Source organism: Siniperca chuatsi, linkage group LG2 (assembly GCF_020085105.1).
Source record: "Siniperca chuatsi isolate FFG_IHB_CAS linkage group LG2, ASM2008510v1, whole genome shotgun sequence".
NCBI classification, from domain to species: Eukaryota; Metazoa; Chordata; class Actinopteri; order Centrarchiformes; family Sinipercidae; genus Siniperca; species Siniperca chuatsi.
In genome coordinates this window covers 24,879,118-24,938,818 of record NC_058043.1, presented here as the reverse complement: position 1 = coordinate 24,938,818, position 59,701 = coordinate 24,879,118, and the positions used below count along the sequence as shown (strand labels likewise).

Sequence of the window (59,701 nt, the reverse complement as noted above, 5' to 3'; positions counted from 1 at the left end):
AAACACTGTGTCTACTTGGTTTCCCATAGCCAACTGAATGCAATCCTCTCAAAGGATGAACACGAACATGCAAACACGTGAACACACATACAGGTATGGGGATGTGATCCATAAATTAGCCTGGCTCAGTTGCAAGAATCGCAGTTGTACATTCTAATGCAGCATTTTCATTATATGTGAGCTTTTATTTAGATTTTAAACTGAATATTTTTCTTTTTGCTCCAAAGAATTAAAAGATTTTCCACCATAACTACTTTTTCTTCCAGATTCTACAGCCAGTGTATTGTATCTGTCCTGTTATCCATCCCTTGGCTTCAATTTCATTGTTTTACCTGTAAAATCACTGACCATAAAAATCCCCACCTGCAGGTTACTGTAAATCATTTTTATCCTGACCTCCTTTTGCTCTGCATTTCTAGCACCAACACAATACTTACTGGACCGTACTGTATGCCATCTCTCCTCCTCCTCCTCTTCCTCCTCCTCCTCTACCTTCATCTATCAACTTACTGTCACCATCCCGCTCACCTTCTGGTGCTGGCATGTGTGCTGAAATCCTCAGAGCAACCCCCCACCCCCACCCCCTCAACTCCCGCAAATGTATTAATATGATTTACATAAAGTTAAAGTTCTCCCGGCAGGAGGAGGCTGCTCTAAAATAAGCTGTGGTGGTGACAGAGCCAATGTGTCATGTGTGTCATAGGCCCGGGGGCTCTAGGGGCTGCTGGGTAGGGAACGTCGTGGAGGGTCCCCGGGGGGCGCTGGCCTGGAAATGACACAGAGTGAGGGAAGAGCCCCCATACCCCAGAATCAGTCATCTCATCTGTAGGGGGGGAGAGGAGGAAGGACAAAGACGCATCGCCCCACCGCCGGGCTAACACACACACACACACTCACCATGGGAAATACATGCATGCCCTCTCTCACACACACACAGACACCCACACCAGAATATAATATTTCATGTGCGATTTTTAAATATGGCTTTAGAGAACGTTTATGCTGGGGATGATTCAGGCCGATTACGGTTTTAGGACATTAGGGGCACTTGATCTCTTCAGCGGTGCCCAGCACAGGAGTGTTTTTATTCATACAGCACACGTCAATTTTTCTGCTTTTAAAAAGTCTGTTCAACCAAATTACTAAACATATACAGACATGTTTTTTCACTTACATCTAGTGGTATCTAGCCATGCAGATAGTCTGGGGTTTAAGGGTCAAGGTTGCTTTTATTGTCTCTCGAATGAGAAAACTGTCTGGGATTAAAGACATTTCTGCATTAAAAATTGACATGTCACAAAAGGTTATTAATAAATACCTCACTTGCAAACACTCTACTCCCAAAAAATATCTAGCAAGCACAGTTAAAAATACAAAAATGTTCCCCCGACCCAGAAAAGGCACACCATAATACTGTATGTGTTAATTATGTGTCCAGGTTTGATTTCTGCCTCCATCCCAATACCACTGAGGCGGATGGAATTTCGTTTGTGGTCCTCGCAGCATTGAGAAATGAAAAAAATGATGCTTGTTTTGTAAGCTCTGGCCTTAGAATGTTTTAGTTAAAGGGCTTATAATTACATTGAAGTCACCACCTGCGCTGTCTTCTGACACAAGATAGCAACAAAATCAATTGTTAACATGGCCTAATAATCAGCACATCTGCCCATGATGGGCTGAAAATAGTTGTGTGTGGTGTAGCTTACCTACCACAAGGTCAATATCTGCCCCCACCTGATGACAGCCGACTGATCTCAAACCACACTGACAGCTTTTTGATGGGATGATTTTTGAGAAACCGCCATCAAAGCCCTGGAGGTTTGGGCCAGTAGCACACGGGAAATACAATCCAGTGTAAAATGGAACAGAGGAGGTTTAACAAAAAAAATCAACCAAATCCCCCTAGAGGGACACACAGCACCCCAAGCCGTCTAAAGGGAGCTGAAACATGAGAAAATGAAGAGCTGTGGAAAGCATTTCGTGACAACCGACCACAAGCAGAAGGCCTTTTTTTTCTGAGGAAGAATAAGTAATGCTAGTCTCGGCATAGCCTGTGTTACTCCTTGCCATTACCCGGCACAGCTGTGAAATTACCCCACAATGTGTCTCCTCCGAGCTGCATGACGATGAAAAGGCAAAATGTCAACACCTAGTTTACCCTGCAAATATTTAAGAAAAACTGTGACTAAAGGAGAAGTCCTCGGAGACTGAAAGAAACACACAGAGAGAGGGGGAATTAGCTGAAACGTTCATGTAACATTTTCCCTGATGTTTCATCTTAATTACCGCAGTGCAAGCCATGCAAATCTGATTGGCCGTTTATGCCAGGAAATTCATAACCACAGTGCGATATTAATTACTCCGGTAGGATTCGGGCTACATTTGATATGCATGAGGCATCACGGCCATTACCAGCCTTGTGTTTCAGCCTCAGCCCTGCGTGTCAGTGGTAATCAAATCTAAACGTTGACAACAACACATTCACCAATCAATATAGGATGGGAGGGATCCTTTGATGGTGGAATTTTAATCTCTTTTCTCTCATGTGTGTGTCTTAATCTGTGTCAATATCCTGATAGCATCTCTAACACGCAACTCTATTAATTTCTCTCCAACGTTGCTCATTGGATTTCTTCATTTAAAGCACGTCTTTTATGCTCCATTGTTCGTAAAGCCATTAGATTAAGTGGAGTCAAATGCAATTACAGCTCACGGTTGTTCAGTGAGAGCAAATATCTGCTGTACTGTATTTGAGGGAGGTATGAGGAGAGAAGATATGTATGCTATACTGTGATTACCACATGATGTTCCCAGTACTCCTCAAGCACGAGCCAGAGAGCAAGATGAATGGAAAGAGTGAGAATGAGAAAACAGAGTGAGACAGTAAAGAGAGAAAACAGAATGAAGGACGGATGACAGACAGAGAGAGGCAGCTGGCCTTTAACTTCATCAATGGAGCAACACTGACCTCTGCTGGCAAACACACCTTTTTTTGTTGTCAGTGTTTGTTATACACACTTTAACTCCTCACCAGTGGCTTTCAAATTGCTTTCTTAAATCATCCGCCATGTGAGTGAGAGGGAACATAGATCAAGCACGCTGAGGAGTAGAAATAATAAGGAGGGAAAAAAAAGCACAAAGCACTGTGCCAATTACTGGCTCAGGTTCTACATTGCTCTTATAAAAATGTAATCAATCACCTGCTCCGATGTGGGCCACCCTCAGTGTTGTCCACAGTTTAACACCCCACCGCCACAGCCACAGGAAAAGGTCGCTGAGGAGAGGTAAGGTGCACTACAGCGCACACCTTTTAGTGAACTTGGAAATGAGACATACAGAGAGAAGATGACAGGCAGGGTTTCACTTTCATCCATATCCATAAAACCATTCATCTCTCGCTTCAGCGCCCCCTGGCACGTCTCCATTCTCCTCTGAAAGCTTCAGACGGGCACTGAGAATGCCACCTCGAGCTGATAGCAGTTGGAGCGTGTTGGGGAGGAGAGAGGGGTTGCCCCGGGGGTTCTCACAGGCCTAGGCGTGCTCATTAATATCTCCAGCTATGTGGGGTGCCACGGACAACAAAGAACAAGTGCAAGAGGCGCCAAAAAGTGGTGACGCACACATTGATGTAAAGGCACGTAGACTATGAGGCCACGGTATACTTTCGCACTGACTGCTTATTTATCCACGCACTCTTGTGAATACTTAAATGTGCACATAACAAACGTGATTGCGCGCGCGCACACACACACACACACACACACACTTTCTGTTTCACACTCTTTAATTTGACTATCCACATACTGTCTGTTTGTTCCATTGCAAACAAAAAAAAGATCCAGCTCATGAGCAAACAGCTATCTATCAGAGACCATTACAAAAACATACACCGTCTGTGTGTGTGTGTGTGTGTGTGTGTGTGTGTGTGTGTGTGTGTGTGTGTGTGTGTGTGTGTGTGTGTGTGTGTGTCCTCTGCCTCAGCTAATGATGTATTGGCACGCACGATATAGCTGCGTAGCCATTCACAGGGCTGGCATGTGTTAGTGGCCCTGGCACCCCACGCCCACGGTAAAGTGATACATCCAACTGGCTTAGTGGCGCGCACACGGTCAGGACTGAACAGATGCCACTCATTTCTGCTGGCCAAAGTGACCCAGCAATCAGCTGGCTAAGCACCTCAAAAAAGCTCAGCAAGCTAGTAATGAGAGGAATGAATGCTCTACTGGGTGACAACACAGCGTGGAGCCTCGCCACAGTGGCCGCATTTCTGCCTCCCTACTTTCTGTTTGTCCTTTTCCTGCTCTTGTGAGTTTTGGGGCTGATCCTTACTTAGCTGATATTTCGCTGAGCCTCACTCAGCCTTTCTATCTCTTTTCTCATTTTCGCTCTCTCATTCTGCCATTCTCTTTGTCTCATTCGATCTTTCTATCACACAAAACGCAGTTGTTGTTGTTTTTTCTGCGCTGCCATCCTCTCGCTGGGCAGCACTGGTGTGTGTGTGTGTGTGTGTGTGTGTACATGTCTGCCTCTGTGCATATGTGTGTGTTTGTGTGGCTGCTAGCTGATGCACTCTATGACATATTGAGGTAATAAAAAGCTCCTCTGCAGGGACGGCTGTGGCCCACTAATTAAACACCTCCTATGCGACCTTCTTGCAGACGCCAGTTGCCATAGAATCCAACTATATCTTCTGGGCCCTGCGTCAAACTGCATCTCCCATCTCTGAATCACAGGAAAGAGGGAAAAGGAAAGAGGAAGGGAAGGAAGAGAAGTTGCAAGGTCATTACCTCAGAAAAGCCAATTATATTGTACACAAAATAATCTCCTCACACGGAATTGACTTGCAAGATGCAGACTTGTTTTCATCGTTCTATGGAAACGTTTAGTCTAACAATTTTAGAACAATGTGCTCATGATTTGTCCACATAAACAGCATAATATTTAGATGGTAGGGTGTTTCAGTTCTTTTTTCTGTCTCACAAGCAGAAAAAAGTGACTGCATAATCTTTGTGCGGCTGTTTAGGACAGTAAGTTCTCTGACTGTGTACTTTATGAATGGGATCATATTTACCTCAACGTTAGTATGTCAAAAGATGCAATCTCTAATATAAAAACCGGTTTGCTAATGATGAAACTGGTTTCATAAGCCTAGAATCAACCCTGTAATGGCTGGGATGCTGGAGAAGCAGCACCTTTCTGAGCGCTCTCCTGAATTGGTGTGGGTGACACTAGACTGTTACGTGACAAAAACAAAACAAAGAGAGAAAAAAAGATCTAAAAAGAGAAACTAAGATCCAGAATGGTGTGCTGACTACACCTAGTAATAAACAACAAAGCTTTACCAAAGAGCATCATTTTCTCTTGTAGGTTTTTTTCCCCCAAACACACATAGAATCATAGAAATCCCAGCTCCAGGCAAAGTAAATGTTAAATACAGACTCCTTCCAGAATTAGTTCAGTGGCTCATTTGGCCTTTCATGTTTACTCCTGATGAGACTGTTTCCACAGCAACTTCAATCATTAGATAATGTAATGTCTGCTGCAGCAGAGTAGATGAGCAGAAGGTGGGCACAGGGGCTCAGCACAGCAAGAAGATGCTGGTTTTGAATCCAACTGGGGCCTTTCTGTGTCAAGTTTGCGTGTTCTCCAAGTGTTTGCGTTTGTTTTCTCCCACAGTCTAAATACACTGTGCCTCAGGTGAACTCAAAGCTCTAAATCTGTCTGTGAGATGTGAATGTGTTTGTGTGGCTGTGTAAACCATGCAGGGCGTTTCCCTGTCTACATCTGAGGTCATACTCTTCAACACAAGGTAACACGGTGCACTTAAGAACAAAGCTGTTCAAAGTTCTTCGGCGCATCCAGGATTTGAAATCTCCGGACAAATTTAAAAAACAGAACAAAAGTCATACTGAGCAAATTCTGGCTGGCATGCAGAGGGTTAATATTTGCAGCTACACAGAAACCAAAGAAAAACTGAACGTTCTCCATGTGTTTCTATAATTACAAGTGTGGGGGTGAGAATGATTTTCTACCAGCTTGGAGTTAGAAAATAATTGTAAAGCCTGTAAACACTGAGTCAGAGAGATGTGTGTGTGTGTGTGTGTCTGTTAGGGTCAGGCCTGCTGAATGAAGGTGTCCTCTGATTTGGTCCTTTGTGGGGCGTGGGTCAGCGCGACAGACGACTCAGCACCTGTCACCGGCCAAGTCCCACTCATCAGTCACCACCTCCATATGCTGCCCATTAAAATCAGACATGTGGGCACTCGGCTGGCAAAGTCCACACACCTAGTGACCCTCTCCACATCTGTTGACAAAGCCTTAAACACATGCAGCACGGAGAAGGGGGAAAGGACAGTCGACAGGGGAAGGAAAGCAAAAAGAAACAGTGGCTACATTTACATGCATTGACAATTCACTTTTCTGGACACTAAAGTAAACTGGCTCTTGGTCGATGGGTGTAATACTCTCATTTTAATTTTGGTTTTCTTAATTGCCTTTAACACATTGGGATTGCCATTTCTTTTCGTTACTTGAAGTAATTTACTCTCGCGCGGTCAAAGAGGGAGGGAGAATGTTTTGTTAAAGGGTCTGTTTACTCAAATTACAAAAAAAAACATTTTCTTTCACTTACTTTTAATAGTCATTTTAGTCTTATTTGCCCACATTTTTTTTTTACAGTTCATTGTGTATGTGGAATCAACTCAAAATAAACTACAGTGCCCATGTTCATCATAATGAAGGAACACATTGTGGCTCACTGATGTGTTTTTAATGCAGTCTATGGCACAGAGGCTGTATACCCGACTGTGGCTACACAGACAATACTTCTTCATAACAAGAAGAAAAATATAGAATATCATCAGACTTCTTCTTTAAAACATCCTTTTCTGAGATATCGGAATAACTGTATTTTAAGCTGCTAACACTGCTGTATGCAACACAAGACACTTTATCCAACACACAATTCCATTCTCTCAAGTGCAATTTTTGTATACAGTATGATTTTCTATTGCAACGTGCTTGGCTTCTCTTGGCTTCTTTATTTGTGACTATTGTCTGTCTCAGTACACTTACCATAATTAATATTTAGTATAAAGTACCCTTTATTGTAGTTTTTCATGCTTCATTTGTATATAGTAGATGCTCATAATGTATATAGTATTCTATTTTTTTAAGTTACTTATCTATGCATCGGTTCTTGTTCTTGTGCTGCTGTGACGCTTGGATTTCCCTGCGTGTGATTGGTTAAAGTTTATCTTATCTTACTTTCTACAAAACCTGTAGTACTGGTAATGATGAGTAATGGTGACGTTGTCTGTAGAAAGACAAGTTCCTGGGCTAGTAAAACCAAAACTATCTGCATGGCTCGATAATGCTAGGGGTAGGTAGGGAAACATGTTATTTGAGTGAACCTACCCTTTAACTGTTTTATTCAGGGCAACAACAAAAATTACACAGTTGTAGGGTATAAACGATGCATGTAAGCAGTTTAACCTGATTAGACCTTTACTGGAGAATGGCCAGTAGCCGGAGTAAGGCCATGCATATAAGTGTAGCCTGAGAGAGAGAAAGAGATGAAGAGAGTATGAGTTCAAAGTGGAAGAGAAATTCAATCTTTATACCAATGACACTGCTGAAATTTGATGTGGGTGTGTGTGCATGCATGTGCATTTTGGTGCAAGGTGTATTTCTACATAAGCCTAATATGCCTGTGTGTTTGTGTATGTGTGTAATGTATGTGTATGTGTGCGCTTGAGTGACTGTGTAAAAGAAATGCAGAGGGCATTCTCTTCAAACGGATGGTATTCAAAGAGCAGGGAGTTTCAAAAGGAGACAGCACTGAGGGCAGTCGGGTTTGAACTGTGTTTGTGCAAAGCGGTGTGCCTTTAAAAAAAAGAAAGGAAAAAAAAGGAATTCCTGAAGTGCATTCACTGAGTTTTCTTGGAGGAGGAGAGGATATTAGGAGAAATAAAGAGAAAGTGGTGGAGCCAGACAGACAGGGAGAAAGGGAGTTTACTAACCGACCAGAGAGCAGAGAGAGGAATAAGGGAGAGGAGGGAGTTGTGGACTGGAAGGCAAGAGAAAGAAAGAGAGAAAGAGCAGGACACATAGAGGGAGAACATTGGCCTGGGGCATTGCTACGTGCTGTGCCTCCTTTCTCCCCATTCTTCAGGAGACTCAGAGAGGAGGAAAGAAAAAGAGACGAGAAAGAACAAAAACCCACTTTCCATCCGTACCTATGGGAGCGCTGAAGCCGGCGGTGCCCCATATAGCTGCAGCACTCTGACCTCGGCGCTGCTGGAGTGATGGCTAGTGAATTACCATGTCAGTGGCCCAGTGCCCCGTCATGCCAGCTCCCTCACACACACATAATAAACACACTCCATCACCCATTCGGCCCAACCACACCGCCCAAAGAGAGCATATTAATTATAGATGTACGTTAAATTACTTTCATTACCTCTCCTGCTCAGTGGACGGGACAGAGACAGGGATGATGGATGGAAAGGGGTTCACTATACCTCCCCAAGTAGTAAACGCCCCCTCTTTTACTTTCGCTAACCCTTTTCCCACCTATCATTCTTTTTTTTTTGCACCAATTCCTCCACAGTTTGTGGTTCTCTTTCCCATGCAAACATTCTTCCCTCACATGATCCCAGCATGAACACTCAAACAAGTGACTGTTTTTCTAGACAGTGGAAGAAAAGTGTGTAGTAGGTGGAGTTGTAGAGGAGCTGAGCTGAAACAGCAACCAAAACAATGGCTTAATGGCTAATAGAGGTAGTTAAAAGAATATTCCACTGAAGATCTGTGAGCAAGGCTACAACTAGTCTGACTCACAGGAAGTAGGCTGTAGGTATAAGCCTGCCATTGACCGACTATTTCAGTCAGAATTCTCCTCCCCATCCGCTGTCTGCGTGTTACTGTTTTGCAAGGGCACCATCAGAGACGGTTTAGAAGGGAGACGGCTCACTTGAGAACCATTTCCTGTATCTGTGTCACGTGGGTCATACCACTGCCCCGCCCCTTTAGGAGACTAGCAGTAGGTCTATTCAATCCAATAGCACAGATTATGACCCCCCCATAATCACCAAAGTAAATATCGGACCCATTTTTCACAAGCCACATATCTTCCAAATATTCTGACACTAAAATGACATTTTTCAGACAGACAAATCAGGAGAAGATTTACCAACACACTCTCGCGAGATCAGGCAACATCTGTTCTCTAACTGTCGGTCTGGTATCACTGCAGTGGTGCCGACGTCGCTTTCCCATCGGATAAACAATCTAAATCTAAATCTAATTGAAAGAGATTTATACGTGAAACCATGAATTAAAAGTTAAAACTGAAATAAAACTTTCTTTGCTTAAGCACAGCGTTGGCACAGCGCTAAAACAAAGTGTGGAGATACAGTAGGTCTGGCTATGCAAGACTAGGCTACAACTGAACATATGAATCGACAGCAGAGAAATGGATTATGCTGCAGAAGCGGTTTGAGAGGTAGAACTAGAAGCCGATATCGGCTGATATTAGCTTGTTGCAGATATATTGGTATTGGTGCATATGTCAGCTGATAAGTAACAAGATATTGCAATTACAGAAATGCCAAACTAGGTTTGAGGTCATTTAGAAACAGTATCACCATTACATAGCCTGTCCACCAGAGAGCACTGAAAAGTTGATTTTTCAAATGTAAAATGTTCTGCTCACTATAATCTAAATGTGTCTACGTGATCTATATCAATATTGTTTGTTTGTTATTTGTTTATGTAAAAAAAAAAAAAAAAAACTATCGGCACATATATCATTATTGGATCTTTTAAACTCCTGAATATTGATATCGGTATTGGCCTCAAAAATCTATTACTGGCTGGGCGACAGTTTCTACAGAGATTTTGATACATTTAGATTATTCTGGGCCACCAATTCAAGCTGTCAACTCTGCCGGCGAATGAACTACAAACTTTTCAGGGCCACCTTTAAACTTAAGTATAGCATTTAATACTCGATACCAATTTTTGGTGGAGTATCCTTTTAAAACAATAGTTCAGCGGTTTTGGAAATATGGATATTCAGTGGAATAGTTAGCATTAAGACTGGAAACAGAGGGAAGCAGCTAGCCTGGCTCTGTCTAAAGGTAAAACTATCCGCCTACCAGTAATTAACGCATGATATATAGACTTGCAGGTGCTGGTAGGTGGATTTTGTTACCTTTGGACAGAGCCATGTTAACTGTTTCCCTGTGTTAGCTTAGCTAACTTAGCCGTTAGCCAGTAGCCGTATATTTACCAGAGAAGTATGAAAGTGATATCTTTCTTCTCATCTAGCAGTTAGCAAAAAGCAAATGAACACGTTTTCCAAAATGTCAAACTGTTCTTTAAAAACGCTATGAGGGGCCCCATCATTCCTCCATGACAGCACTAGCAGGGTGGGGGCAACCAGGAGAGAAGGCAGATTAGGACTAAAGAGCAGCAACAGTCAACATTGTGTTTTCTGCCCCTTGCCTCAACATATTCATGCTGGATTGCTTTATATTCAAATGGAAATCAGAAAATCGCATGGTATAACCTTACAAAGTTCAGACTTAATGCTTTAGAGAAAACTGAAAGATCAGTATGTAATCAGGCATTGCAATGTTTTCTAAGGGCCTATAGAGGTCAGATGGGCTGATTGTGAATGAATGAATGATTGTGACTAATGTGGAAATAGCTATCTCTAGTGTTATCTAGCATTATCCTTCAGTGTACTCCCTGAGCAAATAACAAAGCATCACATCTCTACTTCAAACCTAAAGGCCACTGTAGGATGCTCAGTGTGTGTGCATATGTGTGTGTGTGTGTGTGCACACTTGTCCTTGCTTCACTGTGTTCTGTAAGTTTGATCTCACTCCAGCGAGGGAAGCATTACATTGGTAGCCTCTGCTTGCTCAACACCCTGGGTCTATCTAATCTCTGCTGCTCTGAAACATCCCATTCAATTTCTTCTGTTGATAGATGCCAGTGCTCTTTGAGCCCTCTGGGAGCACATTCTTTCCTTCCTGCTTGTCTCCGACTCTTCTCTTGTGTAAGACCACTCCAGATTCATCAGGTCAGCCACCTATTGTAAACAACTGAGATCTGATTCGCACAGATCCAAAGGTCAGGAGAAGGGCTGATAATCAACATCCAGACACCAGTCTCTTGCTCGCACTCGCTCCATTTTTTTAGGTATATGCTGATGAACACAAAATTGCACTGTGTTTGGCGCACACAGGCAAGATGTTTTCATGAGGAGTGATACCCAATTACAATCACGCACTCCCAAGTTGGCTACTAGTTTAACAAGAACTGACTTGAAGAACTGAAAGCTGCCAACTACATTTAGTACATGGTGTTACATTCTAATTGTAGTCCTCATTAAGAGATGAGTAAGAAACTCAATCACAGCTTCTCTTCCTGTTTATGAGCTCACTTTTTTCATTTGCAGACATGGATGCCACATAGTGTGTTTCCAGCCATTTTGCAATTAAAATTAAAAAATACAATTTTGTAGCAATGTTGGCAGACACCTTTGAACCAAGCACCCATCCTACAGGTGTCTTAAGCAAGGCACTGAAACCCAAACTGCAAGGGCTCTGAACGCCAAAGGGAAGGAGAATTTCCCTACTGAGGAGGCTTATATTAACCTCAGAGGAGAAAAACATATATGTGCCTTGTGTTTATTGTCAGCATAACCATATAACATTGCAGCTACTATGAAATTACTACACAATAAAGTAGAATATCAAACTACCTGAGGGCATGTTATTCATAATTCTTGATTTTTTTTTGCTCCAGTATTTTTCAACTAGCATTGCCTAGTCACCCGACCACCTACAAGACCCTCTGGAGACCAAGAAGTCTTTTTTACCATTGAGCATGGAGGACAACAATCATGAAGCTCGAGAGAGAGAACACAAATTGTGGGGAGGGCAGGCTATAGAGGAGGGTCAGCAGGCCAGAGGTGAACAGGAGGTGAAAGAACTATAATAATGATAAACTGATTCCGGCCACAGCGCCCATCGCCTCGTCTCTGGGGTACCTTTCCACCTTGTCATGTCCAAAGACCTTGCATAATACTCAGAAAAGGGACAGGAGATAGAAAAAAATGTGTGTGCATGTGTGTTTGCGCATGCATTTCTAATTTATTGGCCCACTGATTTGCTGATGTGTGTGGGGCTGCATGCAGCGCAGAGCACTAGCCTGGAACATCCAGGCCTTGCTTCATTAGGTGCTCACGCCCTTAAGCTGCTGACATTTCCAAACTTGTTCCCCAGTCTTCTAATTGTTGAGAAAAACTGGACACAGCAACCAACATTGAGAAGCTACGTGGTAGATCTCAATTTGATGGCATTTCTCTCTTGTGTCTGAGTGTCATTTATCTCGCTGCTTGAATGTAGAATGCAAAAACCTGCTTTCATCTGTCCTGAACTCAACAATAAGTGATGGAGGAAATGAGACTGGACTACTCATTCTGCTCATTTGCAGAACAAAATCATCACCCCACGACAAATAGGTCTGACTTTATTGATGCAAGACAAATTTCTGAGATATAACAAAAATCTATCATGATATATATTAAAAAAACGCAGAATGAAATGCATAGGAATTTTATTAAGGTTAACAACACAGTTATAGTATCAATGGTACATTGCGTGTAAGATGTCAGAAGTTGAAATACAGCTATAATAATCAAACTAGTAAACTAAAGCTTTCATTAAGGTCTTAGGAACACAGAATCCAAAAAGCTGCCATCACCTTCAAATATAAACCTATAATAGCTAGATTTTGGATTATTTGTAACACACTTTCTCTTTTTGTCGCTCACTCCCACCCAGACAAACATACACTCACAAATACACACAGCATCAAATCAATTAACAGTGCATGCAAATCCATTCTCGCCCAAATAACAAATGTCCCTGCTAAATGTCAACACAAAATTATTACATTACTGTGGAACACACATAATAGTTTATAATGTGCTTCTGCATAAACGTTCAAATTAAATAAATACTGACAAAAACGTAAAAACACAGTATTATTTGGTGTAGATCAGAGAATTATCAAAAGTCAATATCACACTTCAGTACTTTTTACTGTATGTGCATTGCAGACTTTAGTACTTAGTTACAGTGAAGATAAATCATCTAGTTACACTTGTAGTATGCCATGCCTACAGTATTTCATGTGTGAAACGTATCGCCACTTTTATTATGTAAACACTGCGAGTGAAAAGTATCTCATGGCAGTCCCCTGAGGTTCTCTATCGTGTCGAGACTCTCTCTCCACACTACATATTCCTTATGTATGGGGACTGTATGGTTTCACAAGCATTCACATTATTTTGTTGTACAGAGAAAATGGCATGCCCAGTGGGCCACACCTGTTTGGGCTACGGAATAAAGGTGCCAAAGGTGGATAGTTATGATCATTGTGTGCATAGGGGAGGAGGGGCTGGATCTGGCACGCACCATGTCAAATTAAATTGACATCCTGGGCTCTGACTCAGATTGTGAGGACTTCCCCCTAGGTCAGGTGTGTATGGAGGCAATGCAGGTAGTGGAAGAGCAAGAGCAACCACCTCTCCTCTATCACCAGCTCATTAGGGCCACTCAGGCATTGGAAATTGAAATGCTAGCTGAGCGAGGCCAGGGGCCCTCACATTTTGATAATGAAAAGGTGAGCCAGTCTGTTTTAGTAGGCAGTGGTCCACAGCCAATTCTCTCCCGACCATGCACACATGCTAGCCGTCAACACAGACCTGACCTGCGATGGGCTTCAGATGGTTTAACAAACTGTTTAAGCACCAGTTCCTCTAGATCAGGAAGCAACAGCACAGAAAAACTAGCAATTAATATTTTCATAGTCAGATTAGATTACTGTGAAATGAACAGTTAGGAATCACAAAACAGAAAGGCGGACGTTTGATCTCATGATCATGTGAGAGAAAGAAGTTAACAATTACTGTAAACATTCAGTCTCAGATATTAAGATTCACTCTCATATATTGAGGCTGTGTGCACTTCAGCATGCATTCTCTGTGACTTGTGTACAAACATTCACAATCCCCAGAGGATGAAGCCTACTGACTCTGGTGAGTCCCTGACTTTTCCTCTAGCACCATCAGCAGTACTTTGTATTTAGTGCTAATTAGCAAATGTTAGTTTGCTACACTAAGATGGTGAAAATGGTAAACATTACAGCTGCTTAGCATCAGCATGTTTAACATCGTCATTGTGAGCATGTTAGCATGCTGATGTTATCATTTAGCTCGAAGATCTGCTGGTCCTAAGGAGTGCCTTTAGGCTCTCAGTCTTGTTTGCTTGTTAAATGACTTAAACGGTTAATCAAATGTCAAACTGATTGTTCTGACAGAATGAATAAATGTGTGTGTAAATGTGTTTCCATCCATCCGCCAAAAACCTGAGTGGAAACGCAGAAAAATTAAATAAAACTCGACTGTTGGAAAAAACATTTTTACGCTTGGTTGAGGTGGAAAAGTTGACATATCAATAAAAGCAAAATGCAACAAAGTACAATGGAAAGAGACTCACAGACTCATGTACATCATGATTTAACAGAATAAATCATGATGTACATGAAGCATGGGACGTCCGCTCCACTGAAGAGACTAAAAATAGTGTCAGACGAAATCATCAGAGCTATGAAGAGACTGTGACCTTCCTCAAATAAATAAAAGGTTTACATTGTTTTCCACTGTTTGAGGTTTGACTGCCACTCTTAATTTCATCATCTCGTTGCACCCTCTTCTTCTGCAATGATTTAATGGCACCTGACTAGAGATTTACATTTAATTCACATTTAATTTGGTGTTTCTGCGTTCCATGGCTCTTTCTGGATTCCGTTCTTCTCTTTAGCCTCGGGCTCAGTTCGTTCCATCGCTGCCTCAGGGATCTGTTTCATCCCTGCCTCTGAGATGCTCACCTGGTCCTGGTTCTCTATGGTTTTTTGGTTCTGCTCTCTGTCCTTTGCCGTCTTCTCTTTTTCCAGCATGTGGTAGTTGTAGATGTTCATGACGAAGAGAAAGAGCCCGCCAGTCATGATCACTGAGCCACACATGAAGAAAAGGTACTTGTAGTCACCAAAGATGTCCACCAGTAGCCCTGTGTGGAGAAGGGCAGAAGGATGCAAAGACATCATGATATTCCAAACCAAGCCAGTGTCAGTTCTACCCATTTTATGCCACACTATGTCTGTATAAACAAGAACACACTTGTTGTAAACCATGACAAGCACAACACAATATGTCACTGAACAGTATCTTCATTTGACCACTTTACAAGTTTGAAGGTGAAGAGCAAGACCAAACTCAGATTTGGCTTATGTGTGTGTGTGCAAGAGAGTGAGAGTGAGCGCGGGCCAATTTGAGAAGAGCCATGTCGGAAATGACAGAGGGCCATTACACCCTTCCTGGCTCTCCCTGCATCTCTGGGAAGGCAATTTGGACGGCTGCTACCAAAACGAATCAGAAGAGAGGCCCATTCTCAGAGCCATAAATATCGAGCCCAATTCTGCAGAAAAGTGACAAATGTAGTTTAGATCAGATTTAAGCCTCAAGGTTTTCAGAGTCTCAACCGCACACCGACCCCCACCTGCCTTCAGACATGGATCGATGGGCAAGTGTGACTATCTCTCTCAATCTCAGCATGTATGACGGTCTGCCTGCCTGTCCATCTCACTGTATTACAGTCCCTTCTTTCTACCATTTTAGAGCCTTATTGAATCAATGAAGAGTGATTCAATGACTGAATCATTTTTATAAGGAATGTGTTCTCTTTATGGTCCTTAAAGTGATCTAAATTATCAAACAAACTTTCAACAAATTCAGTAAAGGGAAGCATCAGTATCATCGATAACAAAACATATACTTTGTAAAAATGATTAAACTATTTATTTATTATCACCACACTCAGGAGTGTTTCTGACAACCTGGTTCCGTTTTATTCCCCTCCAACCTTCAAGAAATCTTTGGCTATAACTGGTGGGCTCCATTACTTAACAGCTTGGAAGCTGTTACAGTATCTTATCAAAATCTAATAAAAGGGCAGTTTCCTTGGTAGGTCTCCTTAAAGCTGGGCTCACACTACAGGGTTGCATCACGCACATAAGGAGAAACACAGATGTTCCTCTCTCTAATCTCAAACGTGCTCACACTACACGATTTGAAAATAATACAGGATATTATTAGGATTATCGTGCCAGAGGGACCAGTACAGCACCACACGTGATCTTACGTGATTTCTTGGGGAAGCAGACATAAATAAAAAATGGAGATGGAGGTGGTGCAACAACTTGCTTTGGTAAAGTTAATGATTTGCAGTGAGAAGAAAGAAAAGCAGAAGCACGAGCCTGGGTGAGGCAAGGGTTGGGGAGTGGCGGTCAACACGAGTTGTCAAGTCTGAAGAACTGAAGGTGAGATTTTAACTGTCAGTTTTAATATATGTCAACAGTAGCTAGTATGCTAGCTAATGTTAGCCTCAAGGGCTAGAATGTTTAATTTTGCTTGGCAACACCAACAGCATCACCGTCTCCTTGTAGACTTGTCTCTCTCTCATTGGCTATTGTGGTCGCACTCGGAAAGTACTGACGTGATCATCCAGACTTTAACTCCTAAATATCAAACGTGTGAAATTATGGAGGGCGGCCCCGATGACTGTGAGCATGTCGGGAGGCTTAAGACTGGATCTGTAAAACCCTCACATTACCAGATAATCTGGGCCGAACATCGGTACCGACCATGGTCCCTGAACAGATTTCTCCTCGGATTGTCAGAAGAGTGAATTTGGGATAAATTGGCCCAAAACTCCTGTAGTGTGAGCCCAGCTTAAGTACACCAATTACCATCTTTAAGACAATGATAATAATGATGTTTGTGTGCGTGCGTGCATGTACTGTACTACATTAGGAGGGGTCACTTTGCATTTGGATCACTTTCAGCCGTTTCAATGCAGGCTGTATTATCTGATTGATAGCACTCATCTGGTGCGTGTATGCCAATGGCCATCACCCTCATTAAGACAGCCCTTGATTGTCTGAGTGGTAATTAAGTCCATCTGGCATAGTCACCTCTTTTTTTTATGTATTCACAGCTTAAATAGGGCCCAGGTACAGGACTTCAATGCAGACAGTTTGAACTGAGCGTCATTAAACACCCAAAGCAAAAGGCTAATTACACCCACTTACCTCACTTCCTCCTAATTGGATTGACCCGGAGGTTTGGGGGGGAGCAGTAACAAGCAGACTAGTTAAGGGAGACATAACAATTGTGCCCTCTGGAGGAGAATGTTAGACGTGCAGGGAGGCACTTATTTACCCTATTAAATGAGCGCCCCAGAACAGGGTCGCACCAGACAAACTGGGGGGCCTATAAATTTTCACCTCATTAAAACTCAGGTTGGAGGCAAAGGAAAAGTTTGCTGATATCCACAGCTGATTAAGTCATGTTCAGCTACAGTACTGTATGTCTTCAGTTCATTTAGAAAGGCCAGTTAAGTGTCCTATATAAATAAACTTGAAAGTTGACATATTGATTGGTGCACAAGCTGACTACGAATTGTCCATTTGGATAGTTTGTTTATTATTCTGTGTCTGACTATTTTTAAACTTACAATACTAGCATTATGGTTGAGATAGTTACTCTGTGTGCTATTTAACGGATTGAAACTGCATAACACTACTCATTACATACTGTATGTGGTGCAAGTATTGAGGGGGCACCGTGCATGCCCCCATGAAACTTCCTCATACGGGCTAAATAGAGTTAAGTAGAGCATTTTTCTTCTTTGTTTTAAGTCATTCCACATAAAAAAACTGCATTGTCAATGCCCACAGCAACAGGTGAATGATCAGACAGCAAACAAGGTTTTCCAACATGTTGGAGTATAAATTAGAAGGAAGTGCAACCAACCTTAATTCATTCTTTATTGCAATTAGTTTTTTTTTTTGTGGTGATTTCCAAACAGAAGATTGTTTGAGCGTATGTTGCACAGAAGCCCTCTGAGACCAATTTATGAGTTTGAGTTCTATAAATAACTTGACATTCTAGATTTTTTTTTTTTGTTAGTGTATAAAATGTCTGAAACTGTGAAAAATGTCTGGCACAGTTTTCCAGAGCCCAAGTTGATGTCTTCCAATGTCTTTTTTGGTCTGACCAACAGTCCAAAAACCAAAGACATTCAGTTTACAATAATATAAAACAGAAAAGCAGTAAATCCTTACAACTGAGAAGCTGGAACTAGTGAATTTTTGGTATTTTTACTTGTAAAATAATTAATTATCAAAGCAGTTGCTGATTATTTTTCTACTGATCAACTAATCGTTTCAGTTCTTAACTTGACCTGTCTTGACTAACAAGTAACAAAGTTTCCCAACTAAAGCTGCGTTCACATGGATTCAGTCAGACGGTAGAAGGCCGACAGACAACACCTTCTCGATGGCATGGGAAAAACAAACAGTCCGACAGAATGGCAGGACGTCAAAACGAAACATGCATGACGATATGTTGCTATGGTGATGTCGTATTGTTTATAAAGAAAGGAATAAAATATATTAAATAAAACGATTTCTTGTCTATAATTTTATGTAATTATTCTAGTAATGCATGTAGCTATAAAATGCAGCTTTCTCTTCATATTCTACTGCAAACCTTATGTTTACATAACATAATACACTTTCCATATTACCTACCTGGTGTTCCACCCAGCTCTGTGCTGATTACCTGCCAGCTGTTCTTGTAATATCTCTGTAGGATTTCAAGCTCTGATCATATAATTATGTTGGTGTTGTTGCACCAAAATTGTTAGCTTCTCGTTGTCCAGGTCGCCTATGTTTTCTCCTTGTGTGAGGGAGCTACATAACATCCAGTTGTAAATTCGGTCGTGGAGGACGGCAATGCAGTCTACCATTGCCAGTATTCTCTGCTGGCCTCACCTAATTTTATGGACCTGCTCTCATCCACTAAAATAATATCCTGTTTGCCATCTATGCCTGAATCCATCTGAATGCAGCATTATTGTGCCACACCATCATTAACAAATCCAAGTGCCATTGCTCAATGACTTAACTTTGACATGTGAAAAATCATTATTTAGGCTCTAAAACGATCACTGCAAAGTCATACTCAGTTGGATGCTATTTTTTGTGCCGTTTGCTATACAGCATGCATGCAGCACAGCGAGAAATCTTCTTTAGGATCATTTCACAACAAAGTCGCTACCTCAGCAGTAAGCATTAATACATTTAGGCTACATACTAGAATAACTTATTTCCTGCCTGCCACTTTAGCAGCAGTTACAGGCTCTGATGCCAACAGCAAGGCCTCAATTCAAAGTGCTTTTGTCCTATCAATGACAAATTGTCACTCGAAAACAATTTTTCCCCAATGGCTCCTTTTTCAGAGACTGTTACTGTCATTAGGTTCCATGCTTCTGTTTTTACTGAATCAAGAAAAGAATGTTTGATTGTGGGTTTTTCACAAGTGCACTAATCTTGAAAATGGCAAGGAAGCAGAGAGGGTAAACAATATCCTTCTGATTACACAGTTACTTAGACCATGAAGGTAGCTGCCCAACCCTTCAATCTGAAGCTCTGTGAGAGACAGAAGCATCCTGGAGATACAAGTCATCAGATGAAAAAGGGCTTTTTCTTGTGTTTCATGGTAAACAAAAAGAATTCAGTAATTCAGCTTGTAGGTTGATGCTGAGAAATAAAAATAAATAAAGTGAGTCTGACCCATGACATGAATCCCCACTGACAACATACATGAAAGGGAGTCGATTCATTTATGGATTAATATTAACTTAATTATTCATGTCAGGGCTTGTCAGGGCCAGCCCTAAGGACGCCACCATGTGGAGCAGGCACCATCCCTTCAGGAAAAAAAAGAAAGAAAAGAAAATCCAGATATGAACCTTTTTTTAATAATACCAATATGGTATAAGATCTGCTTTTTTTTATGTTTTAATAAAAATGTGTTTTTTGGTTTTGCCAAGTCTGTTTTGTGGCGTGGAGCCGGTCCAGACAAAAATTGCCAGGGCTGATTTTTGTTCCCAGTCCGACCCTGGCTGCAGCTAAGCAGCTAATTAGCTATCTAGCCTGCAGTGCACTTGTTCAACTAAGGTGCAGGACAAGATGTTTGTTCATGTTTGTAAGTTAGATAAGAAGGAGACTTTAGCAGGAAAGCTAATGTGGGTTGTTCAAAGTCTGTGGCTCTTGTGTAGCAGTCTGCTGTCTGGCTCAGTGTGACCGTCTGCTCTGCCTATGATAGAACGCTGACGTTACTGCTTTATGCAAGATTTGATTGGCTGTATTAGGCGAAAACAGGTCTCCATATACGTAGACAACTAACAGTATTCCGTCGAAATAATACACAAAAATCCTGAAACCAAAACATATCAAATATAAATTTATCCCTTTTGGTTTCTGATTTTTATCCTGAATAAAACATTTGGACTTTAAGTTTCCTTCAGTACTAAAGTAATCCAGTAATAGTTGTCTGTGAATTCATGGGTACATTGCAAACAGGAACTGCTAATAGCTAATTCGAGGGGGAACCCACAGTGTCAGACTTGGAAAACCAATGGTTTGGAGCAACAAAATTACCAAACAATCGCTAGAGCAAAACATTTCAGTTCTAGTATATCTCTGCTGAGAATGCATAAATGAATCATCAAAGATCATACAAAAACGTGTATTTGTGAACAACGAGGAGAGAGGTAGAGAAGCACACAGACAACACGTATCACAGTTTTTATATCAGTGGCTTGAAACTAACTTCACCTCGATGCAGGCTACTGCGTAAAATGTGTGTCCAACTAGTGATTATACAACTTCAGCCCGGAGTCTACTTTTTCCCTTCACAACATTGCCATTTCTGACGTTAAGTTGGGAGCCATATATTTCAGGCAACGCAGAGCAACTCCACTACTAAATTTATTTAGTAGATCCAATGGCTGCACAGGACACACAGGCAGAGAGTAACACAGGGAACTTCTGAGAGACTATTTTATCTGTGTGTCTGTTGTTTTCAATATCCTATATGCAATACCCCCCTCACCCCTGCTTGGGGTTGTAAACAGTAAACCTTTCACAGTTTCTAGTTATACTTAGCTAATAGGCTTACTAATAACTCCTTTCAAAAAACTTTTTGTAGTATAGTGTAGTATAGCAGGTAGAGGAAAAGTGATTCTGCAGCCCTTTCAATAGTACAGTATGTAGCAAACGTCAAGGACATACACAAACCTCAGCTTCTTAGTTTTTGTGTTCCAAATGTTCCATAATGTGTATGGAGGCAAAATACAGTAGACATGTCATACGAGTCTGAGCAATGAGTACAGCCAGCATCTTTACAGAAGTAAATAACCATGACCAATTACTACTTTTTTGTGGACCACTCACGCACCCCAAAACACCCCTACTCACCAGTGATAATCCTATTCTGTCTTTCTGTAATGACACCCCAGCAGGCAACTGAGCTCTACTGCAACATAATGCACAGCCCATGACTAATAGATAAACACACAAGGGAGAAACAAAGAATATCTCTTTTCTAAATCATTTTGCTGTATTGTTTGCAAAATAGCTTGCTCCAATCTGGCTGTTTATTTCTGCCGTAACAATGGAGTTTTTTTTTCAAGTGTGTCTTTGTAGATGTGTACATTATTCACTTCCTCTTGGCCCTTCAGTGGCAGAAAGGAGCAGCGTAAGGCAATCTAAAGTGAGATGAAAGTAAATACTTGTGCCTGTGCCTGGCTTATCAGATTCAACAATCCAGATAAACACGGGAAAGTGTTTTTGCTGAGAGGCCTTGTTTTTTCAGTGAGTTAGACTGATTCTGTCATGTCTGTAAATGGATAATTTATGGTCAGTGTGCACAGTTACCTGCAGCCGGAGGTCCAAGTAGCATGGGGAAGCACTCGATGATGGTGACCAGTCCAACAGCACTCGGGAAGCGTTGAGTTCCCATCAGGTCCATCAGACATTCAAATATCAGGGCGAAAATCATGCCGAAACTCACGCCAAAAAATACCGCATAGACCACCAGGAAGGCGTAGCTCTTGATCAGTGGGCACAGTAAGTGGCACATCCCGTTGAAAACCATGGCAAAGCTGAAGAAGTACTGGATTCTGGGCCTGATCCACTTGCTGTTGGCTAGCAGGCCGGTGCCAGGCCGAACAAACATGTCCACAAAGCCCATAATAGAGAGCAGATAGGCTGCTGAGTACTCCTCTACGCCTCGGTTAATAGCATAGGCTGACAGGAACATAATGGGCGCATAGGCACCGAAGATGAACATCACGTTCCCAATTAGGTAAATGACGAAGCCTCTGTCCTTGAAGAAGGACAAATCCAAGAATTTCTTAGCATTCTTCATACACCTTTCTTTTAACTTAGTGTTGCACTTATTTGGCTGTTCCTCCACTTTCTTCTGTGGTACACATGGTGATGGCTTACAAGGCGGAATAACAGGCCTCATCAGGGCCCCAGCAACACAACAATTGAGCATCAGACCCCCAAGGATAAGGAGACTTCCTCTCCAGCCAAACTTTACCAGTAAATATTGGTTGACAGGGGCCAGGAAACATAGAAACACTGGACTCCCGGCCATGGCTAGTCCGTTGGCTAAAGGACGCTTGGCCAGGAAATACTTGCTGATGATGGTGAGAGATGCATTGAGGTTTAAGGAGAGTCCACAACCTGTGTGTAGAAAGATTGAGAAAAAAAAAAAAAAACTCAGTCACATTTCAAAAATCCTCAGTAAGAAAACCTTCCTGAACCTAAACTCCAAAGGGTAAAATTATGATCTGCTTGGTGCTCATTAAGGTTCCATCTCATTTCACTTTTGCTGGCTAAAGTTTTATTACAGAATGCTGGAATTATTTCAGAAATAATGTCTCCACTTAAGTAAAAATAAAATAGAGAGCCTGGATGATACATTCACTCGCTTGCCTTTTTACCCAAAAATTCAATTTAATACCACCTTTTTTTCAATGAAGATGAAGAGCTACAGGTAGATAGTTTGGGTGCTATATTCTCCATTTCCAATGTCAATTTAATTGTCTTCTCTGGTCCCATGATAGAGCTCAAGGAAAAAGGTTTTTGTTTTTTTTGTGAGTCCAAACAGAGGATTACCATATAAAAATATATAAAAAAAAGTATTTCAGCAAAAGTTTTCTTCAATAAAAATGGAACAGCAATCTTGATTTTACAGTATCCCTATACATTTAACACAGAAATGAAACATTGTTTACAGTTTAAAAGAACAATAATTCAAAAAATGTGGCATTAATTAGTCATTGAATTGCTACTGTAAGTAAGGGTTACATAACAAGTTACTCCAAGCACTGGAGAAGATACTGTGCATGTTGGACATCTTGTCAGATTTGTAAGGGTCAAGATAATATTTCAGATTTCTCAGCATCTGTATATCTGACAGATCATTTCTTAATTAGGAAGGCATGGAGGGATATCGAAAACAAATCAAATGAATAAATAGTGAAATGTTAATGAGTAAAATGTATGAAACATTGTAAATAAAATGTGTTATTAAAAACTATTTTACAAAATCAGCTTTAAGTCAGTTAAAAGTATGTTAACTACTGACTGATTATGACATTTGGTTCAATTTAGTCTTGTTAAAGGAATACTCCACTGTTTTTCAACCTTATCTCGATGTCTTTACTGGTTGGGGTGATAATCAATACATGGTATAAAGTCCATCAACACTCACTCAAACAGAGCACCTCAGATTGTCTACAAGTTGATGTAGGCATGTGGACATCAAAAACTACAGCAACGTTCCCCTCTGCTCCCACAAACAATGGCCACAGGCCCAATTATAGACAAAGGTATTTAATTCATTTTTCTGGTGCCTCATTTACATGAAATGCCTGTCAGAATGGCATCTGATGCAACCACTTACGTCTTGGATAAACTGATGCATGGCACTACAATATACACCTCACAGTTTTTCTCAGCTTTGAGCAAATTCAACTGTCTTTTGTTTTTCTATTTTTTGCCTGTTTTCTCACAATCCTTGTCACTGCTAACTCCACTATTGACCTGGCGAGGCATGGCAAGACATGCGATCCACCCCCTTCCAAGCAGGTGCCCTAAACAACCAGTAGGATTCACTAGTGCAGTGACAAGGACATGATCCCTCACCAGCTTCCCACCATCAAACTCTGCCTATGGTCCGAATCACAATGTTTGTTTACAATAACTTCCAGGTAGAAAAACCCTGCGTCACATAATGTTTTTACAAACAATTTAACAGCAACATGTTGAATGTTTTATGCTTTCGTATCTTTATTTAGCAATGAGATAACTTCTGTTATGAATTGGCGCTTTTTAAATGAAATTGAATTGAACTGAATCTCATTAATAACATTTTCACTAATGTTAGCTTGGACATCTAATTTACATGTTGGGCCACAGACTAAAGAAAATCAAAGCTCTAGCTTACTCAAAACTAGTCCGACCAGCAGAGAGATGACGCTGTTAGGTAGATTTTGTTTAAAAAAAGATGCTAGCAAAGGAGCACAATACATAAAATAAGCACAGCAGAAATGTCCAATAGGTCGGATCACCATGTTATCTTTAATGTGAACCTTTTAGATCTTGAACATCCAATATGCTGACCTCTGTGCCTCATATGAATTCACAACTGCTTTTCTGCAACCTTGTATAATGCCATGACCTGGATTGTTCATGCCTACAAAATGACAGCCCCTCCCAAAAAAGGTGCAGAGGGACAACAAGGAAAGACAAATTTGGAATCTGGGCTAACAGCTGTATAAACAAGGATAAGTACTTACTAAAAGCCACTCAATGAGTCTGGGGTGTTTTTCAACTAAATGGTTCTCTTTTTGCCTATGTGTGTGTATTTGTCTATGCATGTGTGTAAGCATATGTCTGCTAGGTCTGCTAGGTGCGCCAGGGCACAGGGGAGCAGAGCAGGGCACACAAATGCCCCCGGGCACCACACATGGCCCAGCCACTTGCTGGGCCTATTAATCCTTCACAGCAGTCCTTGGCAGGGTAATGAGCCTCGCAGGGTGGCAGGGAGCCCCCATGTGACGACTATGACGGGAGCCTACGGGAGAGCACAGAGGGCAATGAAAGACCATGCTCTCTGGGATCAGGGACAGTTCTGTCTTAATTACCGTCCTGGTCCTGGTCCCCTTGGTGCTCTAACTGCTCCCCATGAGCTAGGGTAGATGCCCTGGGCCCCAACAAACAGCATGGCAGCCTAGTCAAGGGAAGCAGATCTGGCAACCCAGAAATTCTGAAAGGATGTGAAAAGTTGCAGACATTCCCTACCCCAGAGGGGCTTAACCAGGGCTGATGGGAGTCCGGGATCTATATCATGAAATGAGTTGGCTTACTGCACACACATACTTTGTCTTAGTTCTTTGGCTTTTGGCTGTGATCAACTAATTGTCTATGGATTCCCAAGGCCGGTTTGCATGTAGCAAAATCTATCAACCTGGCTAAAGCTTTTCAGGCAGCAGTGTCACAAGATATTGTAAAAGAAAAAAAAAAAGACTCAAGTACTGTACCTCCAATGATGCCAATGCAAAAGTAGAGGTAAGTGATGGAGCTCTCAAAAGAAGCGGTTACCATAGAGACCCCGCACATCAGTCCACCCAGTATTACTATTGGCCGGCTTCCAAAGCGACTGACCAACACGCTGCTCACTGGTCCTGCAAAGAGGAGGAGGAAGACAAAGGACAGAGAGAGCAGTTCAGAATTATCATGTGTTACATCTCAATATAAACAGTTTGTAGTTAGTTAGTAATTAACTCACCTACTGCTAATGATCAAGGGCTCACACAACAGCACCAGTTCTTCACTCTATGTCTACACCAAGGGTAAAAGGACATCACAGCGGGTGATGGAACACCCCCACACTTTTGCATCCACTGCGAAGCAACTTGGCGACTCATTATACTCTCCGGATAATGTCAAATACTACACTCAGTAATCAATCAGCAATTAAACAGCCTTTTATATGCTGTCACTCTTCCCTTCATTCATAACCTTGCCTGAAAGAGTGACACTGCACCACTAGTCCTTCTGCAGCACGCCATAATGAAAACTTTTCTTCTCCTTGCTATAGAGACCAATCATTTGAATATAGATTTATTTTACTCAATTCATATAGAAAAAATGGGGAGCGCATCAATCAAACTAATATATGGGCTGCCATGATTATTGAAACATGCTGTAGCTTTTCAAGGCAGTGGTGGGAAGGGCCTCTGTGTGGATAGTGATAATTGAAAAGAACCCAGTGTGCAGTAAGAGGATTACATGTTTGGCAAACACCTACTGTCTTTAAGAGCATGTTTACCATGGCTGATGTTACATTTCTCAGTGCATGAGGGAAGAAAAATACTAAGAGGGAAAGTATGTTGTCTTAAACTGAATGTGTGAAGAAAAGCACGGATATAAAGGTGGGATATGCGATTCTGGTGAAATCCAATACCATGACAAATACCATGATATAGAGCGCACAACGACGCAGCAAGTAATATAACTAATGTTAGCTAGGTTGTAGGTTAGCAAACTGTCACTACAGATGCTGCTGGGAAGCTAACAGCCAGAGAGGACGAGACGTTTCCCAGCCAGCACACCAGCTCCAGACAGCGATACACACAACTCTCCTGCTACTATAGCTAACATCACAACAACAGCATATCTTAGCAAACTAGAAAGTAAGCTGAATGTCCGTGGGCAAGTCATATACCGTTACCTGACACACACACAATAGTGTTGTGTGGCTCGGCCCGAGCCACTTTGTTTGTTTCCCATTTACAGAGCCAGGGCTGTGTACAAACACTATTTTTTTCAGCGCACACACAGAATGGACAGCTAGCGGACCGTGAGAAGATAATCGCTAAATCTGACAAAAAGACATGTATTTGATTAGACTCGCATACCCCACTTTTAATAAAATGTTTATTTACCACCTTCATATAGGAATTGTACTGTACTGATACCAAAACAATTTTTTTCATTACCCGTAACTACGGAATCTAAAGATGTTTTTCCACAAAACCTTCTTCTTTCTTCAGCACTTATCAGTTTTTTGGTCGCTTGGTGGGCAAAATTGTACAAGCTAGCCATCGCACACATTTGATATATTATGGCTGTATAAAGTTGATATGGCTAACGTGTCAGTAAACAGTTGCCTATTTACACATCCAGCAGACATGGAGCAATGTTAGCATGAGGTCGTATTTATGTCTGCCAGATAAATGTAAGTCCAATATTAACTCCTCTTATAGCTCTGTTTTGTTCTCCACCAACTCCTGAGAAATATTACCCTGTCTTTAATTCAATTCAATGTATTTATATAGCGCCAATTAATCTGAGGTCTAGACCGTACTCTTTATAATATTATTTACAGAGACCCAACAAATCCCATTTAGCTGCTAAATTCTCACCTATGACCACCAGCTAGTCGCTAATGTTGTCTGTGTCATTTGGTGTTAGACAAGTAGCGTACACTGGGTTTATCACTGGAATGTCACTGAAAACAGCTGCCTGCTGCGACTGGAAACAAGGTTGATGAAAGCTGTGAGACTGAAAGAAGCAGTAAAGTAAAGTTGTGAGCTGTAAAACCAAAAATAACGAGCCGAAAGATGCTGGTGATAATTCTCTGTGGGTTTGTCACTATAAGCAACCCGTTTAACATAGTCATTTGTCTATATAAAATATTGATTAGTGCAGTGGGGATATCGATGCATGGACTTTTTAAGGATTTAGCATCAAGCCAGCAGGCAGCGTTTTGTCAAACAAAAACAGGAGCACATAGGCCAAGCTAACACAAATATTTTAGACAGCGTTTTGACCATCAACAACAGAACATAGCATCTTAAATGTATTTCTGCTTTGCTTTTCCATCAGGCCTCTATATATCTTGAAGCTACTGCAGGGCATTACCATATACTGGAGTTTGTTAGTATGTCACACTGCCTAAGCAAATTCTGAGATCATCAGGCTCCATAATAACCAACCGGTGTTCTTCCACAAAGAAATACGCTGTAATTCCAAGACACAGGGCTGCAAATAACGATTATTTTCATGATCAATTAATCTGCTCATTATTTTCTCAGTTAACCAATTAATCATTTGCTCTTTAATATGAAAAAGAATTGTGAAAAATCAAAAATTTTTCAGTCACAATTTCCTAAAGCCCAACATGATATAATTAAATGTCTTGTTTAGTGTGACTAACAGTCTAAAACCCAAAGACATTCAGTTTACTTTAACATAATATAAAGAAACACAGTAAAACCTCACAATTTAGAGGCTGGAACCAGAAAATGTTTGGCATTTTTGCATGAAAAATGACTTAAAAAATTAATTGATTATCAGAATAGTTGACGATATATTTTCTGTCGATCACCTAATCAATTAATTGACTAATTATTTCAGCTCTACAGTATAGACAGGTTTGAGAGGAGAATAAAGCAGCACCTAAACCTTTTCTGCAGCTTACTTCTGTCTGACAAGCTGCCAACTTGCTGGGAGATCTCCGAGTAACTGCACACTAAAAAACACGTATTAATGCTTATATGCATATACACATATACGCATGTGTACAAAATGAGTAAAAATTAATCACAACTGAGTCAATGAAAACTGAGTTTTTCTTTCATTTTTTATCTTTCTTTCCCGCGTCACGCTGAGCTGTAAAGAAATGTCCTCAACAACTGTATCTGCTGTACCACTGTAACTACAGTATATGAAATAAAAATATCCATCCCTCTGTTTATACAGTTAACCAGGTGCCTGCGGGGGTCAAAGATACATCATCTTTCTCGCTGTAGCTGTGTCACAATAGGGCATCTCCTGCACTACCACCATTTCTACTTCCATTATAACTTTATCATTCGGACTCCTTGAGTCAGAGGTTCTTGGAAAAGGCTGTCATGTCTCTCCCATGGGGACCTAGTGTCAGACCCCAGTGTGCTGAACCTTCCTCTGATATATTCTCCCTGTCTCTCTCCTCCACTGGGTGACATTGCTGAAGCCTTGCCAAGGACAATATGATAAAGCCCTGTGCCTGAGCCACAGTGGAGGGGAATATTTCACCAGTTAGGCCTCTCTGAATTGAGTGCAGGTGAGTCACACACTCTGTAACCTTGAAAACAGCTACTGATAAATTCACATAAAGCCTCCACAAGACTTTTAATTTGTCATATTTTGTTTCATCTAATGAGTTTTCCAAAGCACTCCAAACACCTATAGTGTGGAATGAGACCAAACACACATTGTGTAAAAGTCATTTCAGATTTCTCAGATTGTTTTGCCTGCTGTGAAAGTAGTGATGTGGCATATGTATGCAGTGTGACATAGGCCCAGGTGTAATTTTTTTTGTTTGGCCCCCACCCCAGCACATGCAGACATTCACCCATCCATCACACAAACCTTTTATTCTGCTAAAATTAGGGTTGAAAACATTGTTGCAAAGATTCAACCACTGAACCATCAATAGTATTTAAACAAGTAGTACTCTGAATTTTGTTTTGGTAGATTAAAGGTCTACTTCACTTATTAGAAATCAAACCCATGCGCCCTTGGTGGTCAATGAAAAAAAATAAATAAATAAAATCTACCAATGCTATGTTGGGGCTGAAACAAAGAAATTGATTCAGATTAGGCCCATGAGTGGTGAGATGTAATGTGGATCCAGCAACTCGGAGCTTCCAACTGTTTTTACATATGTTTGGCATCTGTCAACCGGTCATCATGAATCTATTCAGTGCAAGCAGGAGGAAAACACAAAAGCAGAGGAGACACCGACAGGAACTAAGAAAGCTGAGGTTGTGTAGTGCCAACTATAAAATATGTGAGGTAAGCAGTAAAAATGCACCGTTTCCGTTACAAAGTAACCAGTTACCAGGGATGTGCGCTTGCACGTAATAGATCGGCCACCTTGCCAGATGACATTGCATTGAGTTCCAGCAAAAGTTGGGCCAGGTACAATTATTTTTTGCCAGACAACTTTGCCTGAGTCCCATTCAAAGGAATGAGGAAGCTGTGCTGTTGTCTGTCTGAACAAGATGATTAACAGGATAGGAAAGAAGATGGAAAAAAAGCATGTCTCCTGTGCAAAATTATGTTTGTTGTATTTTGTATGTATTTTTCCAGACCATTCTCAAATTTAAACTTTTCACTTTTAAAAACTGTAAAAAAATTAATTAAAAAAAAGTGTTACCTCTTAATAAGAAACTATTAAAATAAAAACATCCTGAGAAGGGAATATCACTGTGTGGTTTAACTCTTCACAGCTCATAGACATTTTGAACATGTGACAAGGGCTTGAGAGTACTAGCAGGCATTGCTTGGCTAAGGAGTGTCAAAAGCCAAAAATGTTGAGAACCACTTTGCAAGAAGTAATGCCTGGATGGTGACAACTGTTGCCTAGTCTGACGCTGCTATTACAGGCCTGAGTGTAGTTACACATATTGCGTAGCCAATAGTGATGTTTCTGTAAGAAAGAATGCTTCTTCTGGCATTAAACCATGTTATTTTGGATGAACCTGAATGTTGAAGAGGAAAAGCAAAACCACTCTTAAATGACTCAAAGTAAACAGTGTCAGTGTGGATAATTAAATTTAAGTCAGGTGAGTAATACATGCTGACAACATCCCTCTTATTAGGCAGCCTAACACTATTTCAGTGGGTGCAGTAACTCATGTGAAGTCAATTTGTCAATTATCTATCTGGTCCAAATGAGTATACTGCACAGTTGTTTTCTTTGTGAAGAAGACAGATGACAAAACACTAAATTCAATACAATACAAAAAGACAAGGAGAAAAAATAACCAGATCAGCCTGGTTAACCTGTAGGAAGACTATTATTTGCAGGCCAATATTGTATTGTATGAGTATTGATTTAGAGGTGTTGACTACATAACCTGTGATGACCTGAGGATATGTGACCTCACACTTAACTGAATTCCAAACAGCTCTGCTGCAACTCAAGTTATTGTATTTATAGTTACCAGGTGGTTTAGTGATATAGCATATATCTGCTGATATTAGCCAACCTTTAACCTAATCAGGAAAAGACAACAGCTATACTAAAAAAAAATGTAATTAAAAACATAATAATTGCACTGCAAACACTATAGTTCAATCCTTTTTGAATTACTTTGAGGGACACGGAGACTATCAACAGGTTATTTGGGCATTCTCTTTTTTTTTTCTATTACGTGAAACATATTTTGAACTGTGCTCACAACAAGACAGCCGCATTTAATATGAATTGTACTGAACAGCGTACTGTAGTATCAGGAAACACAACAAATTCTGGATGTATGGGGACATAAAATGTGGCTGGAAATGGGCTAAATTGAAAATCACTATTAAAAAAACAAAAAAAAAAAACAGTGATCAATACAAATGCTGCTGCGTGAATGACAATTTGGCCCTGACTGCATGGAATGCCAAGCTAGTTATTGCTGTGTGAAGTTTATAGCAAACCAAACCTTTCAAACATAGCAGAGTCTGCAACCAGGGCATGGTAGTATAAGTCTCTCTCTGTCTCTGTTGATCTACACTGCCGTGTCTCTCTCACTATTATTTCAAACTTTTGAAAACTCATTTTGAGTTTTCTTTTGGCAAAAGACAGGGGAGTTCTTAAAGCGGCCCTGTGGAGTTTTCTCGTAAACAAACAAAAGTTCTGTTTACATTCAGTGTTACTCACCAAAACACACTGTGTGTATGCTTGAGGTCTAGCAAACGTGTCGAGTGCATTTCCTTCCTCATAAAACATTTGCAAAGCTCAGTTTTAAAGTCAGGATTGTTAACATCCGTGTTTACTAGCAAGCAGTGTTTTTCTTCCCTGCCTTTGCTGGCACATTGCTGCATGTCTTGGGGTGTTACTGCCACCTGTCTATTAGTGGAATAGAGTGAAACCATTGGCAGGAATGTGTACTGCGTAACTCGCGTGTGCGCGCAAGAAATAGTAATAGTATAAAGCAAGAGATCTGTGAAAGATCCAACAGTGCTAATTTGTTCACATGGAAATGTTACTGATAATAATGATTATTTTTCCACATGGGCAGGCGAATGCAACAAATAACATATTAACAATATGGCTATACTGGAGTGCCTCATCTGTTACAGTAAGAATTGTGGTCAATGAGCCACTGTTGAATGTTTCCATTTTTGCAAAATAAATAAATCCTAAAACCAAGGTACATACCGAACTGTGAATTTTGTGTACCGTTACACACCTAACATGGATATAACCATATGACATCAAGCACAAGTTTAACACTACAATAAGTCAAAAAAACACAAATTTTACTGGGGACCCACTCAAATGACCACCTGTGGGTCCCAGGGACTCACTACATTGAAAACCTATCAACATCACTGCTGATTGAATCAACTCACCGCCTGCATACATGACAGCTAGCATAATAGAGGAAATCCACGCTATTTCACTGTAGCTGGCCCCTAAGTCCTCTTGGATCTCATTGAAAAAGATGGAGAGGGCTTTGGGTGTGGAGTAAGCGAAACCGATGGAAATGTGGGCGCCAACCACCACCATCCAGCCCCAGCCACCGTCCAGGGGTTTGTAGCTCAACTCATCTGCTGGAGCAGGGGACATGTTCCTGTTCAAAGAGTGGAAAACATACACAACATTGTATTATCAAACAACAAAACATATGTTGTAACTTGAAAGACTAAGATGATTAAGTACATGTTAAAAATGCTTAATTATGTACCACAGACAGTAATATTTGAATGCAAAATTGATAGTTTTACTTAAATGGTACTATCTGTGAAGTTAATGTCGGCAAATGAGTAGCCAACTTTCAAAATAAAGGACTGAGCATACAGAGAATACAGAGCTAGCACGTGACAGTGTGCCTAATTAACTATGCGCCTAACGTTGAGAAAAGTGTAACATATGTCTTATTAATGCAGTATAAACAACTGAAGTTTCGCTTGTATTTATTGAGCGGTCAGCCAGGAAAATGGCATCTGTAAATGGCATCTGTAACGTTAGTTATATGAAATATAACTCCATTCACAAGTAAAAACTACAACAAATACTTCCAGCGAGAGACGCTTACCGCTTTTTAACTGACTCCCGACCGTAGCGTTTCCCCAAACGTCTACAACGGGTACACTAGACGTCTTCAATGTTGTCAAATTCCAGATAAAAGTTTAAAATGAACGAAAAACTTTCAAGTAACTCTTCCACACGGAGTCGGACGGGAGGAGATACTTCACACGTGGACAACTATGGCTATCAATGGTACAACGTAAATGCGGTGTTAAACCGTTAGCTTTCAAAGAATTAAAGACAGATAAACTCATAAATATACTTATATAAAGTCCGGGAAGACCTTACCTTTTTTTGAGCGCCTTCGCGGGTAGTTTCACTCAAAGTTTCAGCCTGCTGCTTCTTTTGACATCTGGTCACGTGTCACAGCGATGGCTTGGGGGTTTCCTCGTAGTTCTGACTGCTTCAAGCTCATTAGTACAAAAGCTTTGTCTCCTCTGCATGTTGCTCAGCCTGTAGGTCGTGCTGCTGTCTCTGGCGTAATCACAGTATGACACTGTTAACAGTGGGTTGACTGTGTATTCACTCAATGCACGTCCTACCTGTGACTACTGACTCGGGTGTGGACAAATATAATAGCATGCATGTTGAATAAATGAACAAATTTCACCTTTAATAGTTTTATTTTCAAATTATGTGCAATGTGAATTTCACAGTTGAGCTCAACCACCACTATAACCCAATACCGACAAACCAGCTAAGTGAGGAAAATGCATGAACACAATGGAATAGCACCCATAAATGATGCATGTAGATTACCAGAATGAGCTATGTATTGCAGCCCAAGGCCACTAACTCTTCAACATAGAAAGCAGTTTTTAGCTTGTTGTATTACATGACTGGTGTTTGAAAACGTGACGTAACAATGTAGTTACTTGATCTGTAATGCTTAGTTTCGGTGAGATGTTACAAAGAAATACTACTGTACTACAGAGGGGGGGGAAAAAAAATCTAAATGTATCACTCATATGGGTGATCATTTTTTCTCAACAGAGCAGGATTACTCTACCATAACTAAATAGGTAATTACATAAGAAAACAAAAAAACAGCCACTGGAGACAACAACAACAAAAAAAAATCACATCTATTTTTTTCAAGTTATAAAAGAAACTGAAGATAAGTTTAAAAAACTGTGCAAGTACAGCAAACCTATAGTACAGTATATTACACATAACAAAAACATTTAAATACAGTACTGTGTATCAGTAGAAATCCTGAGAGTTCTCCGTTCCTGGTTCTCAAATGGCCGTCTGTAGACATGTGGGTGAAGCTCAAACCTTCTCTCACACTTGATGAGGGCTGTTTTGAGGGCATTGTTCAAGCCGGGTCAATTAAAAATCAGCTCAGTCAACAGTGGATCTTCTCTTGGAGAAGTTATATTATATCCTCAAGTCCTTACTGAATGTGACTCTTCTGGTATTAATTTCCAAGTAAATCTCTTAGATGATTGCTGTGGGGTTACTAAAACCTTTTTCGTGATAGAGGGGCACTCTTTGTTAAGATAAAAGGAAATGTGTAGTGCAAAGATGAGACAGGAACCTGCATGAGGACATTGACGGCACTGAAAATGCCACACTTTCACAGGGAACGCCACTCAGTGGTGGTATTAATTCTTCTATACAAGATTGTCAAAAAAAAAAAAAAACATTTAAAAAAAGCAGCACCAACTATTTGTGTCCTCTGTGTGATGGCATGTAGAGACGGACTCATGGCTGTTAGATGAATTAGCGCACAACCCAGGCCACCCTCACTTGTTTATATAGTCTGCTTGTTCAGGAGGGTGCTTCGTAAAGTTTGCAGTTAAGGACTGCTGAAGTGGAGAGTGATTCAGTGCAACGCTGAGTAAGACTTTTCAGATATTCTTCATCAGGAGGAGCAGTTTTTGATTCTGATGCCCCTTTTCAAGCCACAGGCACCATTGGCATCCCAAATGATCTGCACTTAACTACGCATCACTTCAAGCCGGCACCCATGCAACAGCCACACAATCATTATTGGAACTACCGTGATTTTCACTAGCAGAGGCAAGCAGACAAAACAATAAATGCACTTTTACTAAGGTAATATAACGTAATATAGCCTTATCACAGTTCCATGACTTATTGCTACCACAAAATTCTTTTCAATGTCCAGATCAACGATAACAAGACCTCAAATGCTTTTTCTGGCATTTAAGAGGAAGGCTCTTCCAACCTTTTTCAAATGATTTTAATCCAATGTTGAAAAACAACCTCAACAGAGCTCAATGCTGAACCGAGCTTTTCACACAGTTGCTTAATCAACACTATGGCCTGAAATGTCCCTTTTCTCCTAATCAAGTATATCTGAAGTTTCTGAGGTAAGCCTGTTAGTTGGTCTGAACTTTCCACTTAGTGTTGCCACAAATTTGACTCCGTCCTTATTTCTCCAATGTGGAGAACGAGTACTCAAACATTTCACTCAAGTTGTCTTCGCATGTGACACAAAATGGATGCCAACTCAGAGAGTGGGAGGTATGAGCCCCCATGCAACTGGAATCTCAAACAAAACTTAAAAATAGCTCGGAAGCCACACATAGTGTATTGTTTGACACACTGACGCATGTGAAGGAAGAGAGGGCCATAAAAATATCATACAAGCTTCAAAAACACTAAGGTAATGTAAATCACAAGCACACTTCAAATTAAAACTCAACTATAAAATAAGCTGAAGAGAGACTTGAGTAGAGAAGGGAAAAAAACAAACACACAAACCTCAGAGTCAGCAACCTACTAATGAGCTAAGGTACTCATCTTACCCGTATGAATATATAGTTTATATAGTTATTTATATATATAGATTTTCACTTTATGTTGACACGTAGCATCCATACCACCAGAGGGCAATCTTGCCAATACCCTCAATCGCATGCTTATCATTTGTAAAAATCCTTACCTGTATATGTATCTAAAACAAAAATAAAACAACATGGCTCAAGACAAGCAAAAAATAGGATAATTGCACTTATGATTCATTGTACGGTTTTGTTAAACAAGCATCAGTGTGGGTAGCTGGTGCCGTCTGGAAAAAAAATACTGCAATCTTTAAAAGCACCCCCATTTTGATCACGTGAAACCAAAGTTTGAACGACTTAAGACTTAACCAAAAAAGGTCCTTGTGGTGCAAACCCAAGGTAACACCAGGCACAAGGCAGGCAGGACCACACTACTCCCTCTGCCTCATCGATTGGGGTCACAAAACCAGCTACCTCAAAGCACTTTTTGTAGACATTGTGGGTAAAGTTTGGCCACCACACATTCAAAATGGCGACCCAAATCCCAGAGGCGGTCAGGTGTCTCATAGACTTTGGTCCATACGTCTGCCTCATCGTCATACTGGTAAAGGGAGTTCTTGCGGCTGGTGCGAAACACATGCTCCTCCACCATGACCTGTGTGGCTCGTACAAACAGGTGTAGCTTGCCTTGCAGCAGCATGGCCTTTATATACGGGCTTGTGGCTTGGTCAAAGGGCAGATCTCTCTTGCGGCTCCATGTGTTCTTCTCAATGTCGTAGACCTCCACAGTGAAGGTGCGCTGGTGGTTCCTGCAGATACCAGCAATGTAGTAGATGCAGTTTTTATACAAGGCAGCGAGACCCTGACTCCGAGGTACACTCATCGGGGCAAGATGACTCCAATAGTCCTTACGGGGATCGAAGCAGAAGAAATATTCACCTGCAGAAAACAAAAAGAAACGTAATTTAGAGCTGTGGGCACACTGCTTTATCATACTCATTTATGTTTGTCATATAAAAGTCAAACTATGTACATAGTTTCAGATAATTTTGAATTATTGAGAAATATAAAATTATCAGTCATCCTCAGTCCACTGTTGAGACTGCATAGTTTCACTTAAAGCCACTAGAAATTTGGCTTGAAATTGTAAAAATGCATATATCGAATTTGAGCATCTCATTAAGCATCTGCAAAACTCTGAGTGAAAATAAACGTTCCTAACTATTATAAAACCTAGTTCAAAAAACAGCTCGTTTTGCTGTTCAGACCATTCTCAAGACTGTGTAGGCGTGGCAGATCAAATTTTGATTGACATCTCCCTGGCCCCGCCTATTTCAACAATCTTTCACGGCAACAGTCGCTCACAGCAATGTTGCAAGCAATAATCAGCATAGTCCAGCCCTACATGTCTGAGACAAGTTGACTCAGACTTAAAGAGGCAGACTGAACGGGAGCCGAGAGGTTTTGTTGCAACTGTTTGTGGGAAAACTGACGTGGATATTTTATGATTGGTTTGTGGAATTAATTGCGGAATTTTTGTAATAAATATCAGAGCATAACCACGCCCAATATTTTGAATTTGGATTGAAAGTAATTTCTAATACTTTTTAGATGCTTAGTATTATGTACATAAGACCATAAATTACATAGTTAGAAAGCTATTGTGGATTTAGGTTTCCAGTGGCTTTAAGCAGCATAAACTCACCTTGGAGGACATAGATGCGGTCCCTGTATTCCACAGCACTGTGAAACTCCATGGCCACTGGCATAGGACTGACTGCTGTCCAACAGTTGTCCCTGGCATCATAACACTCTACTGACTTTAATGCATTTCGCCCATCACCTTCATATACTCGACCTCCCAGTGCATAAAGCTTCCCACAGCAGTGCACAAGCCTGCAGCCTATCCTTGCTCTCAGCAGAGGTGCACGTGGAAGCCATCGGTTGCCTGCGTGTTCGTACTGCCAGAAGTCACCCTCCGCCCGATGGTCTATGGACACCTCACTGTTGCTCGGTCTGTAACCTCCAGCAATGTAGATATCATTCTCTGAGGACACCAAGATACCGACCTCCCGGAGATCATTGGGTGGTTTGCAGAGCTTGAACACCCTTCCTGTGGCTGTGTCCAGGCAAGGCACCGTCTGCTTCTTCCCTGAGTGTTTGTGAGCAGCGTCAAAGCAGATGACCATCTCAGAAGCAGTCATACCCAGGCGCTGTGGGCAACCATTGGTTCCAGTGAGGCGGGCTTTGGCCTCAGCAGGGTCCTTAGACAGGGACAGGGCACAAGCAAAGGGGGCAGGTATCCGACTGAGGAAGGCCTCATCCAGCAAGGGCAGACGGATGCATTGGGAAAAAACCTCAGCTAGGTGGGCCTCACGGCCAGGCAGATCATGCTCCAGCCAGCGGACGATGCTCTCGTATACATGCTCTTCCTTCTCCACGTTGAGGTCATCATTGTTCAAAATGCTGACCAGCTGCTCCTTGGTCATCTGGAGGAACTCTTGCTCCCATGACACACACAAGAACTACCACAAAAACATAAAATGTTTCAGTTTTTAGCAGCCACAAAGAAAGCACTGTTACAATACTAGAATAAAACAATGTCTTTGAAAAAACAACTGAATGAAAACGTGGAGAGAAAAAAAAACAGCAGGCATAATCATGAAATCGCAGTGCAAATAACTGTTAAGAAACCAATCCTGTGCTCATGTTAAACTGACCTTCTTGCGGATGTAGTCCTGCGAGCGTTCCCTCAGTTCCTGGTGCCCATAGGCATCAGCAAACATGTAGACCCCAATACAGTTCTGGGGGTCAAGTCTGCTGATCATGAACTGGGCACACTGGTCCTGCAGGGCAGGAATCTGGAAAATGCTGGCTGCAGTGAACAGGGCCTGGACATTGGACTCAGAGAGCGTGACCCTGGATGTGTAGGCATAGTCTAGTACGAGGTGCATGGATTCAGATTCCACCCCAACAATTCTGACCTCTCGCTGGCTGCTCTCTGTAAGGCCACTGGTGAACATGGACCTGGTGGTGATGGTGGAGAAAACAGAAATGCTATAACTATATTAATCAATTCTCCTGCAACAACTGCATTATGATTCAAACACCTTAAAACTTGACAAGGAGGTGTGATCTGAATATTATAATATTTATCGTTAAACCCATGGCGAAGCTGACTCTACAACCAAGTAATGTTTTTAGGCTAGTAAATTGTGAAAATACAAACATTTGTACAAATCCAACATTTCCTACCTAAAATACGGGCTGATGGCTGCAAGGACATTTCGGTGACATGAGAAAGTCTTGCCATGGTCCACTTCTACGACGATGTCTGTGAGCTGTGCTTCATCATACAAGGCTTTGAGCTGCTGAAGGATGTTACAGGCATGAACAGCATCTACCCCATTGTAGTTGGTGCTTGGAGGTGTCCCATTTTGTACTTGTAACAGCTTCCCTACCTCTGAAAAACACAGTACACAGAGAGGCAGAAAAACATAAGATCACCATAACACCCTTAGAAACAAAAATAAACAAGTGACATGATGGGTCATAAAATTGGTAAACAGTTAGCATTTGGAGACCCATGATCCTATCACCTTTATATAGTTGTGCAGTCTAATGAAAACCTGTATTGTTTCATACATTTTAACAGAACAAGATGAGACAGATGGCAGAGTTTAGGATGACACAAAGGTGACTACTTAAAATACTGACAATAGTGCACTGTAACTCATAATATCTAAATGAACATTGATTTTGTGATATCTATCTATTGTGAATATATACTGAATCTTTCCCACTTAATCACACACTATCTCAGTAAGCTTTGCAGTATTCATTTAAGGTAAACCTTTTTGAAAAACATATATATCATACTTCAGTTTAATTAGCATGGCGTAGATTTGTATGGGCCAAAAATATATTTGGCTCAGTTATAATAATGACTATGACAACTGCAAAAATGTCTCATCTCCCGTCCTCGTTTTTTCTACATCTGCTTGTTTCCAACTTTTGTCCAGAGTTGTTCATGTTCTCACAGACTGACTCCAGACGTAAGGATAACGTATGGGCCTATAAACTCATGGATTCAGTGGTGTTCCCCGATAGTAGTGTCTGCAAAGTAAACATGTTTCTTATCACGTGTTATGGCAAGTTAGACAAGTGGCACCCCGACTTCATGCCTTCTGTAATGTTTCACTATAGTCTTGTATCTCAGCAACAAAAACTTTTCCAACAAACACCTCGTGTTGTGCAACGCTAACTCCTTGACAGGACAAAGGCTCGCGATGAGTGAATAGAAAACTACTGTCTCACCAGGTGGTAGCTAGCTTGCTAACATCTCACATCATTGCCGGTGACTGCAGTAATTGTGGATGGCTAATTAGACTGAAAGCCAACTTTAGAGAAAATACAAACCAATTAATAGTCAAGCTGTATAATGGCTCATCGGAAATGACTGGTTATCACGAAAAACAGCAATGTTTGCGGTTACGTTGGCTAGTTGACATGCAAGCTTAACTTTTAGCAGACAGCTAGGCATCAAGCTAATGTTAGCAAGCTTTCTTTGGCACAACATTGCGAGATTTAAAGGACGATAAAAACTCAAATGCTTCCAGTCCTAGCGTTCCTATCTTAGAGAAACAAAAGTATTTAGTGCGATGTCGAGTGCATTACTATTGATAACAGTAACTATAACTACCACTTGTCTAACATTTGTCTCTTGTCATAAACAAGTGTTTACACAATCAGCTGTGGGTAGCGAGCTAACCCACCGAAAGTGAGCCAGACAGCTAACATTAGCTGCATAGCGACGCTAACGACAACCAACACTTTTAAGGAGTCGTTTAGAGCCTGACCTCTTTTAACGAGAATACAACATGTCATGACTCTTTCCATTAGTCTATAATACTATACTCCACGAACATATAAACACACAAATTATAACTTTAAAAGGCGTTATTTAAGTCTGATTACTACACAAAACAATGAAGATTTTGCTAACCTCCACTGGCAGCCATTCTCTCCAGTCTATCTCGGGGCAGACCTGAAACGTCAGTGAGTGCGCAGCGGAGCCCCGGAAACAAGGAACAGCCAATCACAAGAGGAGCACCGATATCACAGCCAATCATATTCCTTTCATCTGAAATAGGAAAAAAAGTTGATAGCTGTATGGGCAAATTATACACAGTAACGGAAATACAGACGACACTAATCAACCAAAAAAAGTCAGCGCAGCCCATCTAAACAGATGGATACGTTACAGACTAGAGCAGTCCAAAGCAGAGAGATAGCACTGAGGGAGGCAGTGACTTGAGCTGTTTGGACTATAAACATGTTAGAGCACTGGAGGTAGACATTACTCTCCGGAAGGAATCCATTTTCTTTGCATTTTTGTCCCTATACACTTAGTTATATAGGCGAGATGATAAATAAAAACGGGGATAAACAAACTTGGATACGAGTTAAAACAATAAAGTGAGCAACCACATACAAACAAGAATTGTATTATATGGTGAATAGGTGCTTTTGTTGTACAGTAAAGGCTAGTCTTTCAATTTTATATGAAAAGTATAAAGTCAAGGTTAAAACAATAGCTTCTTGTGACAGTCAACAATAGAAAACACTATGCAAATACCTGATAAAATGAATCCTAATATTCGCATTCTGAGTTCACTAATACAGCTTTTACATCTTAAAATCACCTGTGGTAATTAATATTCTCTATTTTTCAAATTCTTGATACAGGTACATGGTGGAACATATTAAAGACCATAATCAAGAAGTTGTGAATTGTGGCACCACATGCCCAGTAATCAGGCAGCAGTAGGCCCACATTTCCTCCAAAAAGCACTAGCCAATGCTGATTTGTAATAATACATTTTGTAGGATAAAGGTTATGAACGTACATGATCTTTAGAATCATTGTGAATCTCTGTGTTAAATAAGCCTATAAATGTAACCTGTGACACATGTGTAATTCTGACAAAGACATGACAGAATGGGTGTAAAATAAATAATTAAGAAAAAGTCAGTTGGCTTGCTATGACCAGAGGGCATTTTCCATCAACTCTCACTCAAACTTTCACCTTTTTCTCCAAGGTAAGGGTAAGGTTGCCAGGCTGAATAAACCCACCTAAACACAATTTATTGAACTTTGAAAATATGAAATACAGTAAAGTTTCAAATAAATTAAGTTCAAGTAAAACCCATGCTTTCTGTTTTGGCCTGTGTATTGTGAGTCCAAGCTGTGGATCCCCTGTGAGTTGAGAGGTTCCAGGTTAATCTGGTATGATGTGACATTAATCTGTATTTGGAAAGTAATTTAATACAAATACATAAAAGTATGTATGTACAAGTATGTCTGAAATATTTTTTATCTCATCATCTTATTTTATTTTACACATGGTAGGTGTGTGCTGGCATGTGAAACCAGAATCACACCTAGGATATATTTTCTTTCTACTGAAAAATAGGTTAAGTAACGCTCTTTTTTCCAGTTTTATTTGTTATTTTTTTGGCTTATGTGCTGCTTTATGGCCCTGCTCAGGTATTGCCAACCACAACTCTTTGTTAGCATAGTGTGTTTGTGTGGCACATTAACACCACTCTGGTTCAGAGTTCAATATTCACTACAGGTCAATTAATTCAATTTCTCACATATTGTAAATGAATGGTGCTGTATTCGAAGGATGTATTTAAAAGAGTGTAATTTTTTCCACATTGGATACATTTTCAGAAGCGCTTAGCCTTGTTTATGCATTTACTTGACTTGTTAATTTTGTGTATCAATATGAAAGTGGTAAATGTCTGATTAAACAGCTTTTCATGGCATACCCCAGGGCAATAAAACTAGAAATTGTAATTAAATTTACATTTTAGTAGACTTGTTATATCCCCAGCTTGTTTTCATATTTTGTTCAATTTATAAAACATCTCTTAATACACCCCTAACTTATCATATTACAGACCATGAATTTTAGATCACACAGGATTATGTTGGCTTGAACTTTACTGTATTTAATATTTTCAAAGTTGAATAAATTGTGTTTAGATGGGTTTATTCAGCCTGGCATCCTTACCCTTACCTTGGAGAAGGAGGTGGAAGTTTGAGGGACAGTGGCAGGATGGAAAATGCCCTCTGGTCATAGCAAGTCAACTGATTTATTCATTATTATTTATTTTACATCCATTCTGTTGTGTCTTTGTAGAACTGACTGTTACACATGTGTCACAGGTTACATTTATAGGCTTATTTAACACAATGATTCTAAAAATGGTAATGATATTCTTTACTGGATGCATGGTAATGACCTACAGGCATCCAGAGAAGAATTATGTTTTAGGCCAATATTTAATCATAATATGAGTCAATTTCATGCCACAATATGTTATAATTTGTGGTTAACAGGTCAACAACATACCATAGCTTTTCTCACTTTAGTAGATGTACAGGAATGATTTTGTTTTAACAGAAACAAATAAGCAAGTGTTATTAAATCTCTCTATCCAAAGGGAAAATTTAACATTAAATATTGATAGTTGCTACAGGAAACATGCATTTTTCATCTACCACTAAGTCAAACTTGAATGTTTCATTTAAATTCTCTATTATTATGTTGATTACATAGTTCAGGCTCTTAACACAAACTGTCAACAGTAATGAGGCAATGCTCTCTGTGGCGATGGCAGTTGATAATTCATTACAATTTGAGCTCTCTATCAGTCAAGGTGGGAGTTTGCTGCAGTGGGTCTTTTGACATTCACAACATGTGACAGCACATGCAACCTCTTGCTGTCAAGAGAAATAGACTAATTGCTGTTTATTGAACACTATGATTGCCATGTAATTCCCATGTATTAACGTGCTGTCATTTAATATATATTGCTTTTAATCTATAATTCATTTATTAATGGGTTTGTAAGAATAATTATACAAGTGTGTCTGATGATGTTAGTGTTTAACATCACAAAGTGTGTCTGTTGACTATCCAAAGCAATAACCCGCTGCTGATGTTTCCACATCATTTTCTTGATAATGTGATATTTGTGTTACTTGTGTGTGTATGTAAGTTTTTGGGAAACAGTTAGGTAACAAGCTTAAAAGATATGACTGATTTATTTTCAATTTCTTTACCTGTTTGTCAACTCTTATTATTTAACTGAGCGTCTATCTGCTTTCACAGATACACAGCGTACCATTCCTAGTCTCTCTGTCTGTTTGTCACCTGTTGGTTCTCCTCCTGTGTTTGTCTGTGTGTGTGTGTGTGTGTGTGTGTGTGTGTGTGTGTGTGTGTGTGTGTGTGTGTGTGTGTGTGTGTGTGTGTGTGCTGGCAGGGCGCGGCCTCCGAGGAACCTCCAATCCTGAAATTACACACCTGCTACCTGCTGTTACCCGCTCTCCATCCACTAATCAACACCTGGCAGTACATATACCTGGCTCTCCTCTCCAGTCTTCGCCAGATTGTCCGTTTACCTACGTGGTATTACGCCTCAGCCTCTGACTCGTGAGCTATGAAAGATTCTCTTGCTTGTTTTTCTGAACCCCTGACTAACTTTCTGAATTCCAGTGTCCAGGCTCACCTCGTCTACCGACACCTGTCTCCAACCCTTCACCGGCTCCTCCAGCATCCGCTTACCACTGTCCTTGCTCCGCTCTGCCTGCTGTCACCAGTCACTCACCAGCCAGCCTTCATCGCCTAGTCCTCTGGCTCCCGGCGTTTCCCTCTACACACCTGGTGTCTCTCCATATTCGCAATAAACTGAAACTAATCACTCTATCCCTCTCTGTGTCCGTTGTGCTTTTGGGTCCAGATTCTCCATGTACTACAACAGATAACAACTGATACCTCAACTCCTTTCAGTGCTTAAACTTCAAACGACACTTCAACCCCTTTCAGGTCTAAGGTCGAACAAAAACAAAACTTCAAAAGTCCCACAACTTCAACTGTTCATACAAATTTACTCCAGCTGCTCTAGTGCGTATGCTTCAGCCAGTGCTTAAGCCAACACTTCAATTAACATCATTTTTCAGTTTATACACTTGAACTGGCACTCATTTATCCTATCCTACCATTGTCTTGCTGTACTATTCAAAAGTTTTGTGGACTATGTATGGAAAGGGGCTATACCTTTAAGGCAGAAAGTGATGTAAATGGACTGTACTTGTACAGCACCTTTCTAGTCTTCTGACCACTCAAAGCGCTTCACACTACATGTCACATTCACTGCTCATCAGAACAAAGAAACTAACTCAGTCACACACACGCTCACACACTGATGGCACAGCAATTTGGGGTTCGGTGTCTTACCCAAGGACACTTCGACATGTGGGCTGGGGGAAGCCGGGATCAAACCGCCGCCCTTCTGATTGGTAGACGACCAGCTCTACCACCAAGCCACAGCCGCCAGTCAGCACATCAGGCAATGTTTTTTTGTCAAATTCATTTCAAATCCGGGCTGCTGCAATAGAAAATGTGTCACTGTTCAACTACTTACTGATGGACTACACTGGAGGTCCTGGTAACTTTGTTACAAATAGTTATAGCACAGCAGAATACTGCCAGCAGCACCAAAGTTATCATTATCATAAGCATTGTCCATCAGGATTTTATGATTTGGATGATGTTTTTGTTTATTAAGTGTTATTAATTCTATGAAGATGTTTCAATACAGTTAATTTGACAAAAGGTGAACAAGCATGCAGTTAGAGCCTACACCAGCAGCCGACATAGGCCTACGTTCCTACCTGCATTATTTTTAGCAGTATTTGCTGTATGCAGAGGGAGCTGATTGCAAACCTAAAGGTAGCACCTTTACTGCAATGCTATTATCAGTGCTGTGCAGGCTGGAAATGCGTTTTACTGCATAACACTGTAAAATGGCAGAAGGAGAGACAAATAAAAGTACAACTGCAATCTAAGCAATCGATTTTTTTTCCCAATTTCTTCCCATTCAGCCACAGTGCGGCCTGTGAAATTGGGCCTAGCTACTGTTGAATGAGAGAAAAAGGCTTCCTGGGGTTATTTGATGATAGCTCTGGTTTCTGTTTACCCCTCCATAGATGTCCCTTTTTGATACATTGAAACTGATCACCTGATATCTGCACTTTCTACTTTATCTCCATCTCGCACAGAATTTTCTGGTCACAGCACTATGAACAAGAGATTTATTATTATAGTGTTCATTCACAATATGATACTGGTTTGGCCTGAAAAAAACTCAACAATGGCTGCAACCAACTGAATTGGAAGAGGTGTCTCCAGAGAATTTCTAGGAATAGAAGGAACCATCTTTTGCTGCTTACCCTCAGATCCAAAAACACACCTGCTGTTTGGTGTTTTTATTCCAAATATATCTCATTCTTAGGTTCTAAGAGAAGTAAATGTGTATATTCATCTTTTACAGTACTGTTTAAAATGTGTCATATATCTAAATAATTAATTGTATTTATTAGTATTTGTGTTCTGTATAACATGTATGTATATACACAAATAAAGGGTTTACATTTTTAATAAGTGTTCTCATCTTCTCTATAAGGCCCCTCTTTAGTTGTGAGCCATGAAATTTCTTGGGAAGATGAGAGAAAGACAGTGTGGGGGGTTAAATGGTGGAGTCCCAAGTTGGCAACAATTGAATTGCAGAACAGAAGAAGAAGAGGAGACGAGATAGGATGCATGAGGAAGAGAAGGCGGGGGGTGTGATTGTAGTTTAAATGTGTATTTTTGTCAGAGATGGAGGTAATGGGTTATTATATTCTTCCGGGGGCCTGTGGAAGAATGCCTGCAGATGTTGTGAACAGCCACAGGCTCCCCCAACCCACCACTCAGAAGGAGACAAATAGAAGCACTATGGGAGGCTGCTGTAAATACAGACCTGGCGGTCCTTCTCCATGTTTAAAAAGTCCCTTTCTCGTTCTTTTCCTCTGACTTTCTTTCACACTAACCCCACCTGAGGAGCTGATGAGCAGATGGTCTCTCCCAAAAGCACCTTAACACACAATCCCACCCTAGCAACTCAAACTGTTGACAAAGTTGTTTGCTAATAGTTGTTGTTTAGCTGCATAACTCCAGATTTGGAAGTTGAGGGCCATTTATTATCAATAAATCATGAAGTTAGGATTTTTTTTAAATACTTAGCTTTAAAGGAATACTTTGCTTTCTTGCCAAGAGTTAGATGAGAGGATTGATACCACTCTCATGTTTGTATGCTAAATATGGGAGCTTAAACCCTGCAGCCGGTTAGCTTAGCTTAGCATAAAGACTGGAAACTGGGGGAATCAGCTAGCATGGCTCTGTCAAAGGGTAACAATGTCTGCCTTCCATCAACTCAAGGACCCACTAATTAATACATTATATCTTTTTTGTTTAATCCTTACAAAAACCATCAACTGACTGTTTTAAGAGGGGGTTTCTTTGCCATAAACAGTATTTCTGGAGTCCCGCACAAACGGCAAATGTAATTTTACACTTCAGTTTCCGTAGAGATTAAACAAACTAAATACAAAATATTACTAAGTGAGCTTTAGAGGTGCTGGTAGGTGCATTTTTACCTTTGGACAGACCCAAGGCTAGCTGTTTCCCCATTTCCAGTCTTTTACTAACCGTCTGCTGGCTCCAGCCACATATTTACTGTACAGAGATGAGAGTGGTATCAATCTTCTCATCTAGCACTATTTCCCAAAATGTCCCTAAACAAACAAGATGTACACGTTAATTAGTGAGCTTTTTACCCTCAGACAGGGCCAGGCTAGCTGTTTACTTGTTTCCAGTCTTATGTTAAACTAAACTAACTGGCTGCTCGCTTTAGCTTCATATTTAATGGACAGACATGAGAGGGGAGGTGTCAATCTTTTCATCTAACTCTCGACAAGAAAGCGAACAAGCCGTTTGATTGTCGAACTATTCCTTTAAATGGTTTGGCTAAATATTGTCTCGATTGCATCAAATTTATTGACGTTGAAAGGTATGAGATAAACATTTATATCTACAATTTAGACACACTGCCAAGAATCCCTCAAGTCTGAGTTCATTTGAGGAAAAATAAGATTCTACAAATATCAGTCTGTTGGAAGCTGCCTGAGTATTATCCAGCCTGTTGCAATCATAGTGGGTGGTCCTATTATGTGATGATCATAACCATTCCTGCTTTCATTGCTATAAGATGGAAGGCAAACTCTCGAATTAGCAGAGATCTCAAAAAGGAAATGTTCTCTTTTCTTGCTTTGTAACTGTGTTGAAAATGTAACTGCACTGATAACACTGGATCAAAGCTCATGTGTTTTGATCTGTCTGCCAAAAACCACAATGACTAGAAGGAAGCCGAGGTTCACATAGCTGTAACTTTGGGGACAGTTTCAGTAGGCTGCTGCTGGGTGACCGTGCATTGTCTGCCCTTCAAGTTGTAAAAGCAAACAAATAAGGCTGTGCTGCCTCCCACTGTGAGGTCGACTCATTTGTTCCACTTGTCCGGCTGATGGATTTAGTTTTATAAAATTTGGCTTTTTTTAGCCTCCCGCTAATTAGTTAAGGGAGAGAAAAAATATGCACTCCACACATTTTGTCCAATTTGACAAGCCTCTTTTTTTTCTCCTTCAAAACCGTCCTCCTGTGGTCTTCTTCACAGACCTGTGCGTCCACAGCATGGTTGAGCTCTCTCTGTGTCAGGGTGAGCCAGAGTGGCCGGGAGGCTCAAGACACCCAGCGGGGAGGTCTGGGGCTCTAATAGCAGAATCGGATTAGAGGACTCCCCTGGTGTGTGCTGCCATGCACCCCTGTGCGAATGCTCTGCCTGTCATCAATATTGAGGCGGTGGCGCGGGGAGATCTATCAGCAAATCCGATTGCACGCAGAGGATTCTGAGGTCCCGGCAGAAAAGGCTAGGGTGGGCTTTTTCCCCCCTCTCTCCCACTTTCCTTTTACATTATTTCAGGCCCCAGGAGAGTATTCTCCATCATGTCAACGTAATGTAGCACACAGAGGCAATCATGCAGCCTCTCTGGCCTCAGGGCTGCCTGCTCAGAGGAGAAAATGCAACTTTAGCACTTAATCATCTCACCCATAGCTGCCGCACCAGTCTATGGGAAGGTTTTCCACACAATATGAAACCAGATCCCTCATGGTGTGTATGCTGTTGTGTATCCCCCAAGGTTGGGTGCTTTCACTTCTCCATGTCCCCCCCCCCCATCCCATTTGAAGATGAGTGAATACGCTGCCTCAGACCTGTGCTTGTATGTCAATTCAGCCCATGCGGAAAAAGACCTCAGTTGGGCGCGATGTTACCTGCCGACACCTGCTGCAACATTTGGATTCATGAATCCCATCTCCTCGCTGAGGAGTGCACGGCAATCAGAGTCATTCTAGTGTGATCAATGTCGCGCCACTGAGGAAGACCATGCATGCCAGAGCAGAGTGATGTGGGGCTCTGTTGATATTAGCTTACATGCATACCAGACATTACTGTTTCATGTTTCAATGCCGCAGAGTTCACATTTGATAGGAAACAGATAAAATACATCCCTTGTTGTTTTTGTCTACGGAAAGCAAGATACAGAAAAAATCAGTATGTGTGTGCGTGTACATGCATAGAAATGAACAGGGAGGTGTGTGTATTATCAAGTGATTGATTGGCTGCACGCATGGCTCCAAGAGAAGACATAGGGAGAGGTCAAACAAGACTGTTCCAAATAGACCTGTCGGAGTCAGCCTCAGGGAGGCCTAACTGGTTAGACAAGGGCAATACTTTTTTAGTGCCCTTGCTTTACTGTGCATGGACTGGACAAGCCCATGTATTATTCACTGGTCTCACTGGGTGATAAATGGGAGACCTCCATCCCAGAAGCAGTGGAATATTCACCAGTGCTTATCTCTTTTTAATCCCATGACCGCAGGCCAAGTCACTGAATTAGTGGGCAAGGCATAACAGTGCTGTTTAAACTGCAGGGGCAAGGTTGTTTATCCAGGAGATTTATCCAAAAGCTATTTGTTTGATAAATAAGCTTGGTGATGTAGGATTTATGCTAAAGATGAATTGCAGTTATGACCGCACACTGTATATTTTCTGGAAACAGTTTTTTAAACATCTGCACATTCATTTATTTCTCCTCCCGGCTGCATTTGATGTACAATTTGAAAGCCAAACATTAGAGCGTTTGATTGTTGTATTTTTAAACTGCGCCATCAAAACAAATGTTATGGCAATATGTCACACACAACATTGATTTGTTTTTATTACATTTATTTTATTCAGGTTTATAAAAAGCTAATCAAGAAAAGCAATAAAAGCAGACTTTTTTGGGTCTGTCATGATGTACCTAAAAACGGATAATTTCCGTTTTTAGGTACATTTTAGGTACGTTTGTCTTGTCATTTTTCATCAATTTTGCTAAATGCAACTTCATTGGCTTACTGCCTGTATTGTGCATGTGTGTATGTGTCTGATTGTATAGATGCGGATGCATCATGCACTATACTGTGCAAACATTAGTCCAGATTTGTACAGCTTTCTGTGGTTTCTTGCCTGCCGTACCTTCTGACTTCCCTGCTTTGTCTGTGGCTGTCAGCCCTATGTCCATGCGTTACGTTGAAGATGTAAATCTTTAAAAAAAACAGGTCACAAATATATAGTTTTATTGTTGAAAAGGGCTAAATAATTTCCTAAATCACCAGGGCACTGTAGTTTGTAGCAAACGTTACTCAAACAGGACTAAATAGTGTATTTTTTGGGAACTATTTGCAGCCGCGCATTAATACGCATTTGGTGCTGTAGTGAGTATTTGCGGCACGAGGATGGAGTATGTGGGATTGACTAAAAATAAACTACAGTGCTCATGTTCATTGTAATGAAGGAGCATGTTACCAAGTGCAACAGCGTGGCTCACTGCTGTGTTTTAATAGTTAGTTTAAATAGTTTTAATAGTGGACAACAATAGAGGTCTATAGCACAAAAGAATCAGATGCGTCCTGCTTTGCCTACACAGACAATACTGTTAGCAGGATAAATTCATTTTGGTCTTTTCATGGGATTTGTTGATAACATAGAATGCCACCAGATTTATCCTTATAGAAAAACTGGCAATACCACAATGTAAAAACACTGCATTACATGTAAAAGTCCATAAGTATTTTATCTATAAAATCTTAATCTGCAATGTAATTTGTAACTAAAGCTCTTAAATAAATGTAGAGATGTAAAAAGTACAGTGTTGGTATCTGAAATGTAGTGAAGTAGAAGTGTAAAGAAGTATAAAATGGAAATACTCAAGTAAAAATTAAGTGCAGAACTTTAGTAAATGTACTTAGTTGCATTCCACCCCTGGTTTGAACACCCTGAGGCACAGGCTTAATCCATAACCCTTCAATTTAAACACAAACATCGCTAGATTTTGATTTACTTTTCTACAGGAGTTTCTTTTGGAGACTACAACTTGTATTTCAGAGACGATTCCCCATTCTCCTCAGTCCTCTCCCTCATATCACAGCAATTTGGAAGAAGCAGAATCCTACAGTGCAACTACACCACCAGCCTTTGTTTTCCCCACAAAGAAACTGGATGTCTGCCACGGAGCTTTCTAGAATACTAATGAGAGTGGTTAGCGAGTCAAAGTTACTGACCTGAGGTGTCAGGCTCAAGCGCAGACCAAGGAGTGGTGGGGTTGAGCGCAGCCAGACACCGTCCACCACAATAAGACTGGAAATGTCAGAGTTTATTACCTCTGACCTGACTTGCCCTCAGTCGGTCGGGGCTGCAAACTACACTCATGCCTCATTTGTCCTATTATGGGGATTTTTTGGGGGGGACAATGAAGGGAAACACAAAGATGTTGTTATACTACAACCACTGCAGCAAGAGTGAGATGTTTTCTATTATATCTCAGCTACTGGAGACATGTCCTTTTTTAAAATCCTTGAAAGGCATACTGTAGTTTCTAAGGGACATATTACCTGTCACACTGACACAACTCCACCAGTGTGCGTGTGGATGTGTGTGTGAGCGCTCCATAATTAGGTGTTCATCCCCAGAAGAAGCCCCCCTCCACATCAGGGATGAGTGTTGGTAGAGAAGGAGGATTTGAACAGCCTCTGGAAGCGATGTCTCCCTTTCTCTCCACTTCTCTCCGTCTTCGCTCGTCTCTCCCTTCACCTGCCCTCTTCTGTCTTGTGTTTTGTTTCATTTTGCCGCTGATTAGGTTTCAGTCAGCCCGCGTCTCCCATTTTCTCTGCCTATCGTCTCTCACTCTCCCAACTTTTCCAACTTCATTTAAATTCTGTTCCACCTCCTTCTCTCTCCCTCTTTCCCCATCTCTCCACAGGTGGTGAGGCCAGAAAGAAAAAAAAACAACAGAAAGAAATAAAAGAAAGGGAATGATCCCCATTTTCTGCTCCTCATGCCTTTCCATGAATATGGTGAGGGTTAGGCTTGTCAGGCAATTAATGTAGCTCCTTGTGGCTATGAGGAGCCTCTATAAACAAAGCCTATTCATGAGCTGGGAGATAACCCCCGTGCCTCCATTTGTATCAAGGGGAGAGTAGTTACCCCCCCATGCAACTAATCTATCTCTGCAGCCACTGATTCATCCTCTGTGGCATCTGTTTAAGGAGGCTTCCCCCATTTTTGTCATTCTTTAATACAGATTTCAAAGCAATGTTATGGATTACAGAGAGAAAATCTCTTATTCCATGAGTGCAAATTTGTGCCACTCTCTAATCGTAGCTGTATCACAACCACTTCGTATTAGTGCAGGGATTCATGCATAAATGTAGTTAAAAGTGGCAGAAATATTTCCTATTTCACTAAAACATCATTTAAGATGACAGCAGATTATGGATAAAAGGGGTTTGTATGAAGAAAAATGGGAGAGAAAAGTCAAACTTATTAACGACTAAAAAGTTCACTAAAACATTCACTGGAAGAACCCTAAAGAGAATGACACATTATATATCATGCACATATAGCAACTGAATATGTTTTGCATTTCTAAACATTCTTTTTGTTTTTGTTTTATATGTGACTGCTCAAGTATAAAATTAAAACCTATTTTGAGTTATTGTGGCAACTGAGAGTTATTGGATCCCTTTTTTCTAATATGGAAGTCCTGCATCCTCATAATACATGTTCCCTACTTTCATAACTTCAAATGTTTCCTTCATTTGTTTTTCCAAATAACAGTATTTTCTGACTGATTTACACTATTTGCCAAAAGTGCGTTCTGATGGGCTTAAATTGAACAATTATGGAGCAAAGATTTTCCAAGAAGCAGCTATTTGAAAACACCCAGACCATCGAGTGTAGCTGAGTGGTTTTCTATGGAAGAGCAACATTGCCACCTATCATTGAGAAACAGAAATGCAGATCAACCTCAAAAACTGACAATGAGTAAGATAATCATGAAACAGATCAAGATTTTTTGACAGAATACTAAAACAATCTTGTACTGCTGTTTCTGCTCAAACCACGCCTGTGGTGTCTTGTTTGTCTGTATGCTGCAAGAGCAAAAGAAGTGTTAGTTTCAAATTTAGTCAGCGGGAGTACATGAGTAAATCATAAGACCAAGCAGGCTAAAAGTGATAGACAATCCCAAAAAATGACGTTTTTGAAGTGACAAAAGGTTGATCTTAAGCAAGCCAAACATGACCCTCCCCCCCATCACTCTGTCCTGACTGACATGCTGATGGTCTACTGACTGACATGCCTCATGCGTATAATGCTGCCAGCATGGCCTTGCATGGGAACGCTCCACCGTCAGCCTGAGATTTATTCCTCAGGCTTGCAGGTAATGTATTTGCATGGGATGCGGTGATGCTGCCACATTGTCAAATGATAATCCCGCTTTGCTGCCGGCCCCAAAAATCCCACCGGTGCCTCCTGCGGATGTGATTTAATTTCTCCTAGCTAAATTAGTGAAGGGTGTAGTTTATTGGGTGGCCTGTCTGTCTGTGTGAGAGATTACATGCAAAGGCAGTGCAGGTGATTAAACGTGTGGTTGAAGTGGCGGTGTGTTTTCTCTGTTGCTGGGATGGCAGCGGCGACATCAGAGTGTGTGATGCGTGACCTTTCTTTTTTATTAGCACACGCGCAAACATATAAAGTGCATCCACCCACACACAGAGACACACTCAGAGAATGCCACAGAAGTGTGTCATTATGATTGAGAGAGAGAGGGCTTCTTTCTTAACCATAATTTCATGCATAATGTCACAGATCTGGATGCTGTGTGGCCCAACTGTTCTCCCCTGAATCCTAATTCCACATTCAGATTGGTTTATTTCTGAGACGCCTCAGCAAATCATGCCCCTAATTAATCGGAATGATGCATCGATTCCAACTTCCTTCTTCCCTTTCTTTCGCAATTTCGCAAGGGCTTATGAGGAATGCAGGAGGAAACAGAAACACAATCAAAGCAGAGAAACTCAACAGAGAAAGAGTACAGGCTATGGCTATTTCAGATGTAGCATTTGATTACACCACTGTGTGCAACTCACTATCATTTCTGCTATTCTATAAATTTGCAGAATGGATATCTTCATCAGAAAAGGGAAAACTATTTAGGACAAATGCAAACAGGTGTATGTAAATGTATGTTGGAACACAAGTTCCAGTGGGCTTAGTAGCCTACATTTCTTTTTTTTTCTTTTTTAATCAACTTTGACTACCTCTCCTGCGCTCCTTTCCCTCCCTCCACCCTTTGCTCTTCCACTCTAACAGCCCTTGACAGCTGGAGATGAAATAGAAATTTTGATATCAAACACCTACACAAAGGAGGGCTGACCTTTGATCAGCACACCGTTTGATGTTGTGACATAAAATTTGCATCATGGGAGCCCGGGCAGCGGACTCTACCACAAAGGGCTAATGCCAGAGCCCTGTCAGGGAGCTTCGAAGGTCAAGGGCCTATTAGGAAGGAACAAGCCCCTAATCCCACACGAGGGCCTTGCACAGCATTTGATGTTCAATACACAGAAATAGAATAGAAAATTGAGCCCTGAGAACAGAGCAACGGCAGTAAGAGTATTCAGGGAAGGAAGGGCATTATAGAATTATTATTAGATATGACTTTGTGTTTAGAGCAAGACATAACCTCTGCTGGTCAAACAACATGATACTATAACAGGCCTCTTGCTGAAAGAAAAATCTGGTAATTCGACACCCCAATTTGTTAAATTACCCGTAAAGCATTTCATAACTGCTAAGCAGCTCCTTGCCAGAAATAAAATGAACATCCTCTCTCAGGTTTGTGGTAGTGTGGGCCTCTTTAGAACATACAGCACGCTCCATCTGAATGTTGTCTATTGATCTGTGGATAGGTGGATCAGTGGAGCTCTGAAGCTGTTTAATTATTCAAGCTGGCATGTCATTTTTCATGCTTGGTGCTGTTTCATAAGACCAAAAATAAACCTGTCACTCCCACTGTCCATCTTTCATCTGGCCATCAGCTTGCGGCCTCATTACCAACACAGCACAGGTGAGGGGAGGGAAGGGAAGGACAGAGGAGAGGAGAGAGGCTCAGACACACATCAGACACACATTTACGCATACATACTTTCTAGCTCGCTCGCTCTCTTTCACACACACACACACACACGCACGCACACTATTTAACAGGTCTGCAGCAATACGTCAGACAATCATTTGATCTCATTTCAGGCAATAACATCATCTTTCCTCTGTCCTGTAACCAATATTTCAGTTACATTTTTGGTCCCACTTTCAAACAGGTCTTTTCAGTAAACGTGTCATGAGACTGAGACAGCTTAACCTGCATTTAATGTCTGCAAAAGCACAGGCAGTGAACCAAACTACTTATATGTATGCATACTTACATGACACATGAATATTCCATTGTACATGTTCTGCCAGTTATATATCTAATATTGCACGGTTTACATTATGGTAACTTAATAGGCTAAAATTCAGCCTAGCTTTACACCTGAATGATGATGTGCTGACAGACATGATGTGATTGATGTGCTGATAGACATCAAATTAGTTAAATAATTTAGAAGAAGAGGTGCAATTTAACGCTAATAACTAACGTTATATCTGTTGGTTCACATATCTTTAACGCCCACAAAAACGTGAGCTAGTACACTACGATATTAAGTGATTAAGGTTACTGAAAAGATGCAGCGCCATTTCGGAGACAAAAACACAAGTCATGCTGAGGGGGGCATGAATGTCTACCAAATTTCATGGCAATCCATTTAATTGTTGCTTAGAGGAAAAGTCAGGGGATCGTCAAAGTCAATAGGATAAATTGTCCCTTGAGCTATGCTGCTAACACAGAAAAAAAAAACTCTATGATGTTACACCAACATCAGCTTTTCTCATTAGTTCATGCTTGCATTTTCCCGAGGATACTATATCATTGCTCATCAGTTATACCCAGCACTAACAGAAAAACTGCTTAATGATCTAATTTTATACTTTACCATTATACTCATGGTAAAATGTAGCAATCACTCCTATTATGACTTATGAGTTACACTGGCACCACAAATACTTTCTAGATAACCTTTGGCTTTTTCTTGTTGTAAATAATGACACTATTTCCCTCAGTGAAAATCAGCAATCATTCCACCTACTGTAGGACAGATGTTCACTCCTGATGAGTCAAATCAGGTCAGAGTTCAAGAACCTTTCTAACTTTGAGACATTCTTAATGCATCTCAATAATCTCCCAGGAGTGATTAAAAAAAAAAGAAATATGGTCCACTGTATTGCATTACCTCACTCACCATATTTCCTGACACTAGTGTGAGCTAAGACTTTTCAGGTCAGACGTTTTTAAGACTCAGGGGTTTGCTGGCCTGATCAATAATTTTGTTCTCTGTAATTATCTCACCATTACACTCATTAATTACACTTTCAAGGCTCATTTCCAGTGTTGGCCACAGATGCCCATTCTGTGGGAGCATCCAGAGAGGTGAGGGTGAGAGAGGGGTGGCGCAGGAGAGAGTGAGGCCTAATTAATACTCTGTCTCTCCGTCTAAGGTTGGCTGCCACTCGCAGGGGGTAAAATGCAAGCGCTCTGTCATCTGAGACTTCACCAAGTGGGAGACAAACGAGGTCTTTGGCGGCCAAATCGATAAGTTCCTCTGATGAGCCAAATTTAGAGAGTGCTGCTTCTGCTTTGAAGTAATCCACTAACACCCCAGTGTAAGACTTTTCCAGAGAACTTCCTGTGTAACCTTTTCTGACTGAAGGATACATAACAAACAGTATGGATCGAGATATTGAGAGAAAGCTCACGTGGATCGGTGCCTACTGTACAGATGCACCAAAGTTCTTCACTGAAACAGTGGGGCACTTTACATGTTAGTAAACTCAACCAACACGTTCGTTTTGACGGACAGTACCCATCCGTAGTGCAGGTGGATCAACATGCTAGTTGTTAAACTTTTGCTGGCCTGGCAGATGTGTAGCTACTTTAGCGGCGTGGCTCTATGCATGGCAGTGTTAGTCAATGTGGGTCAGTCCACCATTTTGGACCAGACTGAAAGATCTTAACAGCTATTGGATGGATTGAAATGAAATTTAGTACATATTTTCATGGTGCCCAGAGGATGAATCCTAGTGATTTTGGTGATCCCCTGACTTTTCGTCTAGCGCCATCATGACGTTAAAACCAATGTCCAATGCTTTGGTTTATGACCAAGTCCCTGCAAAACTGACATTCCCATCAGCTGTCCTTTGTGTTTAGCACTAATTAGTAAATGTCAGCATGATAACATGGTGAACATGGTAAACATTATACCTGCTAAACATCAGCATGTAGACATAGTAATTGTGAACATTAGCATTTAAGTATGGCATGACTGTAGACTGTTACTGTATAATAACAAATGAATCAATGAATTTCTAAAATGTATCAATGCTAAACTGCATCTATGACGGCTATGTCTGGACCAAAGGGAAAGAAAGAGAGTGACTCTGTCCATCTGTGTTCCTTTATTGGCTTTCGACTGAATCCCATCCTCCTTCTGCTCGTTTTTCTACTTTCCCATTCTCTAAAAGGGGTGGGTAGGTGGGTGGTGGGTGGTGTGGGTGATGGAATGAGTTTGGCTGATGGCAAATCCAGAGTGATGTGTGACGTTGCTAAATGTGATCACTACCTTGCCAACCTCTCCATCTGTCCAGGAGGTGGGGTTGCCAGATTGGCTGAATAATTTCTAGACCCAAACAGCTGTCAGCTCCCATCTACGGCATGTTCCCATGACAACACGTGGATACACTCGTTGGAGAAGTGAAGAAGCTGACATTATCATCACAAGATTAGAAAAATCAGGTTACAGTGCTTGTGTAGTGATATGTTTTGATTAGTGTTGTTAATGAGTGAGTTAGAATGTTAACTGTGTGTGACTCCCTTTCCTTGATGACACTGTTTGCCTCTGTAGAGTGCACAGACACACTATGGGATACATGCTCCATACTGCTTAGAGGAAAGAGTGCAGAGTCAGCCCCAAAATATTATTTTTTTGCTGACACTGCTCTGACTCACTTGTCTCATGCTAATTATCATATTATTATGGCTGGTGTTTAGGTTTAAATCCACCAGAGGGCAGACAAAGGTCAGTATTAGTTATACATTCAGCACCTAATGTCCTCCTCTGAACAACCTGAGCAAAGCGTAAACTGGTCAGAGTTCAGCTGAAAACCCACTGAAAGGTCTGGCACACTGATGCCATCTGCTGTCTGTTCCCCCAAAACTGGATTTCAATGAAATATGACCAGAAAGTATAAAGCATTGTTATATATTTGATATTCTTACACATATTGATTAACAGTATCAGAGTGTTGCTTGTCCACACACAGTATGGGAAATTGTACTGGTATGATGTCTTCAGGTGTCAAAATTGCTTTTCATTAGTTTCAGTTACATATGACTCAGAAATTCAGAAAGTCATGGAATAAGTGTTAAAGTAAGTTTTGTTTTCACCAGAAATAAGCAACACTTTGCAAGTATGGCACATGGCATACATGTGGATGCATTGTGAAAACCATATAATTGTTTGGCGGCGGACAGGGCAAGTGCGAGAGAGGCTAGTAAACTCCTGAAATATAAGTGGTTTGGCATGTGGATGGAGGGAGGGGCCAAGAAGAAATGGAGAGAAGAGAAATAGTGGAAGCGGAGGAAGGGTTAGGAGAGGAGATCCAGCTGGGGTTGTACCTTGAGTCAGGATACAGCTGCGAGCACAGTAGTGTGTATGGAGGCTTAGGCTTGGCCTGGCCTAAACATGGAGCAGTTTCACGCCTCAGCTGCAGAGAAGTCAACTGGGAAACAGGGTGCTAATAAAGAGACTGGAAGCAGATGATTTTCTGCTTTAGCAGAGTTTTTTTCCCAACACAAGCCCATTGTAAAGATGTTGGACTGTATGTGTATGTACAATGTGAATCTGCAGATGCATCTGTGTGTGCGCCTGTGTATGACTGCTTTCATTTTTTTGTACAACACCATATGGTAAAAGACAAGGGCCTGATCCTGACCATGACAACAGAAAACAGATGGCTCCAGCAGCATAGCACAAACAGGTACGACTCTTCCAACCAGAGAGGTCCAATAAAACCAGACAGCCTTTGGCAAACATTGCTTGTTGTGGCTGTTTTGAGATTATCTGAGGAAATTCAAGTCATATTAAATAGATTTTACATTGCACAAGTGATTATTATTCTGTCTGACTTTGCAGACATTCTGGCTTGGTTCACTCATCAGACGTAGAATAAAGTGCTGTCTTCCTCCACAAGGGGGCAAACTCTCTCCAATATTTGCATGTAGGTCCATGTGGACCTGCTGTAACTGGAGTCATGAACGCAG

At 41.0% G+C, this 59,701-nt stretch overlaps 2 protein-coding genes across 4 annotated transcripts; both read right to left on the bottom strand.

Annotated features, from left to right (window-relative positions):
• Positions 1–12,616: 12,616 nt before the first annotated feature.
• LOC122861576 (monocarboxylate transporter 2-like) lies at positions 12,617–33,611 on the bottom strand. Of its 2 annotated transcripts, none has more exons than XM_044166184.1 (5): positions 33,428–33,611; positions 32,461–32,681; positions 25,605–25,748; positions 21,925–22,740; positions 12,617–15,149 (listed from the first exon to the last, which is right to left on the bottom strand). In XM_044166184.1, the coding sequence occupies exons 2-5, from the start codon at positions 32,675–32,677 to the stop codon at positions 14,848–14,850; spliced, it is 1,479 nt and encodes a 492-aa protein (XP_044022119.1). In that variant the 5' UTR covers positions 32,678–32,681; positions 33,428–33,611; the 3' UTR covers positions 12,617–14,847. The 2 variants fall into 2 exon arrangements, with proteins under 2 accessions (XP_044022119.1, XP_044022129.1); XM_044166194.1 differs by lacking the exon at positions 33,428–33,611 and adding an exon at positions 33,147–33,344.
• Positions 33,612–33,743: 132 nt separating this feature from the next.
• Positions 33,744–41,052, bottom strand: kbtbd8 (kelch repeat and BTB (POZ) domain containing 8). 2 transcript variants are annotated; one of them, XM_044166164.1, is made up of 5 exons: positions 40,898–41,052; positions 39,148–39,355; positions 38,613–38,919; positions 37,598–38,417; positions 33,744–36,831 (listed from the first exon to the last, which is right to left on the bottom strand). In XM_044166164.1, the coding sequence occupies exons 1-5, from the start codon at positions 41,022–41,024 to the stop codon at positions 36,368–36,370; spliced, it is 1,926 nt and encodes a 641-aa protein (XP_044022099.1). In that variant the 5' UTR covers positions 41,025–41,052; the 3' UTR covers positions 33,744–36,367. The 2 variants fall into 2 exon arrangements, with proteins under 2 accessions (XP_044022099.1, XP_044022109.1); XM_044166174.1 differs by lacking the exon at positions 40,898–41,052 and adding an exon at positions 40,752–40,806.
• Between the last annotated feature and the right edge of the window lie 18,649 nt (positions 41,053–59,701).

Excerpts from the sequence above, each read along its gene's own strand:
- kbtbd8 (XM_044166164.1), bottom strand. The coding sequence starts at position 41,024 with ATGATTGGCTGTGATATCGGTGCTCCTCTTGTGATTGGCTGTTCCTTG. Across the intron at positions 38,920-39,147 it reads GCCATCAGCCCGTATTTTAG|GTCCATGTTCACCAGTGGCC; the intron begins GTAGGAAATGTT and ends CATCACCACCAG. Across the intron at positions 36,832-37,597 it reads CCGCATCTATGTCCTCCAAG|GTGAATATTTCTTCTGCTTC; the intron begins GTGAGTTTATGC and ends TGTTTTCTGCAG.
- LOC122861576 (XM_044166184.1), bottom strand. The coding sequence starts at position 32,677 with ATGTCCCCTGCTCCAGCAGATGAGTTGAGCTACAAACCCCTGGACGGT. Across the intron at positions 22,741-25,604 it reads TTGCATTGGCATCATTGGAG|GTTGTGGACTCTCCTTAAAC; the intron begins GTACAGTACTTG and ends TTCTACACACAG. Across the intron at positions 15,150-21,924 it reads ACTTGGACCTCCGGCTGCAG|GGCTACTGGTGGACATCTTT; the intron begins GTAACTGTGCAC and ends TTCTCCACACAG.